The sequence below is a fragment of the Pteronotus mesoamericanus genome, unplaced genomic scaffold (genome assembly GCF_021234165.1).
Source record: "Pteronotus mesoamericanus isolate MK-2021 breed Mesoamerican mustached bat unplaced genomic scaffold, CSHL_Meso_final scaffold_507, whole genome shotgun sequence".
In the NCBI taxonomy this organism is placed as follows: Eukaryota; Metazoa; Chordata; class Mammalia; order Chiroptera; family Mormoopidae; genus Pteronotus; species Pteronotus mesoamericanus.
In genome coordinates this window covers 7,007,397-7,079,485 of record NW_026555319.1, presented here as the reverse complement: position 1 = coordinate 7,079,485, position 72,089 = coordinate 7,007,397, and positions in this window count along the sequence as shown.

The window sequence follows — 72,089 nt, the reverse complement described above, 5'->3', positions numbered from 1 at the left end:
ATGGACAGATAGACAGACAGACGGAGACTGACAATAAAAGTTCAATCACTATTGAGAGATCAACCTCAATAACCAAATCCAGAGAAGTCGCTCAGTTGTTCTCTCTTAATAAGCGCACATCATCTTTTTTTTTTTAATTACTGTGAGTCAGCTACAGTGCTTTAAGGTGTTTAGTTCACAGACCTACAGTGAGGTTACCACTTTTCCCCTCTTGTCCAGATGAGCAAACTGAGGCTCTAAGGTACGAGGGGAGTCCCTGTATGGGGTCCACCAGCCTCGGTCACACAGATAACAGATTCGAAACCAGGCCCATGAGAACAACAAAAGCATCTTGTAGTGAGAGAAAGCAGCAAAGAAAGGACCTGAGGAAGCTGGGGGGCGGGGGGAGTGGGTTGCTTGATCTACACGCATGTCTTCCTGGTTCATCAAAGCAAACGGAAGCCTGGGATGGAACCAGCTCCAATCGGCCCAGGTAATTAGGATGGAATGAAGGTGGGGAGGATGGAACAATGGGGCTCATTCTCCATGGGGGGTGGGGAGAGCATGGTGGTTGCCATGGAGACCGATCAAAGTGATGGGACCGCAGATCAAAGGCCTCCCCATAATTTTCTCCTCCGGTGGAGTTGAAGGGTCAAATGTTGTAGTTCCTGGGGACTCAGAGAACATAGCTGGTTGTCCCAGAGAGAGAAGAGGCAGTGTCTGCGCATCTGCTTCTACAGCTGGGACATGAGGAGAAGCTCCACGGGGAGCATTTGTGTCCTTTAATGATTATTTTTAATTACCTTTAATTTTCTTTACATCAAGCTTGTTATCAAAAACTCAAATAATAGATACCAACCAGATAGGCATTAAAAGGGAAATTCTCTTCCTCTGCATTGGGCCCCTTGTGCCCTACTCTTTCTGAAAAGACCCACAAGGAACTGGAAGACGTGGTCCTTGGGAGACCTGGGTGTCTTAGGGGGAGGAGGGAGTCGCCACTGTAGAGCCTTTTATACTTTCTGATTTATGTTTTAATTGAAAAAATATAAGTAAACTTTAAGAAAAACCATAGACATCTAACTTTTAAAACTAAAATAATATGCATAAAATTTAACCATCTCTTAACTATGTGCTCACATCCCTTGCAGACCTTTATCTCAATATGTATAGAAACATACATGATCGTAACGAAAATAATAGTCTGACAATGATGAAATCATTGGAGGATATTGTAAAGGTGTATTTCATCCTTTTTAAAAGGTTTTATGGAATTCCTTAAGAGCATGGGTTTTTTTTAATCTGACGGACAGGATCTATTTAATCTAGTACTTTTCTTTAAAGGAGAGGATTGAACTGTTGCTGTTCCAATTTTACGCATCCACCTGTATCATCCCAAACAGGACGCGGGTAGCTCCCTGGAGAGTTCAACATGAGGCCAACTCAAAGCTTGACCATTTGGACAACTGAGCCATGCACACCTGTTGGGCAGATGCAGGAGCTTTCTCATCAAACTCCCTGGGCCCGCGCCGAGGCTTCACCCTTTACCATCATGGGGTCTCAGGCTCAATTTCAATGCCCTTTCCTCTTATAAGAGCTTCCCTAGTGTCTCCCTCATAAAGTATCCTTTCAGAGGGGAATGTACAAACCCATGTACCCGAGCCTGCTGCCTGGCATCTAAGTGCCAGAAAATGATCACTATCTTGGCATTACTACTATCATCAAATGACAACGTCCTCTAGAATGACTATTCACTAAGCCCCCTCTCTTGCCCCCACTCCCTTAGCACGTGCTGAGAGCCTCGTCTGTGTCCAGCTGGGGTCCGCCCTGGGCAAAGGGGGAGGCGCACAGCGGAGGGAAAATTCGAGCTGGCTCCAGATTTCACTTTACACCTCTGATCTGGGGCTGGCCTAAAGCAGCGCGGGCCCTTCCAAAAAGAGAAGGAAAAAAAAAACAAAAAAACCTTACCTAGAGTTCAAAGTCACTAATATGCCTCCAGAACATTAGGACATGGTGTTTATTTCCAGGGATCTGGGAGATGTGCCCAAACAGGGATGTTTCAGGAGAAAGTGTAAGGTGGGGCCAGGGAGAACGTCCAGAGGCATTTTGTTCACACCCACTTCTAAACCAGTGGACCACCATGTGGGTCTCCAGGCTTCAGTGAATTTAAAACAATAACAGTAGTAATAGCGGTCATGGTTTTAGCTACTATTTAGGAAAGGCTTGCTACGTGCCAGGCTCTATGCTAAGAGCTTTCCATGCAGCATCTCATTTCATCTTCCCAATAGCCCAAGAGACATGAAGTGTTAAGATCCACGGGTACAGATGAGCCATCTGAGGCTCAGAGAGGTTAAGAGGCCTGCCCAAGGTCACACAGCTGATAAACAGCCCAACCAGGAGTCTGACTGTAAAGCTCATGCTCCGAAGATCTCTGCCACCCACAAGTCAAAGTACAGAGATTCTTCAAACTCGGGGAGAATTTGGACTTCCCTTGGAGGGACCCAAATCTGTGGCTTCCTTCTCCGAGTCTGCATAAAGGCCACAACAAAGAACATCTGCAGAAGATGCTAACGCCAACAGAGAAAGCCGAGCGAGCGGTGGATCCCTGCACACAGGCTACAGAGAGGGGCTGCGGAAACCTGAGTCGCTGAGCACACGCCCCGGAAGACAATAGATGACATTGTGGGCCGGAGGCAGCTGAACCTGAGAACCCTGGGGAACCAGCCACAGCTCTCTAATCGGGCCTGAAAGCGGCATTCTTTCCGTTCCCCCAGGTTGCTGCGAATTCCTCCGGCTTATTAAGCAGGTACGACTCGTCTTTTTGATATAAAAACAATGGGCTGTGTGCCGGGCCAGGCTGAGACCTAACAGAAAATAAAAAGTCAGCAGCACAAAGCCTATCACCTCCAACACACATCTGGAAAGCATTTTCTATTGATATAAAAATGGATGTGTGGATAATGCATATGTGTATTTATGAATCTGGTGTATTAATCACCAAGGCCACAGTGAGAAAGGGCCTTTTTACCCCAAATCCAGCCCCCACGATGAGCTCTTGGAATACTCTGGGGATGACTTATCCAAAATGAGGCCAAACGTCGGGTGACGGGATACTCAGACGCACACCCTCATCTCCGCCAGTCCTGTCTTCACACTCGCCGGGGCCAAATACTGACTAGTTCTCTCTGGTGTCATCTTGGAATCTAGTGTCATCTGAAAATATATGCTGGTGGGGTCTGCTGATTCCCGCCCCTTCTCATGAAAGCTCAGACTTTGACCAAAAGCCAGGTTTCTTGGAAAACTGCATTTTGCGAGAGAGCCGGTGGGTTCGTGTGGCTTCGTTAAGACAGGAACAAACACGAGGAGAGAAGGGCAGGAAAGGGGGTTGGGCCATGAAGTTGCACGGAAAACAAACTCAAGCCTCGTGCTTCTTGTCCTACAGCTTCCGCTGACCTAGAATCAAGGACAATGGTAGCTCATCGAGGTTCACAGGGTCTGGCCTCCCAGCCCATCGTTCTGTTTAGATAATATTGTCTCCCATTTGATAGACAGCTGGAACGTCACCTGAAAACTAGTGAGCTGCCTGGGGTGGTCTTCAGATACTGGGTGATGTTGGAGAAATGCAGTTACGTGGGTGCAGGCCATCCTTGGGACCTGCCTTACGTTTTTAAATTCAGTGTTTGTCCTACGCAATTGTCCAGGAGTGGGGCCTGGGGTCAGAAGCAAGAGGGTTAGTGTGACCATTGTGAAGATGACTGAAATTTACTTTAGGAAGGTGGCAGAGGCCTTAAAGAGATAGGGAGTCATTCTTCAGAATAATAAAAACAGTGGATGTCGAAAGGCTCTGTAACCTACCACACATGTTAAGATGACAGGGACAAAGCAAACCTGCACCCACAAGGACAGATACAGATCCTCTGATCAAGCTGTTTCTCCTATGAGCAGCTCTATTTGGTTTGCTCTAGGGTAAAAGAGCAGCTCAGAGCTTGGTTATTGTATCAGTCAGGATGGGCCAGGTTACGCTGCAATAACAAACAACCTGAAAATCTCTGAGGATCCAATCAACAAGGTTCATTTCTTTCTTTACCTGTGTTTCTTTTGGAATCAACTGGAAACTCTGCCTGTTTTCTATATTCAGGGACCCAGGCTAAAACAGGAAATAAGAAGTCACTACCAAAAACATTGTGTGTCACTATCGCACAGGGGACTAGCGACTGCCATCAAACATGCCAACTCTTAAAGTTTCTACCCAGAAATAATACAATGGCCAACACAAGTCACGTGGATGCTTTAAGCAACTAGAAAAGCATCCCATCATGTCACTAAGGAGGGAGGATGAGAAGTCGTTGGAGGATGACACTAATTAAAAACGCACACATACACACTCACACACATCACACACAATGATTCAGGATTTTCTAAAGAACTCAATGCCGAGTGAGGCCTAAAGAGTTCCTAGGACATGTCATGGAAATATGGGCAGGACGTTTAGCAGGGCCTTGGGGGGATACTGGGGAATCAGTGTCCAGTTTGGGGTTATAAAGTAAAGCTGCTACAAACACATGTGTACAAATCTTTGTTTGAACATACACTTTCATCTCTCTTGGGCAAATACCTAGGATTCAAATGGCTGGATCCTAAGGCCAGGGTATATTTAACTTGTTAAGAAACTGCCAACCTGTTTTTCAACGTGGTGGGACCTTCCACAGCCCCCCAGCAGCGGACGAGAGTTTCGGTTCCTCCCCACCGTCACCAGCACCGGGTGTGGTGAGGGTTTTCCACTCATCCCAACTGAAAGGGCGAAGACACAGCTGGAGGGGTGAGGGCGGGAGGGAGAGGCCACTAGAACTGCCGTGCCCAAGGTCCAGAGTCACAGGGAGCTGCATCCGGCAAAGTTAGGGAGACCCGACTTGGGGATCAGGACAACACTAGCTGCTATAACAAATAAACTAAAAAAAAAAAAAGAAGAAGTGAGTGGCTTAACACAATGGAAATGCATGTTTTGGTGCTCACAGAAAGGGCCAGGGTGGATATTCCTCCACACAGCGAGTCAGAGACCAACGCCTGCTTCATTCTGTGAGTCTGTCAGCCCTCAGGCAGCCCAGCAGCCAGTCACTACCCATGAGAAACAAGCACGAAAACATCCCCCAGCCTTTGAAAGTCTCTCGCTCAGGAATGGCATGCATCTTCCCCCAGTGGATGGGGGAGACCCAGCTGTGAGCCCTACCGGGTTGCAGGGGGGCTGGGGGAGGGGGCCAGGAACCACTGTCCCTGCCTCCGAGTGGCAATCACCTCCAAGTGGGACTCCTCACTGAGGAAACAGGGAGCGGCCACAGACTTACGTTGGACATCAGGCCGTCCCTGCCACACCCGGCCTTACCTAACGACTGAGAGCACCGACCGATGCTGACACCAATCCCGAGCGGCGAAGGGGTAACCCCTCCGCTTGCCTTCCTCATCCCCTAGAAGCGGAGCTTGCCCCGGTTCATCTGGATACTACACGTTGCTGGCAGAGCTTCCCCATGACTACGGTCTGCGGGCTGCCCGGCCCCTTCCTGTTGGCTCCCCCACGGCCTTTCAGTTCCCCCAAACAACTCCAGGGGCTTAACCACAACAATTTTACTACGCTTGACAGAACCAGCTCTCGGGGCCAAAACATTGTGTTAGCAGTTTCTGTTCACAGGAAAGTGGATGGGTTTACGTCGAGGCTCTGCAAGGCTGGGAACGGATTCGTGTTTTGGTAAGAGGACCCGAGGGTGGGAGGCAGAGATTTCCAGATCCCCCAAACATGTCAAATTGACTAATAACCAAAATACGGCCCTGTGCTGGGTTGAACACTCAACATGCCCTTTGTTATTTCTGACAATAAGGCTGCAACGTTAAACCAGTGTTACAGATAAAGAAAACTGACAAACTCAGTAAACTGACTTTTCCACACGTCCCTTGACCATCCCACCTTTTGTCTCTAGTCTATGACTCTTCTGAGTAACCAGGCAGCATGGGTACACTCTCGGCCTGCTCTGAGGACGTGGCCACGCTCTGTTTGCCAATGACCTTGTCAGGACCTTTGGGAAGCAGGATGTCCTGCTTCTTCCATCTCTTTGGTCTACATTTCACCTGGAAGGTAGAGGGTGAAACTGAGTATCCACAGCGGCCCAAGCAGCTGAAATGGGTACGACATAGATGGGGAAAGGAATGAATTGAAACTCTCTTAGGTGATGACACAAAGGTTTTCAGGGCATGAGGCATCCTCTTCCAGATCCTGAAAGAGCCACCAGAGCATCCTAGATGGTGGAACATTGGGACACACGTGGCTGCCACTGGCCTGACCCAACAGACGCCCAGACGAGGAGCATCTGGAAGACGAGCCACCTGAAATCCACCGAGTGATGCTGCCCCTGTGACTGTCCCTCCCTGAGGATGGGCCACAGACTCTTCAGGAGCCCCAAGGCAAGTCAAAGAAAAATACGTGCTGCCGCATTTGATGGCTCTCATAGCTTATTAGATGGTAAGAGCCAAGGATTTCAAGAACTGTATCTGTTCTGTTGTCCTCACCATCCTACATGTTGCCTTTAATAGATGAGGTGCTTACAAAGTGTTGACTGAGTGGGGAAAAAAATGTTCCTTGCGTGAGTAGAGCCCAGCAGCCAGCTACACAGAACTGGCATCTCCTAGGTGGAGTAATGCTGGTTTTGAGAACCTACCATGTTTCATGTTTCAGACACTATATCTTATGTTTTACATGCATTTATTTTTCATTTAATACCCTGATAACACTGTAAAATAGCTACTCTTATTGAACCTGCCTTACAACTGAAGAAACTGATGATCTAGCAGAAGTGACAGGCTCAAGTTCACACAGCTTGTCAATGGTAGGATTTACCAGGATTTGAACTCAAAGCTGTCTATAGCCCAATTGTGAGAGTTAAGTAGGACAATACATTTAAAGCACCTAGAGCATTCTCTAATATAGGTTATTTTTAATTTTTTAATTAAATTAAATTTATTGGGGTGACATTGGTTAACAGGATCAAACACGCTATTGATATGTGTTTTTATTGTTAATATTTATTCAAGAGATGGGAACCCAAGACCCAACTTGATACAAGGCAAGTTAGTGGCAATACATAAAACTCAGGTCTCTCAACTTTCAGTCCAAAGCATACAGAAAGATATTGGCCTGTAAGAATTTTAGTTCCCTGGAGCACCCAGAAATATTATTAATATAAAGTAGTTGAGCTCTTTGATGGCGTTTTTCCAAGAAAATAGAAGGTTGATACTATGGGAAATCAGAGACATAAATGTTACTAGAGAAGAGATAAAGGAAAAGTCTGGAGCCTAGGAGTTAGGATTAGCCAATAGCAAAAGCCAATGCTTCGCCTATTTCCTGTTTTGCTTTGGCCCACACTGGGAGAGAGCTCCTTGCCTCTGACTTTGTAAACCTGACACTGAAGCCTCAACTTAGACCCGAAACACTACAAGTAAGATGAGTCCAAGTATGCTCTCATTTCTTTGCAACCTCCCAAGTGCCCAGCTCCCAAAGTCCTCAGAAAATGTGAGAAAGCCATCCTCGAGGACTGTCTATATCATTTCTGTCTGATTCTGCCCCTCTGCCCGCCAACAGGGGATTGGAGGCCTCCTGGCCAGAAGCTCAGAGGGCTCCAGTCACTAGGCACGGCTCGCTCTGTGGTCCTCGGGGGAGGGCGGGACTCCCCAGCTCACTCATTTCCCTGTTGCCAGAGCAGAGATGCTAAAATCCACTTCCCAGAGAGCTGGGGGAGTTCATTCCTTGAGCTTTTACACGGTGCCTTGAAGATGAAATGGGTGAAGTGTTTACTTCTTCCCTGTCTTGCTCTCAGGTTTTCCTAAGCAGGACAAGACATCACTGAGTGCCAAGTCCACAGCTTCCATGGAAAGCTCAGGACACTTCCTACAGGCACGGGGAGCATATTAACTTACATGAGTTTCAGCCTGTGCAGCACAAGGATGCAGTGAATTTGCAGAAACCCTCCCTGGTTGGCTGAATTCCCCTCCAATAGCAGGGCGGAATCTTGCACAGAGCCGCTCCTAAATGCCTTCACTCATTTATTGCACAAATATTTGCCCAGCACCTGTGTGCCAGGGGTTCCTTTGGGCAGTGGGAATACAACAATAAGCAAAACATAAAAAATCCCTTCATTCTAGACGTATTCCACTAGGAGGTTGTGGGGTGAAAGTACACAATAAATAAGAAAGACAAGTAACACATATCGGATGTGAGATGATGAAAAGCGCTAAGGAGGGAGATAAGAGAGTGGCAGGGGGGACTTGCCACTTGATGAAAAGTAGACAGCGAAGGTGACATTTGAGTAAAATCATGGAGGGAGGGAGGGAGACAGAGGGATGCGTCGGGGTAGAGGGCTCCAGGGAGAGGGAACATCATGCACAAAGCGGCTGAGCCGGGAGCTTGTCTAGAGTGGAGCATGGGCTGGAGTAGAGGAAGCTAAGAGGAGAGTGGAGGGAGGTGAAAATAGGTCAGTAATGGGAAAGCGGAGTGGCATGGGTCATAGAAGGCCAGGGAGGGCATTAATACTTGGCTTTTATCTGAATGTAATATAAATCCATTGAAGGTAGACAGATGTTTGGAGGGATGGAGGGATGGATGGATGGATGGATGGACGGACAGACGGACAGATGGACGGATGTTTGGATGGATGGATGGAGGGATGGATGGATGGATGGATGGATGGATGGAAGGATGTGTTTGCCGGGGCAGTCAAGGTCCTTGGTTGCAAATAAACAATCCTAACTGAGGCAAAAAGTAAATGTTTGGGATACTGGGTAACTCATAGAACCTACAAGAAAGATGGGAGCAGAGAAGTGACATGATCCCCTTACACCGTGGCTGGGGGGCTTCCATGTGGCCCTCCAGATCCACTTTCCACCCTTCTCCATCCTGCTCCACACCCAGGAGGCCGACCTGGATGGGCCAACTCAATGTTTTTTCTTGCTCTGGCAAGAGATCAGAGGGAAGGAAGAGTGTGTTGACAAGGTATTTATCCTCCTGTCCCTTCTCTGCCAGGTCACCACAGGTTGACAGTGTCCCTCTATCCAAGGCCACAGCTGCTGTCAGGAGACCTCTCTTCATACTCTCTAGGTTCCAAAAACTGCTCCCTCCCCTAGTCCTTTAGACCTGAGGGCGGTGACATGTACAGATTGAGGGTACTGTACAATTTCTTTTCCTAAACACAGGCCACACTTTTGCAGATTGTTCTTTGTGAAATCCCCCTCAAATGCCCACATTTGAACATGGCATCCATTTGTTGCTGTTTCTTCCCCCTGTTGATTGATTCACCTTTGCATATGTGTGGTGCCTGGTTCAGTGTCTGCTGTGTTAAAGGAATAGAGGGGCAAACCATGGATGGATGGATAGATGGATGGATGGACAGACAAAGGCATGTATGGGGAAGTGGATGGATGCATAGGTTTGACAGAGGAATCGGATTAACTCAAATGGAAAGAGCAAATAAATATTCATGATGCTGGATCATTCATAAAACCTATGAGAATGAAGGCATCGACAGGACTGGGCATCAGAAGGAGCTCTGTTTGGAGGCTGCTCTGGGTGTGGCTTACGGCAGCGCCTGGGGCAAGTCCCTGAGCTCCTCCGATGCCACAGTCCCTCCCCAAGGCGGAACATATCCAGGTGCATAACATGGCCGCTAATCCACAGGCTGGGGTGGAGCTGGGGCCAGAGATCATGGTTATTAAGCTCTGCCTGATGCCAGGATGAAAAGGAGTCTATAAAAGGAGTTGAGCTATTAGGGTGGAGGTGGGTCAGGTCCTGGTTTTAGGCAGAGGCTAGAGAAGGCCTGGGGATCCCTCTACATGAAAGTGTCGCTGCAAAGGCAAGCTGTGATTAATCAGCACTGTCATTAGTCTTCCCATTACCGGCTTGCTGGCCTTCACCAGGAGGAGGCCTCATAAAAGCACCCGCCACTGTAACCTGAAGAAAATCCCAGGCCCATAACCCCAAACGGCCTAATCTGCCCACCATTCAAATTCCTCTGCACTAGCAGGAGTTGTATACCCACTGTGTGCCGAGCCCTCCCCCGTGGGTTATTCAGTGTACTCCATAGTAACAACCCTGAAGCTTCAGTACCACCATCGCACGCTTGACCTGTAAGTCAAGACACTGGGATCCAGGGCGATAAAGCGATGGCCGAGGTGTGACGGAGCCCGGATTCCAATGTTGCGTCAGGAGCACTTCCCACCTTGTTCCACGCCTTCTGGGCCTTCCCGAACCTGACGCGCCGTCTCTGGGCCAGTGAAGGTTCTTGGGAGGTGGGTGAGGTCAAGACAGAAAAGAACTCTGGCCCTTGCATGTTCTTTCTCGCCCCCTGTTCTCTCTAACAGAGTCCCCTCCTTTGTTTCCCCAACAAGGTCTGGTTTCTACCCGCCTTGGAGACATCGCACACGTTTCTCAAGGACGGAGCGTGGCGGGATTTTACCAGCCCTCAGAGGGACAGAACTTTAGCGTGTGCAAGGGATGAAAAAGAAGGTGAGTCTTTGTATAGATTCAAGAACTATTGGGATTTTCTCCCAGTTTTGATTGTCCTCGACTACAAACCCATCGATCCCTTGTCCCAGGGCTGCCAAGTTTATTGGAAACATTCTACATGAAGAGGCATGCCATGTGGGGTTTATGTCAGACCACCCACATCCTGAGAACCATAACTCAGTCTTCACACCTGTGGAATGGGAACGGCTCACTTCCTTTAGATCAAGAAACGGCATGAGAAAATGCATCTTTCTCCTTTAATTTTCCCCAGGTAATTGCATCTAGCCATGGCTTTAGCAATTCATTCATTCATTCATTCAATACTTTTCGAGCACCTACAGTGCGCCCAGTTCTGCTCTGGGCTCTGGAGACAAAGTCAAGAACAAGACGTATCTACAGACGATGTATTATGGAATTGTACATCAGAAACTTATATAATTTTATTAACAATGTCACCCCAATAAATTCAATTTTTAAAAAAAAGTAACACATCTCTGTCTCTCTGTGCACAGAGGGGCCCGAGCTTCCTGCAGATTCTCCAAGAGCTCTGTGAACCAAAAAGCTGCAGTCTATGATATATTACAAAGTGGAAAAATACTTCTCTGCCTTGGAGCATGTTTGAAGAGTAGTGGTACTTTTTTCTCACTAGATTTAATCCAGCTAATGATTTCTGTGCTCCCACGCCCTCACTGCTGTGTTTACACATGGCCCCATGAATTCCTTCGGACCCACGGGTTTTGTGGGTCCCTGAGCTTCCATCCTCCTCCTGCTTCTATTTCTCCACCTTTCAAACGGGATCATGATCACCCCCAAAGACGGCATCAGATTCACAAGATGAAGAGACCAGCATGCTCCAGGCTCCCTGACAAAGGGTGGGGCCAGGAGCTGTGGGGGCTGACATGTGGCTGCTGCCTGCAACAGTGTGGTTTTCTTTTTTGCTCACAGGAGCCCAAGAAGTCTAAAGGGACACTCTGGTCCCCTGAGGTGAGGCATCGGAAAGGGGTGAGGTCCCAGGGTTACAGACTGAGGGAAGGGAGGGCGATGCACACGCATTTACTTCCGGGTCACTGGCTCTAACGCAGCCTGGCAGATCTCAACTGAAAGTTACTGCCATCTGCTCTGTGACCTCAATCCGCTTGCTGCTGTGCACATTGTAACTGGCAGGCCCAGCACGTAGGCTGGCACTGACCGAAGCTGGAAATGGGTCACTCCCAAGAGCCCCAAGGGCTGGTGGGGCCCTGGACTGGGGCTTGGGATAAGCAGGGAGAAATCCGGAACTTTCCATTTAAAATATTAGCTATAAGAGTAGCATGGGTGAGAGCCTGGTCCACTAGGAAGTTTCACAGCCTCCCTACCATCATTTGGCTCTGGGTCCCGGCAAGACACACTACGTAACACCCCCACTCACAGGAACTGGAGGTCAGATAAATCAGAGCTGAGCATAGCTGGGTATAGGGTCTGTTTCACATAATGATAAAATAAAAGCTGTTTATTAAAAACCTACTGTGTGCCAATCAAGGAGCTGGGCTCCTCCCCTGTGTCACCTCATGCAAACCTCAGCCCAAATCCAGGAAGTGTGCTCTCGTTTCCAATTTACCGAGGAGGAAACCGAGGCTCAGAGAGGCATAGAAATTACCCAAAGTCACACAGCAATAGGTGGCGGGTCAGGATCGGAACTCAAGGAGCTGTTGTTCGACGGGTACAGGGTTACAGTTTGAGGGAATGAGAAAGTTCTGGAGATGGATGGTAGCACAACGGTGTGAACGCATTTAACGCCACCGAACTGCACCCTTCCAAACAGCTAAAATGGTGAATTTTGTTATGCAGATTTTACTAGAATATAATTAATTCATTAAAGATATTGTCCAATAAGGTGGGTAGAAGTAGCAAATGTACATTCCCTGGGGACCCAACAGATTCACTCTTAGTTGTGATGATAATGAACAAGAGGGAACATCCATAGGGACAAAGTTAAATGGGGAGTATCCATTCAATGGACCACTACACGGCAGAGAAAACGCAACATCTTGCTAATATGGAAAAGTCTCAGAAATACTGTTAAGCAAAAAAATAAGATAACGATTGTTGCAGACTTATACATACAGTTATTTTCTGTGTACGCGCGTGTGTGTGCGTGAGTAGTCAGTTCTGCTTGTTTGGAAAACAAATTTGTTGCAATGCGATTGCTGTATTTGGGAACAATCTGTGCAGAACCAAATTCTGTACTTGCTCAGGCAGGATTTCTTCCACAGGAAACACCGGATCAATGCCAAGAATTGCGCCCAGCCAAACTGAGCTCCCAGGAACACCCAAAACAAAGACCCCACAAACACCTACCAGCTGCCTCAGCCTGTCGTGGGTGCTAGGGCACCACCTGCACCTCAAAGACACGCCCTGAGCTCACGCAGCCTCTCTCTGCCACTTCACAAGAAGTCGCAGGCTGCAACCCTTCAGACCCCAGGAGAACGTCAGGATTTTTCCAAAGCCGAGTTCCCTATTTTTTATGGCATCTATGTATGTCTTAACCATTTCACATATGTAAAATGGCGCTGTCGTTTTTATGAGGTTCCTATTTTTTTTATGTCACTGACCAAGTTTTTTAGTATTGCCTTTGGCCCTATTTTCTCATAAGCCCTATTTTTACTGCGTGATTGTGCACAACACAGTGATTTTAAAAGTGTAACTGTCACGTTATAGCAGAGTTGACTGTGCACACATAATTTTTTCTGAGTATATGTATATAAATACAAACATGCATATATGCATGTATGTATACATACGGATAGAGAGATAAAGTCTAAATTGATGGCAATTCATTTATCATTGGTGTGGGGTTGGAGGAAGGGGCAAAAGCGGCTTTTGTCTTATCTGTAGAGATTTAATTTTTTACAAGGAGTGTTATTAAATTTGAAAAGACATACAAATATCAAATCATTATGCTGTTCATCTGAAACTGATATGATATTGTATGTCAACTATGCCTCAATCTAAAGAAATCGGTGTTCTTAATTTTAGGAATTGCGTAGCTAAATTTTTCATTTTAAAAAAAAGGATCCACCATTTCGACACTCGGGTTCATAGCAATACTCTTCACAATAGACAAGGGTGAAAGTGACGTAAACGTGCATTGATGGGTAAATGGATAAACGAAATATGGCCTAGGCACACAATGGAATATTATTCAGCCTTTTAAAAGAAGGACATCCTGTCACGTACGTACTACAACCTGAACGAGTCTTGAGGACATAATGCTAAGTGAAATAAGCCAGTCACAAAAGGACAACACTGTATGGTTCTGTGGCTATGAGGCACCTAGGAGTCAAGGTCTTGGAGACAGGAAGTAGAATGGTGATTGACAGGGACTGTGGAAGGCGGGAACAAGCAGTTACTGTTGTTTAATGAGTCCAGAGTTTCAGTTTTGCAAAATGAAGAGGGGCCTGGAGATCTGCAGCACAACAAGGCTGATACACCTAACGCCAGAAAGTAATTAAGAGGGTAATTTTTATGTTACATGATTTTTTAATCACATTAAAAATAATTTTTTAAGGATCTACAAACTGTCATCCCACGGGAAAAGCTACTTTAACAAAGTAACACACACCCCCTGTGAAAGAACATTAATACTGGCTGGTTAACTCTGGTTAGTTAGTCTGCCCATGGGGTTGGTTGGTTGATTGATTGGTTAAGGCGCGATGCCCCACCCAGAGGCCTAACATGAGACCCGAGTCAGGAGGATGCCATAAATAACACGCTAACGACACGGCTGTTCTGTCCGCAGGGCCAGGCATCCAGCAAAGGGCCCCGTGGCTTTGTCCCTGTGAAACCAGAGCCTGCCTGGTTCGCAGAGGTGAAAGGTGCCCACAAGTCTAGGGCCCGAGCGGGCATGCAGAAGCAGAAGCGGGGGGCCCAAGGGCTGCAGGTCAGCCAGCGCCTCCAGACCCCGTCCCATTCGCCACCCCCAGATGCCCCCGGCGGCCCTGCCAGCTGCTCCCGGAGAGGCCGAGGGATGAAATAGCAAGCCTGCGTGCGTGCGTGCTGCAGAGCGGGAGGACAATTTTGGCAGGCCTGCGTGGGAAGCCGGGCGAGCACCTGCCTCTGGGGTGTGTGGGAGCAGCCCCTCTTTCCCGGGGCCCCGAGTGATCCTCAGACGTGCCCTGGGCCCCAGCCACCGCCTTCTGCAGCAATCAGAGTAATGGCCCGCATCTGCCATGCTGATGAGCAGGAGACAGCGGCCCCAAGCATTTGCGAGCCGCCAGGGGAAGGAAAGGCCAGGGCAGCCAGCTTGTCCCTGCCAAGGGGACGGGGAAGCGCCATCTCCTCGCTCAGAAATCCCTTCCCACCTCTGGGTCTGCATGGCTCTCAGGCAAACTTCAAGATTCAGCTAGTGCCTCCTCCTCCAGGAATACCTCCTGCCCACTTCTGCATCCTGTGCCCCCACAGCCAATAGAAGAAGCCCATCCAATTTCATGCCCCCTCCCCATGCCCAGCCCACTGCCTGGCACAGAGGAGCTGCTTAAAGCAAGGTAAACAAGATAGGAAGGGAGATGAGGACTTCCCACTGAGGAGTCACTGAGCTAAGAGATAAGAGTTGGAGGATCTTAAAGCCAGGAGAGATCTTAGAGGGACTCAAGGGGTCCTCAGTTTCTATGCTGCTTACCCGTCTTGAGAATCTGATAGAAAAAAGAAAAGGCCAGAACTTTCTCCTATAATGCATATGCTCAAACACATGCGCAAAATTGGCGGGGGCTGTCCTCAAAAATGTTAACTACAGTCACCATACGATGGAGCGATTCTTCTGCTCGAAGCTATCCACCCAAGAGAAAAGGAAAACTAGGTCCACATAAAACCTTGTGTGTGAATGCATTCTTCACACTAGCCAACAGGTGGGAACAGCCCAAACGTCCATCCACATTTGGATAAAGGGATAAACAAAACATAGTCCACCCATACAAGGAATATTATTCAGCCGGAATATTATTCAGCCATAATATTACATTTAAAAGGGAATGAAGTACTGACACGCAATGTGACGTGGATGAACCCTGAAAACATGAGGCTGAGTGAAAGAAGCCAGACACGCAAGGACACGTATTACATGATTCCATGGATATAAAGTGCCTGAAATAGGCAAACCCATAGAGACGGAAGGCAGATGCACAGATGCCAGGGACTGAGGGGAGAGAATGGGGACTGACTGCTTATCGGGCACGGGGGCTCCTTGTTGGGGTGGAGACCATGGTTTGGAATGTGACAGAGACACTAGTTGCACGAGACTGTGAGTGTATTAAATGCCACTGAGTCGTTTGCTTTAAAATGGTTAATTTTATATTGCGTGTTATGAGAATCTTCCTTAGATTACACAAACTGCCAGGGAACTCAAGTTCATCCCTAGGCCCCCCTCCTCCTAGGCTCCTACATAAGGAGCCCAAAGAAACATCTTTTTTTTTTTTCTTTCACAGTCAGGGAAGGTCCAGGGAGGAAACAGAAATAGCTTCCACTCTTGGCTCTCGACCTAGAACCAGGGGCACCTAACTCCCTCTTTAGTGCCTTTTTCATGTCTCTCCAAGGTGTCCTCGGGCCTTTGCCTGCCTCAGTTTCTCCAGGTATAAAATAGGAGACTTGGGCCCGATATGATACCTCTATCATAGAATTTATGCTAGTGTCTGGATGAGCATTCATTTTTGTTCCAATAGTTGCGATTTTAATATGTACTATAGAAAAAGAAACAATTAGCAAGCCAAAGCGTAAGTGATAGAGACTCAAGGATGTGTGTATAAATGTTTTCTGTTTTTGTAAATTTTTCATTCCCGCTGTTTTCCTCTCTAAAAATATGTTACATTTGCCCCGCCAAAGCCAGGAGGCTTGAATTTGCCCGTTGCTTGTTGGCGAGGAAGCTGGTGTGTGCTAGCCTTGAAATAGATGCTTTTATTTTTCCCAAAGGCAAATATTAAGAGAAGAATCCTACCGGTGGTGTAACCACAGGAAAAAGAAGGGGAAGAAAGAACGTGACTAACTGGAGTCCAAGACAGGCTGCAGTGCCCTGGCCGGGTGGCTCCCTTGGTCAGAGCATCGACCCACACACCAGAAGGCTGTGGGTTTGATCCCCGATCAGGGCACATACTTGGGTTGTGGGTTTAGTCTCCAGTCAGGACGCGTGCGGGAGGCAACCATTTGACGTTTCTCTCACATCCATGTTTCTCTCTTTCTCTCTCTCCCTCCCTTCCTCTCTCTACAATCAATAAACAGATCCTTGGATGAGACTAAAAAAGAAAAAAAAGACAGACTGCATGGCAGCTGTGACATTCGGCCACCCCATGACAAGCTCAGGGCTTCCCCTGCTCCTAGCTCGGCTATTTAGGGTCCCAGCCTCAAACGCCCCAGTCGGATTGGCAACGAGACAGGTGAGGCTTTGAGAGCTCCTCTGTCTCCGGGAAACAAGCAAAATTTTATCTCCAAACAGCCCCGCACTCCACACTACGGTTGCTTAGCAGCCTTGGGCTCTACCGCGGGCATGTCCCCTCCCCTGGACCTCCCCTGTCCTGGATCCTCGTTGCCTCCCAGGATACCTAGACCCTAAAGCCACCTTTCAGTGCCAAGCCCTGAGCTGGTTTCCCAGTCGGGAGGGGACTTTACGGGAAGATCGTAGAGGTGCCTTTTCTGTAGGAAGCGTCTGCACTTAAAACCATGGCCAAAAAAAGTCTTTAATTAAAGCCCAGGGGCATACCTCTCTGATGGTGGAATTTGAGGCCATGTGACAGGTGGCGGGGGAGACATTTATGAGCGGTGGGGGACTTTGCCAACATCTTCTAAGCACACCCCCGAGGCAGCTGCCGGCTTGTCCCACATTCAGACAAGCACATGGTTCTTCTCCTGGGCAAATTCATCTCGTGGGTGGACAAGTTCCGCCTGGCTGAGCTGGCCGACAGCTCTCGGCTCCCCAAGAAGCTACCTTGCCACACACCCTCTGTCCCCCGAAGTCACCCCACACTTGATAAAGCGGAAAGAACACAGACGCTGCGGCCAGGCAGACCAGAGTTTGAGTCCTCGCTCCCTCCCAGCCTGCGGTGCGGCCGCAGTGCCCCTTCACCTCTCTGAGCCTTGGGCCCCCCTCTCCACCCTGGGGCAAGTCACTCGGCCCTGCCGGTTCCAGTGGGAAGCAGCGGTCACCTAGGCCCGTCGTTGGTGGCTCACAGTGGGTGATCAATAAGCGAGTAACTATTAATTTAAAGAAAACGTGAATTCTCTTTCAGACAGAGCCCAGTGATTGAACCATTGGGAACGAAAAACAGACAAAGCCCAATAAAATATAGCGCATGCGCCCACGTGTGTGTGGGTGTGTTTTTTTGGAGGGGGGAGGTGATGAGAAACGGAAAAGTGGGTGTATTGCGAAAGAGAAAAAATACTTTTTATTCTTTTGATTACTGAATCAGGCAATAGTCTTACTTATTCCAAAAATTAAATAAGTCCTTCCTGGTGTGGCTTGGTTGGTTGGGTGCCTGCAAAGCAAAAGGTCAGCGGTTCACTTCTCAGGCAGGGCACATGCCTAGGCTGCGGTTCGGGACCAGGTCAGGCGCGTACAAGACGCACCCGATCAATGTTTCTCTCCCCCTCTTTCTCCCTCCCTTCCCCTCTCTCTAAAAAAAAAAAAAAAATTAAGAAACATCTTTTTAAAAATTAAATGAAAAACTGCACACCAAGTGGGACAGTAGCCTCAGTCCCATGTCACTTCCGTGTCCTCGTCCCCACCCCCGACCCAGACCACAAACCTGGGCACTTCTTTGTGCCTCCTTTGAATCATTTGGTTTGTCGAGAGAGAAACGGAGGGCAACTTGCAAACAGGCTGTTAGATTTCACCAAGCAACTGGTGTCCCCATCGCTAATGAAGTTAATCCAGTGGCTTTGTCTTTTCTGTCCTCGCCTGTTTTCCTCCTGCGGAACCGGCAGGGCCACCGGAGAGAAACGGGCATGGTAACCCTCCAAGCAGGCCCCCTCTTCAGCTGACACAATGCATTAATGCCACAGATAAAAGTAACCCCCCGGCCCCCCTCCCCCTCCCCTCGCCACCACGAAACACAAGTAATAAAAAACCTATCTTGTTTTCATCTGACCGTACAGTACATGTGCCAGGGCAAATAGATCTCCTTTCTGTGGCTTCACCCCCCCTCCCCTTTTCCACCATCTCCGCCTCCCCTTCCCATGTTCAGGCTGTTTTGATATGTCATAACATTGTGTCTGTTTATCTGAAATATTTCCACTCAAAACACTTGTTTCTCCAACCCAGCTGACATGTTGATACAGCTCCTGACAGTTGAGTGACTCGGATTGAAATAAAATATAAAGTAAACACATTTGCATAGAGTTTATACACAGCCCGGGTTTGAGGGAGCAGAGGAAATAAGGAGATTAGAATCGGAATTTCTTATCTTCCGTCGCCCAGCCTGCTTTTGGGGTCCCTCCCCTCTCCTTTTCCAGCTCCCTGCTCCCGGAATGCCACAGGAGTTCAAGGCTTGGCCGGCCACCGGGGCTGGAAAAACTTCCTTTGCAGTTTCTGCCCCCTCGCTCTTCCCCAGCTGGTGCATTTGAAGGCCGCAGTAGTTCTCTTCCTAAATTTCTTCTCTGATGTATTTTTGAGCTGGGAGAGCTCTGGCCGGAGTGTATCCAAACAGACGATCTGTGGGTCTGGGCAGAGCCCTTCCCTACGTTGAGACTCTTGTTTCTGCCAGACAAGCGCATTGCCGTCAACGTGATCTCTAGGGGTGCTTCCCACTTTGATCTTGCACGGATACCGGCTCAGATATTCACGTGACCTGTCACACCGTGAACTTTTGTTTCCTAGCCCCGCCCCCCATGTCCTTCAGAAATGCAACTCCATCTAACCCTACACTCCCCCTGTTTTCGTAAAGGAATCAAAGTGGCACCCAGAAAACCCAGGGAGGGCTAATGCCTCCCTCGCATGCCTCAGTGTGCAAGGAGCCTCACGCAGCCTCGGGGCCCTACTCAGCACAGCCCTCCAAGGAGTTGCCGCAAATTGATCAGAGTTGGCTCTCAAGATGCCACGGTTCCAACCGCTCATCTAACCCAGTGGTTCTAAAAGTCCAGTCCCTGGGGCAGCCGCATCAGCATCACCTGGAAACTGGTTAGAAATGCACACTCTTAGACCCGCTCCATCAGAAACCTGGGGTTGTGGCCTGCAGAGCCCGCTGGCCCTGGAACAGAGTGGGAACATTTACACCATGGATATTGGCGACAAAGCAGAGCTTCTGCCCCTCCCGCCATGCGCGCCCCAGAGAGCCTGGTGTCAAAACTTTCCCAGCCCACCCATGGCTGGGAAAGCATCCATTGTGTGGATGCTTTCCAAGCGACCCTGAAGCATGCAAACATTTGAGAAGCGCCACCCTAAGTACAAAATCCCTGATTCACAGAATTATCTGCGGAGCTTTTTAAAACAAACTAGTGTTAGGTCCCCTGTCTCAGGCGCTCAGGACTTCTAGGGCAGGACCTGAACATTGATTATTTTTTAAAGGTCCTTGGAGATTGCCCGTGGGGATCTTGTTTCAATGCAGACTCTGATTTAGGGGAAGGGGAATGGCCAATGCTGCTGGTCTGAGGACCACGCTTCGAGTCACCAGGCTGTCAACCCCCTTCACGCTGTCCCTTCTCCAAACGCAGTCCTGCCCTCGCGTGCCCATCTGTCGACCTTTATCGTTCACCTGGAGAAAACAACACACGGGCCCTGCCTCACCTGCCTAACACAGGGGTGCCGCGCACAATGGGTATTTACATAGCCTGTAGAGAAAGTGAGTATCAAAGCTCAGCATTTGCCTACCGAAGCCCAAAGGCTGTTGAAAGGGCTCAAAGACAGACTCAGGGAAATGCGTTTGCATTTGCTTCCACTGCCCTGGGGCGAGCAGGGCCACAGTTAAAACTGGCCCGCAGGGCACCGAGCTTGGCCTGGGGCAGGTGGCCGCCCTGTGAATGCAGAGCCTGTTCAGCTGACCCGGTCCCTTCCTGCTGGGGCCGGATGACGGGGAATTGGTGCCACAGTCTTGCCCATTCCCTAGGGACCAGCTTGCAAGCAAGTGGACAGCTAAGAACTGGTCTTCCAAACACACCGCTGACCAGACACCTCTCCCCTGGGGCCAATGTGTGAGGGCCGCCCCAGGCCCTGTGAACGACACTGTGAGAAAGCAGAGAGGTCTCCAGAGGCGGCCTTCACGTGTTTGATCATGGTATAAAGAAAGCATCGAGTGGGCAGTGTGCTGTCTCACATCCTGGCCTTTTCCCTGTGCTGTTCCCTGCACCCAAGATGCATTTCCCATCCAGATGTAAACTGAGCTCCTAAACTGGGCCACAGACTGTACTAAGGATGTTGCATGAATTACCGGTGCATAGCAATGCCACCAGCTATTATTGTCAGCCTTTTTAACAGAATAGAAAGCAGAGACTTGGGGAGGGAAAGGGGCTTGCCCAAGACCACGTCACAAGTGGCAGAGTCAGGAATTAAACCCAGGTCAAGCAGACTCACCAGCCAGTGCTCTTATGCCAGCCTTGGACGGTTCCGTCCAAGCGCTTCCCCCTCTAGTTCTTCCGCGGTTACTCTTTCTCAAATGCACCAGCCCTGCTGTGTACGCCCACAGCAGGCTGCACGGAGCCTCTAGCATCGCGCTTGCCGCGCTTTCTGACTGTGCAGCTCAGGGCCTTTGCACCTGCCGTTCCTTCCGCCTGGAACAGAACGCTCTTCCCCAGTCTGAGGTCTCCCCCCCATTCAAGCCTGTATTAGTTTCCCACTGTGGCTCTACCAGACTCGGTGCCTTATGACAACACAGATTTATTATCTGACAGCTCTGGAGGTGCGCAGTCTAAACTGGTTGGCCAGACTGCGTTTCTTCGAGAGGCTGGAGGGGCGGATTTATTCCCTGGCCTTTTCCAGCCCTGAGAGGTGGCCCCATCCCTTGGCTCACAGACGTCATTCCGACCCCCACTGCCATCACCACGCCTCCTTCTCTGATTCCGACCCCCCTGCCCCCTTCTTATGAAGGAGCTTGTGAGTACATGATCCACCCAGAAGGACAGTGCCCCCATCATAATGGTCTTAACTTAATCACATCTGCAAAGTCCCTTTTGCTATGGGACATGACACATTCACAGGTTGGGGGGGGGCGGGGTTAGGGTGTGGCGGTTTTTGCAAAGCCATTGTTCTGCCTACCGGAAGCTTCCTAGGTCTAGCCCAAACCAGCACCCCCCTCCACTCTCTGCGACCCATCACTCCTTGTATGGCCCAGAACACTTGCCACCATGGGATCATCCTGTCCTCCGTTGTCTATCTGTTTACTGTCCATCTCCCTCACAAAAAAAGAATCCATGAGACCGGGACCTTGTCTCTTGTTCACTGCTGATTCATCCAGGCTTCAAACAAGGCAGGCACACAGTAGGTGCTCAACAAAGGCTTGAAAGTGAACCATGGTTGATGCCATCAAAGACTGTGGACCTGCCTTCTTCACTGGCCTGTGGAGGCCACAAGGGTAGTTTCCCGATCGACAGCTCTGTCTGGATGGGGAGTCAATGCACGAATGTTAAGTGGCAGAAACTACCTCTTCAGGCCCCGCCGTTCTGCCCCGCCAGCCCCAGGACAGACAGAGTGCAGAGCTCCGTGTGCCCCGCCCCCACATCGGCACACAAATCCACATGCTAAACCCACACAGCTGAGGAGTGTCCCGACACCCCGGGGGCTCCTGCAGGGGAAACTATAAACATGCAGAGGAAAATGGGGTGTTGGTGACGTCACTGCCGCCCTGCATGAGCCCAGCCGGACCAGGCTGCTCTGTCCCAGCCCCGAGTTCTTTCCCAGCCTTGTCAAACAGCCCAGTGATTTATCCGTGTGCCTCCTATGGGTCTGTGGCCAAGCACGTGAAGGGAAATGACACTCTTCCAGGGGTGGTGACGTGAGATTCTCTTCTGCCCTCAAATTCCTCCCAACCGGATTCCACCCACTCCCCACCCCTTAGAGGGTACTTAAAAATACTACAGAAGAAAGCGATGATGAGAGGAAGAGTTAAATCTATTTTGTTTTTCTGCTCAAAATCTTTCTTCTGTGGGTCCAGTTTTCCTGGCATTGTCTCTTACTAGCTGTTTTGCCTCCGGCAAGTTGCTTAACCTCTCTGTGCCTCCATTTCCTTAACTGGGGTATGAGGATAATAATAGTCTCCCACCTTGCAGAGCTGTTGTGAGGATGGAGTGACTCCATACATGCAAAGCACCCAGCCCAGAGCCTGACACAGGGTAAGCACTCAAAACCTGTGGAATTTAGTGTGTTGGTTCCTTATAAAGCTAAACGTAAAAGTATCATATGACCCAGCAATTCCACTGTTAGGTAAATACCCAAAAGTAATAAAGACATATGTCCATACACTGTACATGAATGTTCAGAGCAGCATCATTTATAATAGCCAAAAGGTGGTAACAGCCCAAATGTCCACCAATGGATGAGTGGATACATAAAACGTAGCACACCCATACCATAAAATATTCTTCAGCCATAAAGAATAAAAAACTGATACATGCTACAACACGGATGACCAGGGAAAATATTCTGCTAAGTGAAAGAAGCCAGTCACAAAAAGTCACCTATTACATGATCCCATTTTTATGAAATGTTTGAAATAGGTAGATCTGTAGAGACAGGAAGCAGGTGCGTGGTTGCCTAGGGCTGGGATGGGGCGAATGAGGAGTCATTGCTTAAAGGGCAAGGAAGTCCTTCTGGGACAATAAGAAAGCTGGGAACTAGGTAGAGGTGGCGGTCGCACAACGTGGTGATGCGCGACCTGCTGCCGCACCGTTCTTTCCTGACTGCCGCTTCGTTCAAAGTGTTCCTTTGAGCCAAGGTTCCTCAACCTCAGCCCTGTTGACATTGCAGGCCAGATAATTTTTTGTCGTAGGGGCCATCCCTGTTCATTGTAGGATGTTTCGCAGCATTCTTGACTTCTTCCTACTAGATGTCAACAGGACCCCTAGTTGTGACAACCCATAATGTCTCCAGATATTGCCAGATGCGGTTTGGAGGGGCAACATCTCTGCAGGACAAGAACCGTTAGCTTCATTGAAAATGATCTCACTGTTTGCCTACTGTGGCACATGCAGCCACGCACCCCAAATACTCCCTTTGGTGCCCTACCTTTGTTAGCCCCTTGCAGTACGTTGAGGCCATGTGACAAGTTCTAGCCAATGAACTGCAGGTAGAAGCTATGTGCTTCAGTTCCATGTTGAGGCAGTGAAAAGCCCACGTAAGACTCCCTAGTCTCTCCCCTCTCCTGCCAATGACCAAGGTGGCCAAGTGTTCCACATGGCACATCGACACAATGGAAACACTTCCCACAGGCTGAGTCCCTGAGTCACTGTGTGGAGCAGAGTCCTCACCAGCCTGTGATGGATGTGCAGGGCTAGCAAGAATGTAACTTTGTTGTGTCAAGCTGTTAGAGGGCTGTTTGTGACCACGTCATAACCTAGCCTATCCTGATTAATATGCATGCCTTAGAAAAACTCCTCTTCATCCTTCAAAACCTAACCTAAAACTTCTCTTCTCAGTGTTTTTTTAATCTTCCAGAAAAATCACTCTCTCTTCCTTTTTATTCTATATCTTAGAGATACTTCTATTGCTACTCTTATCACAAGTATGTGCATCTTTTAAGATTCCCAACCTATCCACACCCTCATCACCGACTGCCGTGGAAGAGGCGTGCTTATGTTGGTTCATCAATTAGTTAGTTGTTAGTGCCATATAACCTCCCTTCATCAGCCAATAGCTCATCAGAATGGAAATAGACCTTTGACCTTAGCTGGATCAATCAAGTCTTTCTCCCTGAATCCAGAAACACAGAGATACTGGTCAAGCTGTATGGAATGCTAGAAGTGAAAGCAGTCGTGTATTGTTGGGGCTGGAGTTGTCATTGGCATCTGTTGGGTATAGAAAACTATACTTCAAAAAATGAAACAGGTGTACGGAGAAAAACAAAGATCAGATGTTATATGGTCCTAGGGGGACAAAGAAAGTGACATCTAATTCTGATCTTCCAGTTCTCCATTCTGATTCCTTCCGATGATGACCTCATTTTGCTATGAACTCCTAAGTTTGTAGGGGGTTTGGCTTCCGACAAACAAGAAATCTTGATTAAGACATTAATGACTATTTCTGGAGTAGGTTGCAGAGCTTTTATTTATGTCTACCTAAGAATCCTTTTTATCCCCATTTCTCCAGCCTCTTGGCCATATATATTGGGTGAATTCCCTACGCCTGGTCTATCAAAGAAATCCACACTATAATAGTGATTGGACAAAGACGGTCATATGACCAAAATGGAGCCAATCAGAGCCCTTCCCTGGGATTCATATACTGATGCTGGAAAGAAGATTCTTTGCCTTCCCACATGGGTCAAGGAGTTATTTGAAGATGCTGGAGGTCAGAGATAATAATCGAGAGGCAAATGGAGAACAGAGAAGAAGGGAAGAGAGAGAAAGAAAATGGGACAATGAATACTGAACTCAATCCTGGGCCCTGATTCCTACCTTTCTTCTTTCCATTATGTAAGGTACCCTGCTCTTCTTTTGAGGTGTATAGACAATTGAATCCCTTTTGGGGACTTAAGCTGGTAGGATCTGTTTTTCTATCAATTTCTTGTACATCTTTATCTCCCCAAGAGACTTTCAGTGTCTTGAAGACAAGGACCAAGTCTCACTCATCACTACAAATCCCAAGGGCCTAGCACATAGGAGTCGCAAATTAATATATGTTATTGAATGAAGTCTTTAGAATCATGGTGACACTCAACATTCCATGTATCAGGTCACCTCATAGTTGTCATGAAAGCATTCTTTGACATCATAATGAAAGCTGCAACGTTCAGCGTTTTAGAGAGGGTGGCCTTGAATCAAACAGATAGGTGTTTGACTCCCAGCTTCTTGGCCTTAGGTAAGCTATGCAGCCTCTCAGAGCCTCAGTTTCCCCATCTGTAAAATGGAGATATTAACAATACCTACCCCTTAGGACTGTTGTGAAGATAAAATTATATGATAAATGCAAAGTCCTTCAGACAGTGTCTTACACATTGTGCTCAATGTATATTAGATTTTATTATTATTATTATTATTACTACCTGATTATTTTTTAATCATTTAAAAATATTCTGGTTCTTTCCATTCTCAAGACCTTAACCTGAGCTTCAGGGAGACCTTGGGCCACCAAAGAGCAGGCACATCTAGAAATACTGCAGGAGGAGAGGATCTCAAAGGTTCTTGCCCAGTTGTCCAAGGGCGTTCAAGATCTGAAAGACTTTCAAGGTGGCTAGTGACTCTCAAAACATGCATGCACTTGTATCCACCCCAGCTATTCCACTGCTGGGTATATGTCCAAAAGAACTGAAGTCAGGAACCAACCAGGTATCTGTACACAAATGTTCATAGCAACATTACTCACAATAGCCAAAAGGTGGAAACAATCCAAATGTCCGTGGACAGATGAACGGATAAACAAAATGTAGTATTTACAGCAGAATATATACAACGGTGCACACATCCAAAGGAAGGCAATTCTGATACCTCCTAAGACGGGGATGAACCTTGAGGACATTATGGCAGGAGGAATTCGCCAGTCACAGGACAAATACTTTCAAATCCATAGAGGCAAAGTAGGAGTTTGGTGATTGCCAGGGGCTGGTGGGAGGGGACGTGGGGAGTTAGTGTTTAATGAGGACAGAGTGTCATTGGGATGATGAAAAAGTTCTGGAATGGATGGTGGCTGGCAACGGTTGCACAACCATGTGAATGTACTTAATACCCCTGAACTGTGCACTTAAAAATAATTAAAATGGTAAGTTTTACGTTATGTATATTTTACTACAATTTTTTCAAGTGAAAAAGAAAAACACCCACCCATACATCTGTGGTCCTCTGATCTTCTAAGACCAAATGCTGACTTGTCGGTCCCACGCCCGCGGATCACCCAGCGCGCGGAGTGGAGGGAAAGAGCCAAACACAGCTGCCTCCCTGGTTGGCCCAACAGAACCCTGTCTTCCAAGAGCACGCTGGGTTCAGCCAAGCCCCAAACACGTTTCGCCTACAGCACTTCATTCTGGCTGTAATGAAATTACGTGTGTGTGCTCACAGGGAAAGGGAGCGGGGATGGTTTTAATTTATTTACGCTCAGCAACTCAGAACGCAGGAGGGCAGGGGCCGTTTGATAGAGGAGGCATTCTGCAAGGCCCCTGCACAGCCTCGGTCCTCCCTGGGTAACAAGAAACCAAGGTTAGCTCAGACTAAATTGTCTTGAAAGTCTGCATGGAGAAGGGGCTCCAAACACGGGCCTTGCCAAGGGAACGCATTCCCCCAGCCAAGTGGGCATGAAATAACGCTCCCTCTGGTTCCCGGCGCCCAGCGCTGCCTACCAAATCCAGAAACTCAGACTTATCCTGCAAACCCTCAGCGGCACTGTGGCGAGGAGTAATTTAGGAAGAGAGAAAGAACTCGATCACGAACCTACTAGGCACGCCCTGGCCGGTGTGGTTCGGTTGGGTGGAACATCCTCCTGTACATCAAAAGGTTGCAAGTTCGATCCCCAGTCGGGGTGCATGGGGGGAGGGGGGAGGCAACTGAAGTTTCTCTCCCTCTCTTTCTCCCTCTCTTCCCATGTCTCTAAAAAATAAATAAATAAAATCTTTTTAAAAATAGAAAATAAAATCAATGAAAATATTTTTAAAAATTAAAAAAAAAGAACCTACTAGGTGCGCTCTTTCTCTCTCTCTCCCCCGCGCAGCAGAGCACGCCCGCACCTCCCACGCCTCCTTCTCCCAGGTGTGTCCTCTCTGCTTTTCTTTTCCTTGAGCTCCAAGGGCCCTTCTTTTGCTTCTACAACTTGTTCTTGAGCCATGTAGCCCAGCTGGCTCACTTCGTCCGTGACTCACCTCTACCTCTGTAATTAAATACATTTTTACTTTTATTTTGTTTGGGGGTGGGGGCCTTATAGGGTGCCCAGGGCTTTATAGATGGTCTTTCCATCCAACATCATTTTTGTGATGGGGAAACCAGGCTCAGAGAAGTAAATTGACTGGATTGAGCTATTAAGTGGAGCAGCTGCATTTGAACTCAAGTCTGATGCCAGCATCTTTATTCTTTTAGTTTAACTACCTGTTGCAGTTACATAGCTGTGTAACAAATCACCTTGAAACTTACGATACAAATCAAAGACAATTTTATTATGCTCACAGACTCTAGAAAGTTGGGAACTTAGAAAAGATACGGTGGATATTATGAGTTGAATGGTGCTCCCCTCCCTGCAAAAAATATATGTTTGAGGTCCTGACCCCCAGCATCGCAGAACGTGACCTGATTTGGAAATAGGGTCTTCACCGAGATAAGCAGGTTCTTAGAGATACCTCATCAATATGACCGGTGTCTTTATAAAAAGAAGTTTGAACACAGAGACGTGCCCAGAGAAAAGACGAGTGAAGACCCACAGGAACAAGGCCATGTGAAAAAGAAAGACTGGCGTGAAGCGTTTACAACACAAGGAATGCCAAAGATTCCTGACAAACCACCAGAAGCTGGACGACGTCAGGGAGGATTCTTCCCCTACAGGTCTCAGAAGACGCATGGCCCAGCCAGCACCTTGATCTCGGACTTCTGGCCTCCAGACCTGGGAGACAACAAAGCTCTGTTGTTTTCAGCCACCTTGGCTCCGGGGGGCCCTAGGAATCTTAACTCACGCACTACAACAGAGGTCAAAGGCAAAGCGAGGATTAGGGTACCTGGTCTTCCTATCCCCTCCAACTAACCCCCGCCCCCCTTTAATCTGCTTTACATGTGGGTTTCAGCACATGATTTTATTTGAACAGGAATTTCCATAGTTGCAAAAGCACTTCGATTTTACGAGACAGGGGATGAAAACAGAGGTCCAGAGAGAAGCAGGACTTGCCCAAGGGCACCCAGTGACTCAGCAGCTGTCCTAAGACAAGAACGCAAGGTTTCTGGCTGCCATTCCTGTTTTCTGTCCTCTCGCCACTCCTTGGGGTGAAGGCCCCGTGGCACGAGGATGGGAACACGTGCTGCCGCACATGTTCTTCCTGGTGGGCTCCATTTTGCATGGCTCCACTTCAAAGCTTCTTGTCCCCAGTCTGGCCCCCCGTTTTTGTCACAGCTCCTAGAGTAAAAGATGGTGCCCGCATTGCATCAAGCGCCCGGGCTCCAAGGCCAACAGGCACGAGGTGTGGGCCGCCCCTCCCAACAGTGACCTTCTGGAATGCCCTTTCCGCAGAGGCGACTGCGGGTGGAAGCTGGCAGAGGAGGCCTGGGGCATAGGGTTAGGCCCTGATAACCCGAGATCAAAGCAGCCTGTCAGCAGTCTCAGCTGAGAGGCAGCCAAGACAAGCTACGCGGCAGCTTTATCTCCCCGCTGGCCCATGAGCGGGGGGCGGGGAGTGCTCCCCGGTTCCCAGAAACTATTTCTGGACAGGCAGGAGCGCGCCGCAGTGCCTCCTCTCATTCCAGGCCAGCGCAGGGGCTGTCCCCTGCCCTCTCTTGAGCCACCTGTGGTTTTCTCTGGCTCACGTGTTCGTGTTTTCCTGCTCTTTCATCCATGATTTTCCATTTTCATCTCGACGTGTGCACCCACACAATAACGAGTGAGCTTCTGTTCCCTGAAACATCGCCACGGGGCCCTCCGCGGCTCTGTTCCGCATGCCCGGCGGACAGAGCAGGGCGGCCGCCCTCCTAACCTTCCTGCCAGCACACACGGCTGCTTCGGCTCTGCCGGGCTTTTCCATCCCCACCCTCCCCGGCCTCTACGTTTCCCCCACCTTCCCTTGTACACATAGACGTTTGCACACACGTACACATGCACACACACTCACACCTGCCCTGGTTGCCACCTCCAAACTCCCTTAGACAAGAATCCAGAGACAGCTGCCAATTAAAACAATAAAAACTCCTCGCTTTCCTTTCAGTTGTTATGAATTCCAGGGCCACTTCCACCAGCTGATGCCCGGACATCTTTTTTTTCCCTACGAGGCGCTGACCTCCTTCCTCTGCGGCTGAAGGAAAAGCCGGCCACTGCTCTGGCTTCAGCCGGTGGCTTCTGTCAGCTGGGCAGCCCGCAGCTGGCCGATGCGAACACGTCAACTGTAGTCCAGTTATCTCCACACTCTTACAAGGGATTCCAGAACCTTCCACACCCCAGAAGTTTGAATTTCCCTCTCTGCTCTTGAACTCACAGGTGATCTCTTCAGGGAGAGAGAGGGACCGGGACAGCGATACACCTGCTCTTTCTGCCTCTGTCACCAATAGGTCTCAGAATGGCAGAAGAGGAGCAGGACTGGCAGGGATGAGACGCAGCAGGAGGGAGGAGACGCTTCGGGGAGCCACGCCGCTGCCCAGAGGCAAAGGGAAGGAGGAGAGCATTTGCAGAGCCCCGGCCGTGTGCTGCGCGCTCACTCCCTGCTGTGCTGGGAAATGCCACGGAGAGGCTGGGGTCCGCTCTCTGCACAGAGCCAGGCACGCAGTGAGCACCCGCTGCTGCGGTGCGCTCCTCCCTTTTACCCACCGTCGGAACAGCCTCCCCCAGAGAGCCCCGTGCGGTGAATGAGGAAAAGGAAGCTCCGAGGGGTTTGGTGACAACCACCTAATCCGACTGCGAGTGCCACAGCCAGTCGCTCGCTCCCCACTCTTCCTGCCAGTCAAACAAATAAAATTTTTGACTTACAAAACTGCACGTTTTAGAGGTCAAAAAATGGGCAGTTATATTGGCAATATCATATTAAATGTGTCCAGATCCCAGTTTCAATTTGTGGGGAAGAGGTTTTCCCTCACACCAGCGAGCAATTCTCGGGACACAAGCTGGGTGTCCTTCGATGTAACTCAAGTCTTCCGCCATCTACCCAAAGCTACCCATCTAGCACCGGACTCCACGGGTGAGGGGCTCAATCCCACGAGACTGTGCCCCCATGTTTCAGATGCCAGCTGCAAGCCCAAGTTATTACCTGTGCTTCCGACCGAGTGGCTACAAATTGGGGGTTCCAAGGACCCCCTCCAACTCAACATGCCAATTTCAAGTCCAGATTGTTACATGTACAGCTAATAGACTGACTATAAATCAAAGGTTCCCATGACCCTCCCCCGCCCCTTGGTTTCAATAATTTGCTAGAACAGCTCCCAGAATTCAGTCAATCCATTTATTACCAGCTTATTATAAAAGGATGTAACTCAGGAACAGCCAGATGGAAGACATGCACAGGGCCAAGTATGGGGGAAGGGACACAGAGCTTCCAGACCCCCTCCAGACGGGCCACTGTCCCCAAATCTCCACGTGTCCACCAACCCAGAAGTTCTCCAAACCAGCTCCTTTCACGTTTTCACGGAGACTTCATGACACAGACACAGCTGATGAAATCATTGGCCGTTAGTGATTCATCTTAATCTCCAGCCCTTCTCCCCTCCCTGGAGGTCTCGAAAGTAGAACTCCAAGTTCCAACCCTTGAATCACATGGTTGGCTCCCTTGGCAACCAGCCCCCATCCTCAGGTGCTTCCAAAAGTCACCTCCTTCACATAACACAAGACACCTTCCTGGCTCTCATCACTTAGGAAATGCCAAGGGTTTCAGGAGCTCATGCCAAGACCAGGGATGAAGCCCAAATATATACTTCTTATCATAAATCACAATGTCGCAGTCCCCATGGGCCCACCTTGTGTCCCGGGGCCCTCATTCTCACTGGTGGTATGCAACGCTGCGCTCCAAGGCCTTACTCAGAACTCAGGGAAAGAAAGAACTTGTATAACTCAAAAGTCCAGAAGTGGATTCAAGCCTCTGTTAAAGCTGGATCGATGTCCTCAAACTATACTGTGGAGACTCTCCCTCCCCACCTCCTATTTAATTGACGGTTTCCTGTCAGCCTCTCCCCTCCTGATGGCAAAGGAGACCCTCAGAAGCTCCAAGCAAACAGTCCAGTAATCTAGCAACCCCACCAAAAAGGATTCAAATTTCTTAACCATCCTATCAACAGTCTCTAGGCCTCCCTAAACCAAACGCGCTGGCCAAGAGAGTCAGGATGCTTGGATTGGTCAGGCCTTGGTCACGTGCCCACCCCAGGGCACAGCATCTTTATCCTGTGGACACGAAGCAGAGGAGGGAGTTTCCCAAGGGGAAATTAGGATGAGTTACACATAAGGGGGAGAAGGGTTGCACAGGGAAAATTCTAGATGGTTTAGTCCCCTAGCAGCCTAGTTAAGTGCTCTGGTTACAGAATAGTCATGGGGATGTAAATAGTCACTCTTACCTGTGCCTGAAGCCTGTTTCCACCACTTTGGAGACCTTGGGCAAATGGTGATCTCACTATCAGCTTTCTCATCTGCAAAGTGGATGGAAAACTAGTATCAGCCTGCAGCTACATGAAGAATAGAAAGAATACAAACATACTAGGCCATCTGTTGCATTGTGGGGCATAAGTGCAGTAGATATAGTAACTTTCAAAAAAATCTCAATTCTCAACACCCACAAATATCCTCGTTCCTGGCTTCCAGGGGGAGTCTTTTGTCTTTCTCCTATTGCTTTTTCCTTGATGTTGTTTCCCCTTTTTTCTTGCATAGATTAAATACACACACACCCATAGAGTTGAGCCCCGAAAAAATGAGTCACATAGGATGGAGGAGGAAGAGGCAGAGTTGAGGAATTCATTTCTATTTAACTGTAAGCAACCAGAGACTAGTGTAGTGGAAAATATGCAAAAGGCTTGAAGAAAGAAACGGGATATTAAAATCATAATTTTCCCAATCATATCGAGACATCTCTTTCAACCCTAATGACAGGATACATAGCACATCTGTCAAAAGCTGTGCTGTCTCCAAGCAAAAAACCAAATAAATTGAGTATCTGCTCAGTGACAGCATAGGCTGAGGTTGCTGTCGGCTTTGTTCCAGTTTTTTTTTTTCCCTTTTCTTTTTCTCTCCAAGGCATTTTGTTTTTGTTACTGTCTTTGTGGCATTTGCTGCTATTTCTCCCCTTTTGTTCTTCTTTCCATGAGAGTTGGCCAGGACCTTCGTCTGCATGTACCAGAAAAGCCCACTGTAAAGCTTCCAACATCCTCACGCAGGTCCCAGCATGCCCCGCACAGTCTACCGATCAGGCTCTGAGGGTCCAGCCTGGATGAGGACTGTCCCAGCAGAGTCCACTTGTCACTTCACTTCCACGCTGTGAGGCCAATGCTGAGGAAGGCTGAGGCTCGGTGGGAGGTGGTTGAGCTGAGAACCAGCCAGGGATGGACAGAGGGCTGATGAAATCTACGGCCAAGGGGTGAGAGGACAGCGCGGTTCCAGGGATGTACCTAGGCGCTTCCTTGAGACTCAAGAACATTACTCGGAAGCCAATCTACGCTGGCTTTTAGTTGTGACCTGGTTCTTGGAATTTCCACCCCTATCAGTGGAGCCCCACGGATGGAAGGTTCGCATCTCGGTGGTGGTCGGGTGGGGGGGTCTTGGCTGGGTTTTTTGATGAAACTCCTCTTTGCTGGTGCCCAGTGTACCTTACCCACATACCTTGAGGTGTAACCCCCCTTCCTGCCCTCCAGGGCAGCCCCAGCCCCACCGAGAGCAAAGCCCGGAGACGCAATGGGCACACTGAAACCTCACATCCTTGAATGGATCAGGCATTCAGAGCGGAAAATCTGAAAGCAAGTCAGAGCAACTTGGCTCACCTAGGCTCAAGGAAAAGAGAGGAATTCGTTCAAATATTTTCCAAGTCAGTGGCTGGAGATAAGCTTGGAGAGGGAGACGTGGGCCAGATCTGAAAGGCTTCGGGCGTTACCCTGTGCACACGTGGGAGCCATGGAGCAAGATAGTGAGATTCACATTTCAGAGGATCGCTCGGGCTGTGGCTTGAAGAATGGGTGGAGGGGGCGAGAGTGGAAGCAGCTGACCGGTTGGAAGGCTGCTGTGGAAATCTGTGTAAGACAGGGAGGCGATCTGAGACAAGACATGGGGTGGAGAACGTAGGCAAGTCCACAGCTCCAAGAACTCTTCAAAAAACAGGACTAGGAAGGCAGGCAGTTTCATGCAAGGGAGATAAGGACCGAGCACCCAGCCAGGGTCACCCTCGGGGGAGCCTAAAATGTTCCCCCTGCCTCGAGGTTACATGAAGGCCTGTTGAACGCTTTTTTTAAAAATTGTGTCCATGGACCTATTGTGTCTCTATGTGCCACCGTGCTTGATCTGCAGGCTCTGAAATCAGACTGCCTGGGCGTGCTTATGTTATTTAGGGCCTTCATTAGAAGCAGGTGGAGACTGGATGCCTTTAATGGTTCTCTTTGATGATCTACTTAGTAGGTGAGAAGAATTAAGGGGAGGACAAACAAGTGTTGGCGAGGATGTAGTACAAAGGGAACGTTTGCGCGCTGTTGGTGGGGATGCACATTGGCGTGGCCACCAGGGAAAATAGTATGGAGTTGCCTCGAAAATTAAAAATGCAACTGCCTTAGGACCCAGTGATTCCACTTCTGAGTGTATAGCCAGAGAACCCCAAAACACTAATTTGAAAGAATATACGCACCCCTGTGTTCATTGCAGCATTATTTGCAATAGCCACGCTATGGAAGCAGCCCAAGGGCCCTTCAAGAGGTGAGTGGATAAAAAAGCTGTGGTACATATATGCAATTGAATATTACTCGGCCGTAAAAAAGAAGGAAATCTTACCATTTGTGACAACATGAGTGGACCTCGGAGATATCATGCTAAGTAAAATAAGTCAGAGAAAGACAAATACCATATGACTTACCTTGTACGTGGAATCTAAAGAACAATACAAATGAACAAACAAAACAGAAACAGATTCATCGGCACAGAGAACCGACGGACGGCTGCCAGAGGGGAAGGAGGCTGGAAGACCGGATGACAGAGGTAAAGGGATTGAGAAGTGCAGATCGGCAGTTACAGAATAGTCGTCGGGATGTAAAGTGCGGCGTCGGGAACAGGGCCACCGGTACTGCAATAACTAGGTAAGCGCCAGGCAGGTCCTGGTGAAGGGGGAGCTCTTTTCAAGGATATGAGTTTCTGACCACTATGCTGGAAAGCTGATACTAATGCAAAATAACATTGAATGTAAACAGTAATTGAAAAAAATTCAAAAATAAAAAATATTTAAAAAGTTAATAATAAGGGGAGCAGATTTTGAGAGCTCCAGAGCATTTAGGAAGCCAATGTTCTGATCCAAATAAGAAAGGGGAGATTTAAATGCAGCCTGAGCCAGCGGGGCCACGAAAGCAGACTGATGAGCTGGACAGACGCCGGTCTATGCAGAGCAGAGCAAAAGTACTTTCAGGATCCCAAACCTTACACTTAATATTGAAGAACCACTAAATGGTCCTCTGCCCTCTAGTGAAAGGCACGCTTATTTGTCAGTGCGTCCTCAAATGCCAGCCAATGGATGGGACAAGTTGCTAAGGCCTTTCTCCCAGTAAATCTTAGGAGGCAGATGGTCCTACGCCAGAGCAGGGCAGAAACGAAAGGAGTCCTTGGAGTGGATGAGCTCATCATCCTGGAGACAAGCAAGAGCTCACCACTCAGTCCACGTCACAAATCGAAGCATTCTTCATGGACAGAGACCATCCTCCATGATCAGTCCTCCCCGTTTCTCTGGGTCTTTCAACGCTAAAACACAGCAAGTCCCAGGCAAACCGGAAGAGTTGGCCACACCAACTGGGAGTCCCACTTTGATTCATGTTGCCATTTTGAGTAGTGTTCTTTTGCATGTTCTAGTGATTTCAGAAAACAAATTGACCGGGCGGGGGGGGGGGTCAACTTTGTTGGAAAAGAAAGATAATCAGTTTGCTCAATCATGTCCATTCCATGCATCTTTTGCAATGGGGAGGAAACTGGTCTAGCCACAGTGGGGAGTGCAGGCTCTGAAGTGAGATAACACGGGTTCAAATCCTCGCCCTCCTCTATAAAATGGGGATGTTCCTAATTCATGCCTCCTGGGTGAGAAGAATGGATGGAAGTGCTGAACACAGTGTGAGGCTTGCAGGAAGTATTCAAAACCATGAGCTTTTGTTTCTAGAACTTTCCATCTAAGCCCAGCTCAACCCAAGTCCTCTTGATCTGAAGATACTTAGAGCTTTTAATCCATTGTCATTTCCTATTTCCTGTAGCTCTTTGAGGAGATGGGTAACCCCTCCCTCTACTGAGTCCCTTAGCTGATAGAGCCCACTTATAAGGTTCCTCTTTGCAAATCTGTGACTAAGAAGATTTGGAAAACCTTTGACCAAAGTAAGGTGATTGAATATAAAAGAAAAGCAATCAAGCCCTTCCTAAGAAGGAGTGAGTGGTTTATCTCTAAGGGAAGGGAGTTTTCTAAGATGTTTGTTGACTGAGATAATGTATATAAAAAATCATGTGAGCCAAACAATGCTACCACCATAATCTCTTGTCTGACTGTTTTAGTAGCCTCCCTGCAGCTCTACTGCCTCTGCTCTTTTAGCCAAGAGTCTATTCTTCAACCCTCAGCCAGAGGGATCTTTTTACAATGTAAGGTTGTCCATAACGAGAAGCTGCCCTAGGATCCAGCAATAGGAGAAAAGGGTAAATTGTGGTACATCCATACAATGAAATACTACCCCTCAAAAAAAAAAAAAAAAAAAGAGAGCATCAATGACTCTCAAATGCATTGTGCTGTGTGAATTAAGCCTTACCCATACTGTATGATTCCATTTATATAAAGTTCTGGAATAGGCAAAACGAATCTATGGTGAGAAAAATCTGAATATGGGTTGCCTAGGGCAGGGGCGGGTATGATGAGGATGATGATGATGAGGTTGGTGGTGATATCCTCTGTCTTGATAGGGTTTGGGTTGGGCAGGTTTGTCAAAAAAAAAAAAAGTGTCAAAATTCAAAGAATTAAGATGGGTGAATTTCACTGTGTGTAAACTTTTACTTTAAAAAAAAAAATCCTTAAACAAATATTGAGCCCAATAAGTGATATGCATGGAGAAGTGTTTGGGGTAAGGTAACTGATATCTGCAACTTTAAATGCAAGAAAATAATATGAGTTGATAAATGGATAGATAATAAATAAATGAGTAGATGTGTGATAAGGCAGCTAGAACAAAATGTTAAGTAGAAAATCCACTCAGTGGGAGTAGCAGTGTCCCATATACTTTTCAACTTTTGCATACGCTCAAAATGTTTTCATAATAAAATTGGGGGAGGGGTGGAAGGGAGATACGTTACCCCTTTTTAAAATATCTTCTTTTATTCAGATGCAAAGGCAAAGCTCCTGCAAGGTCTGCAGGACCTGGGCCCCACTCCACTTCCAGCTCCCTACCCACATCTCCCACGGCCATTGAATGGTATCCTTTTCAACAGTGATGAGAGGCTCTCAACCACTTATTTCCACAGCGGCCTCCTTACTCTTCGTCAAACATACCAACCATGTTCTGACCTCCGGGCCTCTGTACTTGCTGTTCCCTCGGCCTAGGACACTGTTCCCCCAAATCCCACAAGCCTGAACCTCTCCAGGCCTCTGCCCCAAGGTCACCTCCTGACCGCTCTCTGTAAAACAGCACTGCCTTCCTCCCGTCACTCTATCCCCTTGCCTGTTTCAGATGTCATGGCTTTCAACACACGAATATTGGACCGCTGCTGTCACATCTTCATGTGCTCATTGTCTGTCTCCCCTCCCAGCAGAGTTCGCTTTGCCAGCACCTAGAATGGCACCTGGAAGACACAGCGCTCAACCAACACTTATTTAATAAACACCTGAATGAATGCAGGGGACACCAGTACTAAGAGCTAATCGTAACTGAGCGCGGGCGTGCTAAACCATTTAGTTCCATTGTTTCATTTAGCCCTCACAACAGGCCTACTGCTCTTTTTTTTAATGATGTTATTTATTCCTTTTTTAGAGAGGGGAAGGGAGGGAGAAAGAGAGGGAGAGAATCATCCATTGGTTGCCAACTGGGGACCTGGCCTACAACACAGGCACGTGCCCTGACTGGGAATCGAACTGGCAGACTTTCGTTTTGCAGGACAACACCCAACCTACAGAGCCATACCAGTCAGGGCCTCACTGCCATTTTACAATTGAAAAAGATTAAGTGATTTATCCAAAGAAGCGTGTCAGGACTGAGAGAATCGAACTCAGTCCAACCCTCGTTCTTTTGGCTCCAAAACCCATCATCTTTCCACCGCATCCCAAGACAGGGAGGGTCTAGGAGAAGGAGACAAATGGCGGGAAACCTTGTCGGAGTGTCACAGGGCTGCCTTAACTGCAGACATAAAACGCCACACGCCAGCATACCTGCGGCATCAGGCTCTCAACAGTCAAGCTTCCAGAGACACCTGGGGTCCTTGTCCCCAGTCTACGAGGGTCAAATGGGGTGACCAGCACTCCTGAATTCCCGACTGATCAGCTCCTCTACCTCATGGTCTGTCTTATTGAACTGCCTTTCAGTTGTAAAGATGACCTTGAACCCCCCACCATCGAGCACCTCTCTTATGCATTTCCCCTTATACACAGGCCCTATCAACTGACCTTAGCAATATTCTTCTAAGTGCTCAAAAATATCACTTTTCTCCATAGTAACTATTCGTAGATGATCTGTCAGTGATTGGGTATTCAGGAATGAGGGGTCCTTTAACTGAAGCCACTTATGGGTACTGAGCACCTACTATGTGCCAGACCTTGTACCAGGCACCAGAGTTCAAGGAGGTGGGAAGTGTGCTATGTTCCCTGCCTCAGCCGCTTACTGTGACCTGGATCAGCTTACTTGAACACTCTGAACCTTAGCTGGCCCATCTGAAAAGTGGAGATAATTACACAACATGCATACAAGGTCCTAACACAGTCGCCAAGACACACCAATCCAGGAAAAGACGACAGATCCATGCCCATGTTTCCGTCCCCTGCCGCCTCGCACTTAGGGGACGCTGAGACATACTTGGGTAACTCTGACTTCTAGGCAGACTGGGTAAGTGCTCTGAGTTGAGGAGCGGACCGCAGACTACTTAATTCTGTGCCTAAGGATATTCACAAAGGAGGTAATTCTGTCCCCCATTACAGATAAGATAACAGAAGTCCAGAAAGAACAAGTAACTTGGCTAACATAGCACAGTTCTTAAGTTTTAGAAGCCTCCTAGATCTTGTATTCGTCTCATGGTAGAGAAAGATGAATTTCAAAAAGGCAATCTAGGAAGGCTGCTTGGAGGAGATGGTTATTTCAAGAGTCTACCATCGCAGTATGAACATTTGTTTTCTCTAATATTAAACTTGACATTCCACTGAGAGCCTGCATCTTGGATTTTGTTTTGCCACTTTCTTCCTGGTTTTGGCTTTAGCCAAAGTGGACGGCAAAGATTCCCATCCTCTGAACCCGAGCAAAGCATTCAGATGTACGAGCACCTCCACCCCAAACCACTAATCCCTGGCGCCCGTCATCCCCGCACCTAAAAAGGTTTGAGAACCGCTGAGAATTCCCCCCACCCACTGGTTATGTCAGGCTCACGTTTTGTCATTTGCTGACAGGTTGCTTTTTCTTTTTCCTTTTTTTTTTTTTTTTAAGGGGGAAATCCAGCAACTATTAAGACGTTGTCCTCAGGACAGGTAACTCACCACGCTAATGTGTATGTTCTGGTTGTTTACAATTACCTGTTTGTTTGGAAAGGATTTCTCCTCTCCCTCCCCGGCTCCTAGCTGTGTATATGGTGAAAAGGATAGGGCTGGGCGTGTAAGAGTTTTTTTCCCCCTCGGCTGTGTTTATCCACCCAAGAAAATATTTTAAGTGCTTTGTTTCCATTATGCTATTCTGAGCCCATTACTTGGTGGGGTGATTAAAGATTGCTTTTGGCAAGAGAAGAGAAGACAAGTGTTTGTTACTTCCATGACTGTTAGCCTTTCCCAGGCAGTCTTCAAAGGGAAAAACATAAACACATGGCATACAAAATACATATTGGCTTGGTAATGGGAGCCCTGGAGAATGTCTGGCCCTTCACCTTTGCCTGGGATCTGAGTAACTGGGACAGAAGGCTTAAAAGGAGCTCTTTCGAGAGCATCTTTGAGGCTACCGACTTCTTGGGGTTCTACTTTCTTTCTCGCCTGTGTGTTCCTGGATCCTCGTTTTGATTGCCTGGGGTCTTCTTGAGAACTTCCCTTCCCTTCCGCTGGGAGTTGGCCCCGGCCATGGACGTGACGGATGGGCCCTCAGCTTTCTTGGGGCTTAAAGTCGTCTAGTGTTGTCCGAGAAGTCCGTTCCCCTCACGACAAGTTGTAGGGCTTGTGAAGGGTAGGGAGTAGGACTCTGAACTTCTCCCGGTGGCTGGGCAGGACTCCCCTGGATGTGTAAATCTGACAGATAAGCAGGCGCTGCGGAGGGAAAGGTTTCTAAACAGAAGACAGGGAAGACAGGAGAGAGCAGGGTTGGTTCAAAGGAGGACAAGAAGCTGGGTGGCTGAAACCCAGGAACGGGCCAGAGTAGCTGCGAGATACAAGCAGGAGGTCAGAGAGGTCGGGGGAACACCCCCCCACACACCATGTAGCCACAAAATAGGTGCTAAATACAGGTCAGGGAACAGGGGAATGGAAGGAGGAAGCGGCACTGCAGACCACGAGGAGCCTATCCCTGCTTTCTTATCTAAACAGTTGGGTGGCCTTGAGCAAGATATTTCGTGGCTGTGAGACTCCATTTCCTTATCTGTCAAATGGGAATCATTAGCCCTGGACCTGGTTGGAACTCAACGCGTAGTAGCTGCCTCCTTCCTTCCCAATTATCTGCCATGAGTTGGCCTTTCTTTGTTTTGCTTAGCATCTTGGGAGACTTGCAGGAAGCCAGAAAACCCCTTCACCATCTCTGACCACGCGCTCAAGCTACTGCTGGCCAAGGTGCTTGTAATCCTCATCCTCGGTGCAGGGAGGCTCTTTGAAGTCAGCCTCAGATCCCTCCCCAGGATCCTGGGGACATTATCACCTCTCGGGCCTATTGTGACAAGCAGCTGAGATAAAAAGGGCGGGCGAGGTCTTCAGACACTGAGGATTGTTGCTCCCGCCCTAGGCTGGGGGTCTGCCTGGGTCTAGATAGGATTACAAGTTGCTCAAAAGCATTTTCCCTGAACTCCCTCCAGTAAGTCAAGGGCCTCTCAGGTTCAAAATGGCACCTGCAAGTCCGGGCATGTCTAGAGCGCTTAAAACGTCTAGGAATCTCTCTCTTCTGAAGCCAAGTGGGCAGCTTCGGAAACTCCAAATGCTCCGGCAGAGTCAAAGCGCTGGCAGGGGCCGTCCGCGTGCTTCCTCCGCTCTGGGACCTCGAACGCCTTGCTTGGGGCTCCTGTTTGCCCCTCTTCGCGCCATCGTCCCCACAATCCGGTGACAGGGGGATCAGCCTCCTCGTTCATGCAGATCCGATCGCCTGAGCATTTCGGGGACTTGCCCCAAGTCTCCGTCATAAAAGAGACAAAGAGATCTGATTCTGAACACACCCAGTTCTTCCCTCTTTGAGGGTGTCTTGGTAGTGACTAACTTTCCTCCATTTACCCCCAAATTTTATAACCTGGGACCCAGAGAAAATTCCAGAATGCTCAGGTCAGATGAGGGCCTCCAGGTGGGGTGTCTTCAGGTTTCTGGGGACTTCCAGGCTACCCACAGTTAACTGCCATTGTCCCTTGTTCTAGTCCTCTTCCAGCTGGATCCTTCCACCAGACTCACTATGGTTCCAGAAGGGGGGACCACAATCATCATAATCATAATGAGCCCCGTTCATGAAGCACTTACGAAGTGCAGACACTGGGCTGAGTGACATGTACTTCATGTCATGAACTGCAAGACCCTACAAAACCGCTGCCAACGTCATCATCCCCATTCCACAGATGAGGAAACTAAGGCTCGGAGAAGGAAAAGGCTTTCCCCACGGACACGAGCCCGTTAGCACGAGGGCCAGATCTGAAATTCGGTCTGGCTGACCCAGGCTCTCCATGACCCACACAGCGCCTGCTTCCCTGCCTCCACACTTTGACAGAGGTCTCTGCTCCGGAAGACTGCACCCAAATCCAGTACAATCCTTCCCTGCCAAGCCCTGGGGCCCAACCCAGGATGGCACATGCCCTTCCACCTCTACCTCAGGCCTCAGTTTCCCCACCTGTGTGCAACAGGGAACCAGACTGGAGGAGCTTCAAGGTCTAGTTCAAACCCTGACAACTACCGCTCAACCCAGAAGCAGCCGCCCCTTGTCCCCATCCCTCAGTCCTGCATCCTCCTCGGACATTTCTCGCTTCTTAGGAAAAACTGACAAGGACTTCAACAAATCCACTCTTCCTCTTGTAGATTTCCAAAGGGGAAGGGGGAATGTCTGACATGCCACAGGTACCCCTTTTGGCCCCACGGCGGTCCGGCTGCCCCTCGGGCTACTTCCATTCTGGAAGGCCACCTTGCTCTTTTCCTGCCTGGAAGTCCGGCTCCTGCGACTGGGGTCAGAGTTCATGCCCCTGAAGCTGTGCGGTCAGAATCATGTCCTCCAGGACTTTAGCCCCTTCGTGACTGGGAGATCTGTGCACAGGTTGGAGAGAGCTGGGTTCACACCCCAGTACGGCCATCAACGAGCTGCACTTCCCTTGTCCCTGTGGGGGACACTTAGGGATCCAGCATTTATGGAAGTCCTACTGTGTGTTGGAACTATGCTCCATGGCGGTGTTGAACAGAGACAGAGAAAGCTGTCTTGGAGCTCGCTTTCTAGTTGGAAGAGTGAGAGAGGAAAGGTTGATGGTGAGCAAATACGCAGGAGATTTTCTTTAACTAAAACGAGGTCAAAGGCTGGGAGGGGGTGGGGAACCTCATTTTAATAGGGTGGTCGGCGAAGGAAAGGGCATCGGAGGAGAGATTTGCTCAGGGAGACCACCCTGTGCAGGGCTCGAGAAAGAGCATCCAGGCCCAAGGGCTGTGCTTCAAGGTCAGAATAAAGGTCAGTGTGCCTGAAAGGGAGAGGAATGTGGGATGAGGTAGGCGAAGGCCAGAAGCCAGATCACTGAGGACTTTCTAAGTCACAGTACAGAGTTTGCATTTTATTTCAGAACCATGGGAAACCACTGGAGGAGTGCAAGAAATTTTTCTCACTTTTTCACAAAAGCAAACCGTTTTAAGAAACTGTCAAGCTCTTCCAAAGGGGCTGTACCATTGTGCATTCCCACCGGCAGCATATCGATACTCCAGCTGTTCACATTTAATCAGCACTTGGAATGGTCAGTCTTTTTATTGTAGCCGTTGTAAGGTACACAGTGGTAGCTCATTATGGTGTTAATTTTTATTTTCCTGATGACAAACAGCGTTGAGCACTCTTTTAATGTGCCCGTAGACTATCCCCGTATCCTCTTCTGTGAAGTGTCTGTTAAGATCTTTTGCTCATTTTTAAATTGGCTCATTTGTCTTACCGTTGAGTTATAGGACTTCTTTTAATATTCTGGATACATGTCCTTTGTCAGATAAATGATTTACAGATATTTCCTCCCAGACTGTGGCTTGCCTTTTCATTTTCTTAACAGGGTCTTTCAAAGAGCAGAACTTTTAAATCTTGATAAAGTCCAATTTATCATTTATTTGTATTTTATGCTTTAAGCTTTTTGTGTCCTAATGAAGAAATCTTTGGCTAGTCTGAGCTCACGAAGATTTCTTGCTATATTTTCCTAGAGTAGTTATATAGTTTTAACTCTTGGGTTTAGTTTTATCTAATGTATATGTATTTTTAAAGATTTTATTTATTTATTTTTAGACAGAGAGGAAAGGAGGGAGAAAGAGAAGAAGAGAAACATCAATGTGTGGCTGCCTGTTGCGCACACCGCCCCCCCCCCCCACTGGGGACCTGGCCTGCAACCCATGCATGTGACCTGACTGGGAATCGAACCGGTGACCCTTTGGTTCATAGGCCAGCACTCAATCCACTGAGCCACACCAGCCAAGGCTCTTATATTTTTCACATTAGGTTAAAAAATTAAACATACATCTCAGCAATTCCACTCTCAGATCATATATCCACACAAGACACTGGAGTGTTCCTTTCAGCATTATTCACAATAGGCAAAACTTGGATAAAACCTAAGTGTCCATCCATTGGTGAATGGATATACTGTAGTACTTCCATATAATAGAATGCTACTCATTGATAAAAAGAAACAAACCACTAGTCCATGTGGCAACATAGATGGACCTCAGAATCACAGTGCAGAGCGAAAGAAGCCAGACATTAAAGAGTTCACACTAGATGATTCCATGAATAAGAAACTCTAGAAATGATCGAGTTCACCTACAGTTACAGAAAGCAGGTCACTCGGGGCTGGAATGTATGGGCGGAGGTGGGCGGGTGACTGAGAAGAAGCAGGAGGAAACTTGGGACGTAAATAGCATGTCCTATGTCTTGACCGTGTTTGTTATTATACAGATGCAAACATTTATCAAAACTCATTGAACTGCACACTTGAAATGGGTGCCTTTTATTTTATACCACAATAAAATAGATTTAAAAAAAAAAAAAAAGATACTGGTGAAGTATGAGTTCGGGCTGGGGACAGGAAGGAGGGTGAGGCCACTGAGTCATCTTGCGGGGAAGTGAAGATTCCTTGGTCCAGCGTGGAGGAAGCAGGTTACGCTTATGATGTTACTGCTGTTGTTTCTTTCCTGCCTTGTGCTCCAACGGGCTGGGGCAGGATCCCATAAATGGCCCACCTCCACCGCCCCTCGGAGGATGGCCAGCTGGACATTGCTGACAGCCGACACACGTACTCAGGAAACGATGTCACCAGACAAGGTAATTCTGAAACCCACTGTGCTGCCACCCCCAGGCTCCCAGGCCCTCTCTCCTCTTGTCCAGCCTCCGCTCTCCTTTCCAAACCTTCTTCTAACCCTCAGGTTTGGTGACCCCACAGGATGCTATCTGAGAGCGAGAGACACCTCTTAGTTTCCTAGAGGTGCTGTAACAAGGTGCCACAAACTGGGTATCAAAACAGAAAGTTACACACGATTCAACTCAGTAAATGGACCTCCTTTTCCTCGGACAACAAATAATTCAGTTCAAAAGGAAGCTCCCCAGAGCCAGCTGGTTGGAGAAGAGGGGAGGGAATACTCGATTGTGAATCATAGGGATGTTGGGTTCAAATCTCAGATCTGCCACTAGCTTGCTGTGAGATGCTTGACAATGCATTATCTCTCCCTGGGGCTTGATTTCACTGTTTTTTAAAATGGGTCTGTTACTTCCCGGCTGGATCACCAAGGCTCGTGAGAAGTCACGGAAATGGAGCTCCTCCGCGTACCAGGAGCCATGCTAAGTATTGTACAAAATCACTTCTTTCAAACCTCACAAAGACTGTCATGGCAAGTGACTTCATGCAAATGAGGAAACTGGGGCACAGGGAGTTAAGCAACTGGAGTCCCCAGTAGCCAATCAACCCCTTTCGCGTCACTCACCTCCAGGGACGGGCACAACTGCCAGAGCAGAGGAGTGAAAGCCTTTCCAGGACGCCCGCGCTGAAGCACAACGCGCCACCTTCTCCTTTTTCAAAATTAAGTCAACCTTCTATTTTGGAATAACTTTAGATTGACAGAAAAGTTGCTAAAATAGTATTAGAATCATGACCTACCTTTCATCCAGTTTCCCCTAATGTTATCATTTTGCATTCCCACGGATATTACTGAAAACTAAAAAACCAACATTGGTTCATAACGATGACCTAGACTCCAGACTTTGTTTCTCCCTCCATTTCTGTGTGTGTGTGTCTTCCTCTCCCTTCCTCTCTTCCTCTCTAAAACCAATAAATAAAAATTTTAAAGAGAGAGAGAGAGAGAAATATCAATTTGTTGTTCCACTTATTTATTCATTTGTTGGCTGCTTTTCTTGGATGTGCCCTGACCAGGAATCGAACCTGCAAACCTTGGTGTCTCAGGACAATGCTCTGGGCTGCCCAGCCAGGGCAAAATTTTAAAAATTTTAAACTTCAGATCTTATTCCAACTTCACGCATTTTTCTGTTCCAGGATCCACGCTGCATGGAGCACTTTCCCTTCAGGATAAATGCCTTCCTGAAATTTCCCCCCTTCTCCAGGCAGCTAACTCCCCCTCATTCAGAAACAACTGTGTGCTTCTTGTTTTATTCTGCTCTGATTCATTTTACAGATTATGGTTTTGGGGGGGAGCTTCACCTGGTTAGTTCTAATATTGTAAACGACCCTCCTCCACATTCATTTTTCCTCTTTCTGTTTTAAAGTCTAGTTCACATCATCAAAATGGCCACTGGCACTTCCTGGAAAACTTGGCAGAGCATTTTACTGTATTTCTAAAAAAAAGTCCCGTTGTTTTTTTTTTCCAGCCCCCTCCCACCCCAAACTTTGTTTGTTCTTTTATGACTAAGGATATTTATCTCCTGCCTGCTTTAGAAGTTTATGAGCCTCTTTTCCTTTGAAACCCAGGCCAAGGTCAGTAGCCTTTCAGCTGTGATGTCACAGTATGTTGCCTTGGTTACTGCTATGACATCATCAAAGCTGGGGGCCCAGGGGGTGGCGGGGAGAGGGGCTTTGAAACAAACCCTTTCATCTGCAGTTAGTGAGGAAACCGCTGCTTCTTCAGGGAAGAGTTTTGAGACATCGTAAGAAGCTAAAGGGAAGAATTAGTAAGATTTACCACCGTCCCCCCAAAACAGTGCCACAGACCCCGAGAAGACAGGCCACAGTCAAAGGCTGCAGGGGAAAAGCATTCCTGGAAACCAGAAACCTGGGTTTGTGACAAGGCGGTCGGTGGGCCTCAAGAAACACACGCGCGTCCACGCACACGTACACACATAAGAGTCGACCCTATCAACCAAATTGCCTCTGGATGGAATGTATTTCACGAGGTGTCTCTTGGTCTTTAATCGAATCGAATCTAATCTGTCTCTCCTTCGGCATAAAAGCAAAAGTAAAGAAAGGAATTACAAGCCAGGAACGCCTGGTTTAAAAGGCTTTTTTAATAAAAGGAGAAAAGAAAGAGAACAAAAGCAGAGTGAACACTCAGCAGACAGTTTTCATGCCATTAAAACAGCATCTTGAAACATGTTCATCTTTTTTTTTTTTTTTCCTTAGGGTCAGGGGAAGGGGAAAAAAAAATGTGTTTTTATTGTGAACATGTGTCAAAAGGACTCCACCACATAAACTCCGTGCCCACAATAAGTATATTTGTGTAGTAATTAATGTGAGATCAGAGACGCGGGTTTTGCCAAAAGGCCGTTGTCAGCATGGGATATGTTATGTGGCTCAAGCATCCAGCTTTCCAAATGAAGTGTGCATGGTGCTCGTTGTAATTAAGCCTTCTGTCATCTGACGACAAAGTGAGCAGCGGTGACTCCCAGACAGGATTATACCTAAAACACAGTTTCCAAATGTTTCTTCTTGGCAAATCTTTTAAGGAAACTCCAGGCTGCAGGAATGTCAAGACATCTGTAATTAGATCTGGAAGGAAAGGGAGGGGGTGGGGGGGTGGTTGGCTGGGGCCAGTTTTTATTTTGTCTCTCCTGGAGAACCCATGTAATTGTCTGTCCTGGCTGCCGCGGGTCTGATCCATCGCATGTCCTCGGGTCATGGGTCCTGGCGCCCGCTCTCTGCTAGGGTCTACAGGGGCACTTTGGCCATGACAAGCGCCCCTCAGAAGGATTATTGGAGCAGCGGTGAGGGCCGCGTCCAGAGGGTCTGGGGCCAGGCCCAGGCATAGGACTGAGTCAGATTTCATGTCTGAGGATTTCTGCCCCGTGGTGGGCCTGTAGGTCTGACGAAGAAAGCAGAACGAAGAGCAGTTGGTCAGCCCGGGTGCCGTGTTTCGGAAGACACTGGCGTTGCAAGGAAAGCCTAAGCGAGAAGAGGGAGCTAAGGGTATCCATCCCTCTGCGAGGATTCATTTAAGCCCTTCAGAGGCCCCCCGGGGAGGTGCGTGCTTTGCGGGCGCGGATCCCCACCGTGGCCGGTGCTGGAAGCAGTTCCGAGCCGCCTCCGGTTGCCCACGTTAGCCTGGGCCTGCCTGTGTACGAACATGCTTCTGCCCGCCTGTGGGTCTTTGGCACGAGTCTGCAAGCGCATCACGGGGTGATGCCTCGCCGAGCACGCGACTGGGTGCTGTCTCCGAGCGCGCCGCTCTGTGTTCAGAGGCTCCCACGCACTCGCAGCGCGCGCGGGGGCACTTAGAACCTCCTGTGCACAAAAGGACCGCGAAATGCTGCGAAGTACACTGTATTCATTACATGGGATGTTCTCTGTCTCAACCAACAGGCCATCTGAAGACTTCTCAGCTCTTTATCACCCAAATGCAATCTTAGGGTGTTCGGCATGCAAAACAGATCATAAATCTCAAGACGGGTTAGAGCCTGGAGACTTTTGCAGAAGGAAATAGGGAAGGAGGGGGAGGGTGAAGAGGGCCATTTTGATACGGAACTTCTGCTCTATAATGAAGCCCTGCTCCAGGACTCGGACGCAGAGGCAACTGTGGTGGATCAGACCTAGTGTTTGGGGCTTTTGCCTCTCCACCACCCTCCCCTGCTCCGTGCTAACAGTCAAGAACAGATGTGCCCACTGTATAAATGCCAACCAGCTGGGGAGGCTGCAGCCGTGGCCGTGCATCTTGGCCCAAATGCTGATGTCCACGGAGGACTCTGGGAGGAAGACTAGGGGTCTTCCTAACACATCTCATGGCCAGTTTGCCTCTAGAACCTTCTCTGGATTTCCCCAGAAGAGAGGTGTTCAAGAAAATATAGGCTGCCTATAGCTTTGGCTTTGGGCATCTGGGCAGCTGTGTTTCTACTGAGCAGGATCTGAATCACCCAGAAAATAACAGCCCAGGATCCCCTGGGCAGAGATGGGGCTGGCGCGGGTGGTTAGGATTCAAGAAAGAGGGGCAAGACTGAGCCTTTCTTTTAAGTGGGTGAAAAGAGGCAAGCTATGATTGTCGCACACGGCGATTATTTTCCCCCTCCAAAAGATTAAAAGGTCATTTGTTTTCAGAAGTCTCAGCCTGGCCCGTAAGTCCATGTCACACGTCAGTCTGCAATGTGCCAACCTCCGTGGGGCTGCCTGGGGGACACAAAGGCAGGAAATTCAATTCAGCACAGGCCCTGTGACATCTCCATCCGGGGCGTGCGTGCGTGTGTGCGGAGGCCCATGCGTTCTTCTCAATCAGATCGTTGCTTGATAGAATTATTGTTCCTGCAGCTTTCGGCACAGCTGGAGGGATTCTAGAAGAATCATTTAAATAAAGCTGCTCATAAACCGTCCACTACGTGGTTTGGGAAGCAGATGGAACCTGTGCCATTTGGGTTGGTTTTTTTTTTTTTTTTAAGACAGTCTTCTCTGATTCTCCAAATGTGTTCATTTCGTATGCGTCCCCTCTCCACACGCACACCACTTGTGATTCAGATGTAAAAGACACAGAGAGAAGTACAGACGTCATGTAAGTGTCCTCAGCATCTAGATGAAAAACAGGCATTCCCAGAGTGTCCCCTTCCCGTCACCGTCTGCCCCCACTCCCAAAAGGGCAACCGCTATACCGTTTCACTCTGCTCGTTTTTAATGTCTTATATAAATGAAACCACACAGCATCCTACTTAAGTATCTGGCTTCTTTCACTCAAAATTAAGTGTGTGAGATTCACCCATGTTGTTCTGTGTAGTTATAGATCAATGGTTTTCAACAGGGGGTGATTTTATGCTCCCCAGGGGACTTCAGGCAATGTCTGGAGACATTTTTAGTTCACAGCTGGGGTGCAGCCAGTGGGTCCGGGCCAGGGACGTGGCTCCACACCCTGCACTGCACAGGACAGCTCTCCCAACAGAGAACCTTCTGGCCCAGGACGTCAACGGTGCTGAAGTTGAAGACTCTAGTCTAGATCAATCGCCCTCATGGTTTTTCTTTGATTTTTCTGAAATACCATTTTTAAAGCTTCCTGGATTCTCACACACTGGGGAGCTGGCCTCAACTACACTCCGAGTTCAAAGCTTTGACTCAGAGGCAAGTTTACTGACCTCTAGTCTTATTGCCGAGGTGGGGGCGGGGAGGGTGGTCTACGAAGACGGAAGGGGGCAAAGATGGGTCATCCCTTAACGATTTCTTAATCTTGTCTGGTGACGAAGTCAATCAGGTGTTAGCAAGCTGCCCATGACTCTGTGGTAAGCAGGGGAAGGAAATGACAGAGAAGTTCTTATGAACAAGGCCACGCCAATGTACACAGACATAAACAGACAGCCACGCAAGTCCAAACAGAGATTGCCCCCCATGGCTCTGAACACATACACACGCAGACACACGCACATACATGCACACTCACCAGCCAACACACGTCCATAGCAGCAGTCCTATCAGGCCTGCGCTTGGACAGAGGAGAAAATGACGGCTGATGTTGTCCTTAAAGGAAGCTCCCTCCAGTGCCACTACTTAGAGAAATAGTTAAGATGACTACATTCAAGGAAACCCGGCCAGGGCAGGGGCATCGTCTGTCCTGTTCGCCACCACGGATATCCCTTTGGCCTCAGCCCAGCTCCTCGATCTCAGACTATCCCTATTTAAAACTGGATCGTTCTTTGTGGCAGGCCTGTGTTTTGCAGGATGTTGGCTTCTCTATAAACTGCATGGACCCCACGCTGTGACAACCCAAAATGTCTCTAGATCGCCCTGGCTGGATGGCTCAGTTGGAATGTTGTTCCATACACAAAAACGTTGCAGGTTCAATACCCGGTCAGGGCACATACCTAGGTTGCGGGTTCGATCCCCGGTCGGAGTATGTATGGGAAGCAACCGATCGATGTTTCTCTTTCCCTCTCTCTCTCTTTCTTTCTCTGTCTCCCCCTTCTTCTCTCTCGCAAATCCATAAACATATCCTCGGGTGAGGATTTTTTTAAAATATCATCTCTAGAGCTTGTCCACTGTCCCTTGGGAGCATTGCCCCCAGATGAGAACCCTTGATGTAGCCCAGTGCTGGGCTCCTACAAGCAGCCCCCAAAGGTTTGTTGACTGACCAAGTGAGCCACTCTCATTCTTGCCTGAGAATAAATGGACACTCATAGGGACTCAGCTGCCTTCTGCTCTTCAGCATCCACATATGCCACGAGTGAAAAACACACAGAGGTGGCCCTGGGCTCCCTCCGAGGCCAGGATCTCAGGCCTGCACGGGACAGCAAGGGGCTCTGCCGGCGGGGGGGGGGGGGGGGGGGGGGGCCACAGCTCTCCTCGTCACAGCCCTGGAAGAAGGGGCCCCCAGGGGGACGCCTACACCACATGTGCTCTGCCGTTTGATTGAGGGACATTAATGCACTTTTCCGGACCCTGATTGAGTTTTAATTGTGTTTGGAACATTGTGCTCCTCACACACCAGCTGACTTTGCTGTCGCATTCAGAATTGTTTTCAACATTCCCTTCTCTTTTCTCTGGCACGTCTGCAGAGCTCCAGTTAGTGCGGGTGGGGAGGGGCGATCTGGACCAGAAAGGGCACTTACAGAATTTCCCACACAGCCAAACTGGGGCTTCCTTTATGCGCTAAACCTCTCAGGGACCCGTGGACAGGCTGGGGGGCGGGACTTTGGGCCGACGTAAGCATGCGCGTAGGTGTGTCCACTGTTGGCACGTAGAAGACAGTCCTTAAAGGCTACACATTCATTCAGCAAACACTCTGTGAATGTCAGTGCATACTGGGCACTGGCATTACTGGGATAACAGCTCTGTTTCTTGTCTTCAAGGAGCCCGAGAAAGAAAGAGGAACAACAGCTCACGTGACATTTCTTAAGTGCCGAGCACTGCTTTTCCCACCTTGTAAATATTCACTCATTGAATCCTCAAAATACCCCTGAGGTGGGTCCTATCACTACGCCCAACTTCCAAGTAAGGGAATTAAAGCTTAATTAGGAAAAGGAATTTGGCCAAGAGGACGCAATTCTTAGGTGGCAGAGCCAGGACGGACACCCCAGCAGTGACTCGTGGTGGTTCCCATCCAGGGGCCACAGGGGATATTGGGCAATGTCCGGAGACGTTATCGCTCTTTGTAACCTGGGGATGGGGGTGGTGCTACTGGCATCTAGAGAGTGGAGGCCAAACACCTTATAATGCACAGGGCGGCCGCCACAGCAGAGAATCCTCAGCCCCAACGGTCCATAGTGTGGCAGCCCGGCCTGGAGCCCTGAGGTGCTAACTGCGGGCTCCAGCCTCGGGGCGTGTGCTGGGGCCCTGGGAACACTCTCAGCCAGCAGGTGGGACTCCGGCAAGCCCCTGTGAATGAAGTCAGGGCGTGTTCTGCCAGTAAGAGCACAACCGTTCCAACAGCTGAGGGTACAACCGCACAAGTGAAGCCCAAATCTTCACTTTGTCCTTGTAATCGTGGTGCCCTTGGGTGAGCTGCTTAGCGCCAGTTTTGCATCTGTGACATGAGGATATTCACATCCCGCAGGGGTGTTGTGATGATGAACCGCCCCATGTAAAGAGGTCCACTCGGTGCCTCATACATCCCTCGCACCCGATTCATGTAAGCTCTCATTAGGCAGGGAAGAGAAGGATGTAGCCCAGCCAGGGGGATGGATCTAACTGCCACATCAAGGCAGGGTGACACTGTACGGAAAGGTCCTTGGTAAACTATAAAGTGCCAGAGGGCACCAATCTTTGTTGCTTTCAAAACCTGGGGTGACTGACTGCTGAGTCCACGGGGGTTTAGCAGGACGAGGAGTCCTGCTAAAAGGTTAAGGGCTGGACTGGTTTCAGAGATGACCCGGCTCTGAAAGGAATCACCAAACTCTGCCGATACTATTTACCCAGTTAACTTCATAGTGACCGCGTGAGGGCTCAGTCCAACAGCTCCCAGCCTCCCAGCAAAGGATCAGTTCCTCCCTCGGTAAGTTGCTTAGGTTTCACTTACGCAGCATTTCTTCTCATTCATACCATAAATATGAGATTTTAATTGCAGATTCAGGCCTCTATTCCATAACCCTCGGTTCAAATCCTGGCATGATACTTTGTATGTTTTCTTGGACTGATCATCAAAAGTTTCTGACTGTAAAATAGGGTTTAATTATATCTACCTCTGGCAATTTTTTTTTTCCAGCCAAGAAAGTAAGGGTTTATTAGTTGAGGGAATGGCCCCAAGCCTGAGTCTCAGGTAATCTAGTGCTCAAAGACCTGGCTCCCCATGGCTTCCAGGGGATAGCTCATATAGGGGGACACTCCCGCAATTTTAAACCCTGCTCCCAAAGTTTTTGACACTCCTCTCATTCAAATATGGGTCTCCGTCCCTTCCTCTTGAGTCTAAGTGGGCTGTGAATGTTTCAGCCAGTGAACCGTGGCAGAAATAATGCTGTGCACATCAAGATGGGCCATAAAAGGTCATATGGCTTCTGCCTTGTCTCCCAGAACTTGGACCTTGGAATCCTGAGCCTCGGTGTAAGAAGACCAGCCTGAGGTGGCCATGTTGTGAGGAAGTTCAGGCCCCACACAGACACTGTTTGGCAATGGAAATCTTCAAGTCATCCCAGCTTCAACCCTTCAGATAAAGTACAAGAGCTTTCACACAGTCCTTGTCCCTAGCCATCAAGTCACCGCCAGTCACTGAGTCTCCCAACTAAGCCCTGAGACCTCAGGGAGCAGAGAGGTAAACTATTCCCACAGAATGCTGACCTAATTCCTGACCCACAAAATCTGTGAGTTGTTTTAATGTGGGGATGATGTGTTATGTGGAAGTCGTAACCAGAACACACTCTCAGATGATAGTTGTAAGGATTAAGTTAGCTAATATATTTCAATGCCTGCCCCCAGGGCCAGGGTACAGAATAAGCTATCAAAGAACATTAATTATTCCCTTTACCTTTTTATATTTTTCTTTACAGCCAGTTCTTTTTTTCCCCAGTTTTATCTGACAAGCACAGGGAGAATAGATTTCTCTAGCTAATTCCACTCTATCAAGATGGAGTCATCATGGTCAAATCATGAAGTGATCCTAATGGATTTAGATTTGGCTCTGAGCTTCCAGTTCACAGCAAACCTGATGATAGACTCTCTACACAGCTTTAGGTCTTACCTACCATATGGTCTTTGGGGATATAGGGCAAAGAAAACCGTGCCCCCACCAAAAAAAAAAAAAATGGAGTGTGGTTTAACTCAGCGGCATCCCACGACGTGTAGTCACAAAGCATCTCAAGGATGCAGGATCTGGATGCTACAGAGTGTCTCCTCTTGGGAAAAGTGACCCAAGTGAAGACACTTAAATAAACGCCATGAGACCTTAAATAACCGCCCTCTGGAAGACCTGACTCGAGCTTCTTTGCCAGTCCTGCATCTATCAGATCTGAGCAATGACTGGGGCCCAGCAAGTGCCCCGCCTCCTCCCTTCATCTGGGTGTAATGGGCAGGACTCCTGCCAGGCTCCCTGCTGGAGGCTGGAGAGTCAGGGAAGGAATTCTTGGCCCCCGCACTGCAGAGCCCAACACCGAGTCCATTTTCACGTAAAGAAGTCCTTCCAGGAAACCAGCACTTTGCAAACTAGAAAACATCTTGCCAAGAGTCGAATGAAAAGCCAAGTCCAGCTTGGGAGGATCCAAATGTGTCTCCCAAACCAAGAAGCCAGATCCATAGGAGAAGAGTCAGGAACAGGGATTGAAGAGGGTCAAAGGCAGGTGAGATACATGAAGTCGGTGCAATTGCAGTCAGGGTGGGGGAGCGGCGACACCACCTCAGCCCAGGCCTACCTGTTGGTGAAAATGTTTCAGATGCTATGGTTAAGCCATTGGTCAGCCCATCCAATGCTCGTTCCCAACATCCTTCTCCCTTCCTGCTTCTTACACTAGGGTCTTAAATAGAAAATATTCGCTTTCCTGAAGTCTTGGCAGCTAGATCAGGCCACGTGGCTCAGTTTGGGCCAATAAAGTATAAACAGAGATGTGTTGGGGGGATTGGGGAGAGAGTTTCAATTTCGAGTCAGGCTCCTGAGGCAAGCCTCCCAATGCCACGCCTTGTTCCTCCCTGTCTCCATGCGGACGTGATGCCCGGAGCGGAGGCCACCCTCTTCGAGCACGCAGAAGACAAGCACGAGAAGAAAATGTCAAAATGCCAAGAATGGTGGAATGATAAAACAAGAAAGCCAGAATGCTGATGACGTCATAGGGCAGCTGGATCACTGTCAGCGGCAGCCGACCTCTGAACTCCTTCATCATGTGAGAAAAATAAACCCTTCTTTGTTTGAACTACCGTGAGTCCAGCTTTCTGCTACTAGAGGTCTTCTCAGCAGATTCGTATCTCTGTCTGGCTACGCAGAGAGGTTGGCAGGAGTGGATCCCCTTTGCATGACCGGCTGGGGGTGGGACAGAAAAACCCCACCTGATATAGAATCAGCAACTAAGTCACGAGAAGAGATCTTTGTGAACAACTGGAAACAATCTAGCTGTCCAAACGGCAGGGGGTGAATTAGTTAGACCATGGTGCATCTTTACCACGGGACACACTTCCACCCCAACAGGATAAGGACACAGAGACAAATTTGTTGACATAGAGAAGCCCATCCTATGTTAAGATTTGTTCAAGCAGGTCATCAAACTATAAGGAAAAAGACCTCTAGAAAGAGTTCATGAGAAAGTAAACAGTAGCTGCAATTTGCCTTTTCGTTGTTATTGTTCTTATTATTTTCTGTATTGTTTATGTATCTTACAATGTTTGCTAATGAAAACAGCCATGAACAAACAGCCTGTGTGATGTAATGATGTAATCTTGTTTTTGCTTAACATGCATATACCATCCACAGAAGCCTGGAAAGATATATCGTAGAGTATGAATAGTTAGCCCCATGTGGTAGGATTACAGGTGATTTTCATTTTCTTCTTTTTCCTTATCTGCCTTTTCTAGTTCTCTTGATAATGAATATATATTACTTGTTTAATTTTTCAAGTTTTGTTTCTGAAGAGCTACTCATCTCATTATGTTTGCCAAAGCCTCAAAACCTCCACTGGGAAATTATTTTAATCCAATCAAGATCTTCTTGTCCTGGCAACAAACTCCGGGACTGCCGTTCTGTGATTTCAAGTATCCAGGAGGATGTAAAATTAGGAGATGTTTGAGTCCCCAATTTCTGGTCGTTGTCAACTTTACGAAGCTGGCAGCCTGAAGAACTCCCTACGCTGCTTAATCCAACCGGTTGGTATTGCCTTTAAACCCCAAAGCAAAAGGCAGGGCGATAAGAGGGAAATCCACCTTCTGATACTAGTGATAAGGAATTCTCCTTCCCTTCTCCTGGAAGATAAATCACGCCGACCCACCCTCCATGGAACACCTCTTGGAAGAAGAGCCATAAAAATATGGCAGGCCAAAGCTTGCGCAGAAGGGCGATGGCAGGACATAATGACAGTAAAATATACGACCAGTTTAGCAGAGGTGGCTGTCAGTCTGGGGGCCCTCCAGAGTTCACGCATGCCCATAAAAGAACTCAACAACCCGATGACGCCCCTGGGAGAAAGCAATCCCCCTCCAAATCCAGTCAGTGAGCGGGAATTCCCCCGCGGGAGAAGGAATTGGTTTATCTGCATCTGAGAAGCCAAGGATGGAAGGGGGAACTCCAGGGGAGTGGACAGAGGGGCCTTCTCTAATGATTTAAGGTCTGGATCTTCCCCCCCAAAGAAGTTTCTCTGGTGCCCTCGGGGTCCTGGAAAAGTCAGCCCACAGAGGGACAACCATGGAAAACAAAACTCCCCAGGGACGGGGGTAGGAAAGAACGTAGAGGGTCCAGTTGCTGCTGTCTCGCAGAACTGACACACAGGCCCGTGACCTCTGGTTCACATCAACGCCACTGATCAAAAGGAAGCAGCTTGCTACACCCTGCCCAGGCCTCCCATCCAGGGAGGATTCAAAGCTACTGGCTTCGTGGCTGGTGTGGCTTCCATTAACCCAGAGGCTGGTGCTGTTCACTTCTCAAAAACTTGAGCTTCCAACATCATGAATCACAAGAAACCAATAGCTCAGGCCAGCCTAGTGACCTTTCAAGCAAGATACTATTACTCCAAATGACCACAGTTGTGGAACCATGAAGACAAACAGTGTTAGTTTGAGTATCCTTCAATTCTGACCGCAGACAACAGTCTCCGAAGACTTGGAGGTGGGGTTCCCCTCACCCTTTCCCCTCCGACCTGCAACCCCTACTTCGCTGGACCAGGCACACTTCTTTCATTCCTTCCTAGATAAAGAGCAAGGACAGAGCCCCATTGGCGAGTGGAGGACCGCAAGTGCTAAAGAGAACACCTTCCGGAACGAGACCCCTGTGTGCCTGGGGATTTTACAGCATCAAAGCCAATGACGTGCTTACCTGGATTTCCTGCCCGCTGCTGCAGGCACAAATGACCATCAGTACCCCTGCCCCCAGCATCCCGCAGGGTTCTGAAATAGAACAGACAACCTGACAGAGCGTGTGTCCGTGTGCTCACATGTCCACATGCCACCTTTGCATGTTAATATTCAGCTTCTGTGTTGCCCGAAGTTTTGCATGGAAATAGACGCAGGGTATTTTGAGATCTAGAGGGACTCCTCGCTTTGAGAAATCAGATTGTCTGCAGGCCATGCCTGGGTTCAGCAAGAGGCCAGTCCACCCAGAAACATAAACCAATTCCAGCCAGGGCTAGGTGAACACTCACCAGACAGACGCACTGGCCCCACGTCGGCTCAGCTCGGGTGCACACACTGAAGCGTGCGCCACGCACACACGCACGCGCACATGGACACACTCATTTTGTGCTTAGCTGTCATAAAACTTAAGACACTTATATGGGGGTGAAAGGTCAGAAAGGGGGAAACATTATTTTCTGTTATTAATTACACCTTATCCATCCTACATGTGCTGCACTCGTCTTAGATAAAGTTACAGTTCTATTTTAGTAGGAAGCCTCCAGGATTGTGGGAAGGGGAATTTTGGATGGAGACAAAGGAACTCGCAGAGTCGGGGAGAGGATAGGTGGGGAGCTCATTTGTTTTCCTGCTCAGAAGCCAAGTCAGTCTCCTTCCAAGCCATTTCCAGGACTGAATCTGCACATTCCTGGGATAGTTTGCTCTGCAAATGCTAAATGGGTCTGATCCCCAAATCAGCTCAGCCCTGAGTGGGCTGTGGGTTTCCTGAAGCGGGTGAAGGGGAGTGAGGGGTGAACATGCCAGCCAGGGTGCTGGGAGGTTCAAAGACAGAGGCGAGGCTTCTGAAGGGGGATTTTAAAAAGTTCAAGACCCCATCCACCCTGGAACTGCCGTCCTGCAATAGGCAGCTACTGGGGGGGATTCTTTTTCTCTCTTGAAGCTCCCACGAGGCAGATGAGGAGCCTTGGGGCCAGAGGGCAGGGATCCTTGATCCCGCTCACCCTTGGTCAACAAGAAAACTGGAGAACCCAACCATGGGAAAGAAGGAACCAAGAGGCCCCAGCGCATGGAGGTTCCAAAACGACAGAAAGAAGGGCATCTCGCTCAGAGAGGGAGCCAGAGAAGACCCAGGGCAACAAAACCTGGATGTGAAGGCTGGGACGACGCTCCCCCTGGAGCCTCGGTTTCCCCAGTGTGGAAACTCAGGGGAAAGAACATCCATAACACTGATCGCCCCTAACAGCAGGGATTAAAAGTGCTGTGACAACCGTCAGGAGAACGCGCCCTTCCTGCGGCTCTGGAAGATAACATAATGGGAAGCACATCAGAGCCATAAATCACGGCGCAGATATAATTTATTGTTATTAATATGATCTGCCCTGTCCTTCCCCAGCCCCCTGGGCTGCCAGGAGAGTCTGTGCTCTGTCATCATGCACTTGAAGACAGGCTGTTTTGTCCCTTCTCTCTTCTTGTTTCTAATCACAGCGCTCTAATTCTCCAGCTGAGGTTGAATTCAATTCTCAGCCATAGCTGGATGCCATATATTAGCCCCTGTCCAGGACAGCAATCTGGCTTCTGTCTTCTAGGCACCCTAGATCCGCCATATGCCCCGGGGCTCACGAGAGACCAGACGCCGGGCCTGCAGGGCCGGCTCACGGCGATGCAGCGGGAGGTGCCTCCACTATGCCCAGTTTACATGGGAGAGGCCACGTTTCAGGCAAGGCAGCTTGATCGTATCCCGGGGTGTCTGCCTCCAAACCGTCATGGTCCTCTGCCTCCTGGGCACAGAGCGTCGCAGCTCTGGGTCTTCAGACAATTCAGTGAGACAGCCCCCCGTCTGTTACTAGAATGTTCATTTCACACCCCACAGATACTCGAGATCTGGGGGCCCTTGGAGGGGGTGCACCCACAGTCTTGAGGTCAATGATGCATCCGCCAAGCCTCGTTCTGATTCCCACCAGCGTGGAGGAGGAGGGCAAGAGAGAAAGGGAGGAGGCAGCCTGCGGTTGGAGTGTCTCTATCTGCCCATCAGGATGTTTCCTGGGGGTTCCGCCAGGAATCCAGGCCTGTGGGCCCCACTGGGAGTCCTGCCAATGAATCCAGAGCCCCGGTTCCCTTTGATCCTCTCTACAGTCCATCCTGCCCGCGATGGGAGCCTGATGTCTCATTTGTGATATCTCAGCAGCGTCCCCAAGGGCGCCAGGCTTGCAAGGGACTTTGAAGGCCTGATGACGCTGATAAGGAATTAAGCGTTCTGGGGGATCGATATGTGACATTTCAAGTGTCCTATCTGACCACTCATTTGTTCTATATTTCTGGCGCTGTCGTCTTTCCTGCTGTGTGACCGTGTCCCTGTGTTCCCGTTTCTCTCTGCAGGTGCTGCCTAGTATTTCTGACCTTCTCCTGGCTCCTCGCCTTTGTAATTCTGAGCGTGAGTCATTTTCTCTGCCTCCTGGTCTCTTTCTCCCTGTCCGTCCTATTCTCTCCTGCTTCTCTCCCTCCCTCTCCCCTGCGGCTGCCCCTTTCATTCTGTCTCAGATTTCTACCTTCTTCTTCATCTCTTTATTTTTTTGTCTCTGTCTCTCTCCCTGACTCCCTCTGCCTTCTTCTCCTCTCCCTGTGATCTCTCTGTCCCCTTCTCTGTCTCCCCAGCACCAGGAAAACCCAGTCCTTGCTCAGGACACCTGAGCAGAGTCAGAGTTGGTGGCAACAGCAGCCCTGGAAGGTGGCTCCGGTTGGTGAGATCCATCCGGACCCAGACACCCCGCCCCCGGGGCACACAGGCTTTGGGTGAATCCATCTCAAGCCTCTGTCGTCTTCTCTCCATCACTAAGGATAAGCCTGGGGTCACAGAAGACCAAGGTCATTTCAAGGAGCTGAAGGTGTTGGAAGAGAAAAGGCTGTGAATGGGGATTCCTGGGAGGTTTGCTCCGTGGGGTGAACAGCCACCACCCTCCCTGAGAACCTTCCAGACACGCTAATCAATTTCCAATTCGCTCTTCCAACACAGCTGGGGCCACCAAGCCCACACGTGCAGACTGGCTCTACGTCGTCATGCTTTTCCACCACTTACCGCAGCCAAAAATGTCCCTTTGGCCAAATGCTCCACATCTTCATTTTGAAACTTTACGAGCCAAATGAAGCCACGCACACGGAGGACCAGGGCCTCCTGCCACGGCGCTGCCCAGCCCCCCAGCACACAGACACGCAGATCCAGTGTCGCCAGGGACCCAGCATGCGAGTTCATACTTCCCAAAGGGCCAGTGAGTCCTACTTATCCTATCATTAGAAACCAGAAAATTAGGCTCAGATAAACACAGCGACGTGTCCAAGGTCACACAGCCAGCAGAACGGGAGCCCCGCTGAGCGCCTCTGTTTTTAAATTTGTTTTTCAATTGCAGCTGACCTACAGGAATGAGCAGATAGTCACAGAAGGAAAGAGTAGGAAACCAGCCCGAACTTTGATTTTTTTCCCCTGATCTTCCTCTGACCGATTTGCATCAGAACTGGGTTTTGTTTCCACACCAAGCAAATCCAGTCATTTTGCTTCCAGGGCCCATACCAGTCCAGAAACAGAATTTCTCTTCTCTAGAAAATGGTTGTGTGTTGTTTTGTTTTGTTTTGTTTTGTTTTGTTTTGTTGGCTGGGAAAAGAATACTGTTTTTTTCCTCTATCTATGGGCAAGAGGTATGCCGGATATTCAGGCTTTGGAAGGCAAATTTGGCATCCGGGATGGTTTTCTGCCTTATTAAACTTTTCAGAAACTGTATCTCTCTTAAACATCCTGGGGGGGCTCTCCCCCTACCCCATCCCCCCTCCAAAGGACCCTCTCAAGGGGCCTCCACGTTCCTTCATCCCATCTGTCAGAGGCCGAAGCCAAAACACGTCCCAGGAAAAGCCAGGGAAGGAAGAGGCGAGGCGGGGAAAGAGATGTCTAATCATCCCCAAAACCTTTGAAAAGTATCTCGAGCAAATCGAGTTTGTCTAAAACCCATCCAGCATTTAACGTTTAATAGGAGCTGACCAACTTAATGCACCCCATGCGCTAGGTAAAAGGATCCTTCCCCTTTAAGGGCCTGTTGACGTTAGGTGAAGGAGAAAAACAGTTGTTATGATTCAGAAACTCAGGATGAACCCAATTAATCAATGCTGAGATGATTTGAATCATGTGGCAAATGCTTGGTCACCTCTCTGATATCCTATCCCCATCCCTCGGAAGATGCAGACATGATTGATGTCACCTGTGACCACCGCGTCTCCAGGCAAGACCCCCCCCAAACCCGGCCGACGGAGAAACAAATTAGATCCAAAGGCTGGGGATCAGTTTCAGAGGGGACAGGCCCAAGGCTGGGGAGGGGGTGGTCTCGGGGGTGCCTGGCCTGGCCTGTCTGTCACAGGCGGGCAGGAGATAGAGGCCAGACCATATGGGGGGCTGGGAGAGGAGGCCCCTGCGCTGGGGTGGGGCGGCAACTGCCGAGTCTCAGAGTGCGGGGCTGGGCCCTGAGCACGCCTGCATCTTGGAGAACCTTTTTTTTTTCCTTCTCCCTTAGTGTAAAAATAATTGCTCAGGCTTCCCCTGCTTCTTAGGGTTACACTCAGGCGTGTCTGCCCCCAGGCCTTGGCTGGGAGGAAATGGGTCTGAGAGGGAGAGAGGGTGGCAGCGAGTGTTAATCACAATTATTTTGATTGCTTTGAAAGTCTCTGCTTGTTACACACACACACACACACACACACACACACACACATTTTCACCCAACTCCAAAGAGCTTCTGGAGTTTGCACACTACTCAGTGGGCCAGCTGTCTCCTCCTCCTTTGGTCTTTCCGTTCTTTCCTCTTTTGTATCTTTTACCTCCCCTTCCTCTCCTACCACCTTTGTTTCATTCATTCAACATTTCTAGAGCCCCTGCAGGCGCAGGCGCATCCGGAGGGGGAGAAGGTCCCCGCCTTCGGTATCCAGGAAAGATAAGCAGGGGGACGGCAGGGATGACCCAACTGCTCGCCCTTCTCACCCGCGCCCAGTCTGTGAGAACTGCTAAGCCAGCCTGCCGCCTGCAACTGCAGCACGGCCCTGAGCCCTTGGGGACAACCCGCTGTCCCCTCCAGGCGGCCCTGAGACGCCTCCCCACGAGGTCTTCCTGAACCATCCCACCATCGAGCCCTCCCTCCTTGGAAGTCACTGGTAATACAAGGCGGCCAGGACCTATGTCCGTCATCACAGCACACAGTAGGTGCGCTCGACATCTGATGAGTGATGCAGAAGGGTGCTGCCCACCCTCACCGTTTGACATCCCCCAATGACTCTACGATGTGCTCATTTTAAGAGTAATTATACTGTGCCCTGACTGGTGTGGCTCAGTGGGTTGGGTGTCATCCTGCAAACTGAATAGTCACCGGTTCGATTCCGGGGCAAGGCACATGGCTGGGTTGCGGGCCAGGTGCCCGGCTGGGGGTATGTGAGAGGCAACTGATTGACGTTCCTCTAGCACAGCGATGATGTTTCTCACCCTTTCTCCCTCCCTTCCCCTCTCTCTAAAAATAAATCTTCAAAAATCAAAAAACAATAATAATAAAAAATAAGTACACTGTGCCGCCTTCCAGAGGGGATGTCAGGTTTGCAATAAAGATTCTTAGGCCCCCAAGAGGTGGCTTCAGTAGCTCAGGGGTGCAACCCTGGAATCGTCATTTTAACAATCGTCTCAGGAGACTCAGGTCAGTGCATCCTCCGACCGCTCTGAGACGTTCTGCCGTGGACAATGGGGAGCCACTGACGGTGTGGGAGGAACAGCGTGATTTGATGGGGCTTAAAGGTAACCCGGGCTGCAGTCTAGAAGATGAAGTGGCAGACCCAGGGGCGGGTGGGAGACATGAGGAGGGATGTTCCTGAACTCTCTCGTGAGCTCAGAAGGGGGGTCAGGCATCTCAAAGCCGTTTATTTGGGGTATTTTAGGAGAACTAAAGGGGATTTCAGGGCGGCTTCCTGCCTTCACCACATCATGGAAGGAAGGGCTGGTCACATCAACAAATTTGCAGGTCACCAGGTTGGAATGGATGTGGGAAGAGAGTCAGTAAAAGAAAAAAGAGATAACGCCCCTTTCCTTCTGTTATTTCTTCCCCACCCCATTTCTGAAAGCCCCTCAGTGGCTGCCAGACCCTCAATTCCAGCAGCGCCCCCACTCCAACCTGCAGGGCCTGGAAGCCCCCGACTCCCAGCTCCCCCTCTCCCAAGGCACTCAGAAGAGCATCTGGCTGAGACCCTGGGCCCTGGCCGGAGGCATCTGTTTGCAATGTTTGACTCAGTAGTTTTATTTCTGCTCCACGATGTAATATAAACTATCCTGTTACAGGGCAGGCGGGCTGGGCGCAGGCCCTCCTACCGCCGCCGCAGGGCCAAAGCCGGGCTTCGGTGGGCTGGCGGGATGGGGCACGGCCTGCCGCATCCCAGGCAACGGCTGCTCCCCTGGGGAGTTCTCCCCGGCCTGGGCCTCCACTGTTTGGATCCCTGGGAAGCTCCCGGCCAAGCCCTGGACCCTACGACACCCACGCGCGCACACACATCTTGTCCATTTTTGGAGGGTGATCATTCAGACCAATTCGCAGCCAGGATGGACAGCAATGAACATCTTAACTTCTGCCTGCCTGGGTGTGACTTCTTGCCGTTGGATTTGGGGCGGATGCCTTCACTCCCCAGGGCCTCGGCCTCTTCCTCTGTGCTACAGAGACACAGCTGTCCCTCCTGTGTTACAGGCTGTCCTGAGCCTTCCCTGAGGCAGTGGCTGCGAAGCACAGCCTGTGTGTGGTGTGCGCCCCATGACCCTTAGCTGTTATTACAGTCGCTAGCATGTAAGACCATCGGGGTATCTGGAAGGGCAACTGGGTACTGTCATTACTCTCGACTGGGAGGCAGGAAATGCACACCCCCCCTGGAATCCTGGGGCACACACAAAAGGAAACCCAAGCCCCTTCCCCACCCCTCACAAGACCCCCTTTGGAGTGAAGGATGGAGTCCCATTCTGAGTAGGACGCAGACAGCCCCCTCGCCTGACTCCCCAAAGAAACAGATTTCGGGGTCAGTTTTGAGGCATGATGGAGGGACAGGACCCCAGCCATCTGATCTCCCATATCAATGGGGGTGCTTTTGAGGTGAAAATAGGGCAGAATCTCTATTCTGGGAGGCCCTAAGCTTGCTCCAGGCTCACCTGACTGCACTGGGTGGGGTGGGGGAGCGGGACCTCTCTGCCACGCCACGCTGCCTTCGGGCATCCCCAAAGACGGTGGGGACAGGCCCTGCGCCCTGGCTCCTGGGGGACAGGCCCCCGCCCAGTGCCCTTACAGCCTGGCTCCGCTCACCCTGTCTGCCGTGTGCCGGGGGCGCCTGAGAGAGGCCCCTTCACTTCCTTTATTTTCCTTCTACCTTCAATGTCCAGCCCAGCCTTCAGCACAGGGTATATGCTTCACGAATGTTGAATGTGTGTTTTGACATGTACATGTTATGCTGAGTGAAGTGTGTACATGTGTGCCTGGTGGTCTTTCATGAGGGCGTCTGCATACCTATGTGGCGAGGATGCTTAACCTTGAGGAGGTTGTGTGACCCTGTGCAAACGTGTGTGCACGCACGTGTGGCCCTGCGGCTGGGGGTGAGTCCTCTGAGCTCCCAGGGAGCGTCCGTGGGAGGCCCCGGCCGCTGCAGACGGGCGTGGGTGAAGCTGTAGAACTGAAGGCAGGGGCGCTGGGGCTGGGGGGGGTCAGGAAACACTGCTTCAAAAAGCGACTTTCTCTGCGAAGGCAACTAACCCCATTACAAAATGTGGCCAAAGTCCCCTTAGGCTGGAGCCAGAGGGGCAGATGTCCTCGACCCACGACCCTTTGGGATGGGACAGTCAGGGACCCACAGCACACAGGCCTCAGAGCCCAGCCACGGAAATGAATTTACATCCATTCGGTTTCCTGTCCGCTGTTGGTTGCAAATCACATTGACTGGTTCTCTCTCTCTCTCTCTCTCTCTCTCTCTCTCTCTCTCTCTCTCCCCCCCCCTCCCCACCACCCTGGTCTATTTCTCGCTGCCTCCCCCTCTCTAGTCTCTCCCATCTTTTATCCCCAGGTCTCTCTGCATCTCCCTCCATCTCTTTCCTTTGCGTTTTCTCCCAATCTCTCTCTGAACCCCCAGCTGGACGCACGTCTCTCTCCTCCATACCCCTCCGCCCCGCCCCCCCCACAGCCTGCCCGCAGCAGCTCCACCTCCCTGGCCTGGGGATCGTCACTCAGCGGCCTGGCCTGCTCCGGCCCCTTTGTTCGCTGCTCCCTTCCTTCCACCCCCCAGCCCCTCACCCCCTCCAGGCCGTGCTTTCTCTTCCTTCTTCCCTGGCCCCAGGCAGGGCAGGAAAAATGCGCACTGCCAGGGGTACCCAGGCGGAGGATGAGGGTGGGGGCTGGGCCACCCCCCAAGTGACCCCTGGGGCCATTGAGGTGACGCCCCCCACCACCTCTCTCACCTCCCCCCAGCCCTGCCCCTGGGCGCAACACCCTTCTGGACAGCCCACAGCTGGGAAAGGGCAAGTTCCAGGAGGTTGGTGGCCAGACCCCATCCCTGGTCCAAGTGGCCTTGGCCAAGCGAGAGCCCCCTCTCTGGGCGTGTTAAATAATGGCCAAGACCTCCTCTGACTCTTAACCGCAACAACAGCGGTTTATCCAGGGCCCGCTGCCCCCCACCTCCAGCCTGCCCCCCAATAGAGCTCCTGCATCCACAGGCCCCCCACACACACTGGGCCCTCAGCACCACCTCCATCCGCCCCCTGGGCACAGCACAGCTCCCGCCTTGGCATTTTCATCCTCCCATTTCCTGGAGTAGATAAGGAAACCTTGAGATTTCTGTAGTGAAAAGGTCAGCTCCCCCACTGAGTCACCAGGAAGGGGGATATCTCTGTAAATCAGCCCCAGAGCACTCATCAGCACACGCAGGGTCTGCAGGGACTGAGAGCTGGGACCGATGCCATCATTGCAGGAACGGCCCATGTCCTGGGACTCTGGCTTTGGGTGATAGTAAATAATATAGTATAATAATACTATATTATTTAAGTATAGCCCTTAAATAATAGCAGTAATAAGGGGGAGGAGGGGGAGTTGAGCAGGGATGCGCCACCTTTACACGGGTCTAAACCTCACACGGGTTGCTCTGGTTGGATGATGCAGGTATCAGCACACGCCGCTTCTGATCTTAGAGACTCCCCAGGCCAAGCCCTTCACCCTCCAGCCCCCACTGTGCACGTGCTCAGAGGTACCCCAAAAACGAGGCCTCAGGAAAATCGCAGGGATGGGGTCATACACCACGTCTCACATCCAAGCCCACTGAAGTCATCCCTGGGCTGGGGTCAGAAGTCTTGGGGAGCCCTCCAAAGAAAGGGTCCTCCTTCTTCAGGGACCCAGTGATGGTCCCACCTCCACCCACCCTCTAGAAGTCTGGGATTCTACCAAGCCCTGGGTTTGAGGACGGGTCCTGCTTAGCTCTGAATCTTCTTTTTGGTTGTGACCTTCTGAGCTTCTCAGAACATTAAAATCATCAATGACTTGGCAATTAAATATTCTAACCCCTGTACGACCACAATTTTGCAGCTGGGGAAACTGAGGCCCAGGGAGGTGGACCAACTTGCACAGACTTACACAGTAAGTTCAGGACTACGGGAGCCCATGGCCGGCCTCAGGTTCTCTCAGACCACGCGGCCCCTCGCTTCCTCCCGCCTCCGAGCTGGGGCGAGTGCCCCGGCTCCCCTGGGTCCCACTTCTGTTTCCCCTCCTGACTTGAGGTAGGTCCTGCTCCACCGCAGTGGAGGCCTCCTTTTTAGCATCAGGAGGGTGGCTGGATCCACCGTCCAGACCTCTTCTCATTCTGTGTTGTAGCTTGTGCTGGAGAAAGTCAGACCCACCTCCCTAGGATGTGCCAAATTTACATAAGTGAGCCCCCACTGACAGCCTCCTCCCCCCTGGAGCCTGGACTCCCTGCTTTGCTGGCTCCATGGAGCCAGGCAAATGGCTTAACCTCTCTGTGCCCTTTAAATTGAATTCTTGAAAGTCTCTACCCGTAGGACTATTCGTAAGAAAAGAGCTCTGCATGCTGCATAGCATATATTAAGTGCTCAATTAATGCTGGCTGCTATTATTGTTTTTACTCATTAACAACACCTCATCTGTGTCCCCCTCCACCTTGTTTCTAGACCCGCCCCCTTGATCCTGCCCCAATCTACTCCTCTGCCGCTGCCCTTGGACTAAGAGGACGTGCTGCTGTCAGAGAGGGAGGGTAGATAGCCCTGGGCTTGCAGATTGGTGCCCCAGGCTAGCCGCCCAGAACCAAGGCTGTGCACCATGGTGGTGGCTGCCTTTGAAGTCACCGCCTTATGTAACCCCCCCTTCCTCCCCCCATCTCCCTGTTTGTCCCCAGAGTGACCTCAGGAGGCAAATGCAGCCCAGGGTCCAAAAAGCCTGGAGTTTTTCTCCTGTGGCTCAGGAGAGAGGTTGGAAAGATTCTCCCAGAGACATAAATATTGGTGGTTAGGTAAGCGGGAGCCTGGGTTCAAATCCTGACTCCTACTCTTCCTCACTGTGTGACTTTGGGCTGGTGACAACTACTCAGCCTCGATTTTCCCATCTGTCATGTGGAAAGTAGGTAATTCATAAAGACATGTGAGAAATATTTGTGATAAATAAATAAGTAGAAGGCTCAGAACAGTGCCTGGCACTGTAGGTTCTTAATTAAAGGCAGTTGTTGTAAGTACTTAACGTTCTATTAAGCCATAGGTAATAGCAACCTGTGTTACAAATAGTGTTCCCTTGAAATTGGATTTGAATCCCAACAGAGTGGCTGAGAGAGACTTGACCTCATGGCTCAGCCTCAGTTTCCCTCGTCTGTGAAATGGGGATCACACCTCCTTGCCAGAAAATTGGCTAAAAACGAGTGAGGCAATCAATGCTAAGAACAGTGCAGGAGGCTTAGCAAGATTACTTCCTCTGAGCCCCTATCCATGCGCGACTATCTTCGTTCCCAAGACTTGGAATATCAATCAGGGAATGTTCACACACACACACACACACACACACATCATAAACCTTAAGAAGAGGAGCTGGGGGTGGGGAAGGCACAGTTACTCGAGTATTTTGCCTCCCCTCCTCCAACTCGCCCTCCGAACGGATCTAAAGGCACCGGCTGAAAGGCTCCAACCCACAGGAACTCTCAGGGTAACCGCCTCCGCCTCCCTCGCGGGTGTAGACCGAGATTCGCGGGCACGGGCGGGAGGGAGAATGTTTGCCCAGCCTTCAAACGATTTGGCAGGCAACAAGAGGGAAAAGGCCGCTCCGGGGAGAGTTCAAATTTAAATTACACGGAGGGAAGAACGTGCAGATCAGCTCTGAAGCTCATAAAAAAAAAAAAAAAAAAGTGAGGTGACTGAGAAGAACAAACACGCCTCCATTAGGAAAATGGAAAAGTTCGTAAAACGCGCTCTTCAAAGCCTGGCCGGGGGGCGCAGGGGAGGAGACGGGCAGTGGCCGCAGGGACCGGCCGCTGGTCCCGCGGCTGTTCCGACACAGGGTCTGGAAAGGGGAAATGGGCCCAGCCTCCCTCTCCTCTAACGGGGGAGGCTGGGGCCTCGGGGCGGCCACTCCCAACTGGGTGTCCCTGGCGAGAGCGGCCCTGAGGGGTCGCTGGGCCGGATCACGCACTCACTGGGCCCTTCATTGGAGGTCGGGAAAACATCTGGGCTTTACTCAGAGAACCCCTGGAAAGCCTGTGGGATGCCCCAAAGTGGGATCCAGACAGCTCCCCTCCAAACCTTCCTCCCGCTTCCCACTGTCCAGCATCGCCATCTCCTGCCACCCGGCGCAAGGCGGGGGCGACTCCCCACACCACGCGGGCGCGGAGTGCTCTGCGCCCCTGTGCGCGCACAGCCCTGCGCACGGCTGGGCGCGTGGTGAAGGCTCCTCCGCCCAAGTCCCCTGTAAACTTCATTAGCTTCACAAACACCCATGCGTTATTCGCGGACGCTTTAGAGAAAAGCCTGGACATCCACCTCACGCCTGGCTGGCACTGCCTCCTGTCGCCCTGAGTGGAGTGTCCTCAGAAACCGCGCCAGCTCCGGGTCCCCGCACCCCCCGCCCACGGGTGCCAAGCGTCGTCGACCCACCGGAGAGGAACTTTATTGGCACCACTGACCTGAGCCCTGCCGGAAGTGGGTCCTGACGCGGGGCTCTGCAGCTTCCAGGGCGCTTCTGCAGCTTCCAGCCTCCTTTGAGCCGCAGCGATCCCGCGAAATTGGGGAAATCGAGGCTGGAAAAGGTTAGGGTGCCCCCAGGGCAGGCAGCGTGGAAGAGACCAAATTGGCCTGAACCCAGGGTTTACAGGTGGGCACGATCAGAGACGCCTTTCTGACCTCCCCGAATGGGGTCGAGCTCAGGGGTCCAGCCCGCTGAGAAATTCGGCCTATGACCTCGATGCTCTTTTAAGAACGTTCCCCTGGCAGTCATCCTCAGCCGGTTGGGGCCACACCCTCTCTACCCCTCCCCCCACCCCTGCTGCGCTTCCTTCAATTTCTTGGCCAAAGCCCACGGCCAGCAAGGGAATACAAACCCAAGCCTCCTCGTCCAAAGCCTGCGCGCCTGTAGGAGAGGTTCCCGAATCTTAGCGCGCGCGAGCACCGCACCTTCTGGGAGGGCTCCTTAAAAACCAGGTTGCCCGCCCCACCCCACCGAGCCCCAGAGGGTAATTTGCATTTCTATGGGGTCTCCGGTGTTGCTGAGGCTGCTACTGCCGGTCCCTGAATATAGTGGAAAAGGATCGCTCGCTCTAGAGCCTGCACAGTCTGTCATGCATCCTCCCAGACTACAAGCCCGCCCAAGGCAAGGACGCCAGCCTTCTCTGCCTATCCCTCCCCAGCACCTACCTCGAGGCTTGCATAGAATAAGTGCCTCATAAATATTTGGGCTTAATCGTGATTGTTCAAGATGTCAGTGTTTACAGATGTTTCGTGAGAGCCTGGCCCTTTTCTGAGAACTTTAGAAGCAACAGTCCGTTGTATACTAGCAACAACCTGAGAAATTAAAACAATATCCCCATGTTTCTGGAGCCTCAGGTGGCGATGCCAGGCACTGAGGTCAAGAGGGAGGAGAGGCAGGGAATGTGTTCCACGTGGAAGCCATGGGTGGCCCAAGGCTCAACAACCTGTGTCTTCCTTGCCACTGACCTGGCACAAACCGTCTTAAAGAAACAGCAGGGAATGGCTGGGCTCTCCAGGCAGGTAATGGTAGGACCGGGAAGACCCGCACGATGGAAGGCGCGCCCTTCGCATCCCTACCAGCCCATCAGTGAGCCTGAGGCTGGGAGAAGCCCAGCTCCTCCGACACCCTATTATCTTCACTGGAGTCCCTCCCCAGACCTTTCCAAAGGCTCCAGACCCTCGCACCAGTGCTTCCGGGGGCGCCAATTCCGATTCCGGAGGATCCCGCAATCTAAGGTCAAGAGAGATACCTACCCAGCCGGTGGGGGTGGGGTGAAGGATCTGGGCCTTCCAGGCACAGCCATAGCCTCACCTGGAAGGAAACTCCCCCAGGCAACACAGGGTGGGGGCAGAGGGTACCCCTGGAAAGCCGAGAGCACGCCCATCTTACAGCCTCTAGGTAGTTGTGGGGCCCAAAGCGTCTGTGTTGAAATTGTATTCGTGCCTGAGTTCTGCACACAGCTAGGTGTTCCTGGGCCACATCGTAAAAAGATTTACAAGACTATGTTAAACTGGCAGTAAAAACAATTAACTTTAATGGCACCTCAGGTGGGTGGCTGGGTGGGTCAGAGGGAGGAGGGCTGTGCTTCCTCCTCTCCGGACCAGGAAGCCAGGTGAGAGAGGACACCTGTTATCAGGCCGCCCTTTGGGTTCAAGGTTAAATGGAGAAGAGAACTGGGCATGCGGGCCACAGAAGAGTTCAAGTCCCGCCTGACCCTTCCCCGCTGAGTGGCCCACAGCTCTAAGGCTCAACCTCTCAACCACTCTAAGGCTCAGTGTTCTCATCCTTTATATGGGGAGCTGTTGAACGGGAATGTGTAAAGCAAATTTATTAAAATGGGAATTTGTAAAAAAAAAAAAAAAAGGAAAGTCTCCTCAGCTTTATGAGGATTGCAAAATGATAATTATTTAGAAGGGCCTGGCATGTATATACATTTATTAAGCATCTGTCCATGGGTGAGTGTGCATGTTTAATAAGTATTAGTTTCTAGAAGACTCAGCTCCCCAGGTGTCAAATAAGTGGAAAGGCCTCTCCTGCCACAGAGGCCAGAGCCCCCTTGTTCAGGATCCCGACTCAGCCAGCGCCACTTACATGGAGGTTTCCTGCTAAAATTGACCTGCTTGTCCATCCAGTGACCTCGGAAGTGACCCCATGCTCGGGCAGGCTGCAGCCTCAGGCTTTGAAACAGGCCTGGGTTTCTGGAGAGCTGGCAAGGAAATGAGAGCGGCCGGGGGGTAGGGGCAAGGTCTCTGCCTCCCATGGGCCCCGGTCCAGTCCGGAAAACCCTAATCCTTCAGGTCTCCCTGGCCTGGAGACAATTAACTGTCCATTTCAGAGAGACCTCTGTCCTCCGCCTGTGCCTGTGTGTGGCCCGCTCGGACAACCAGGACTGGGGAGAGAGGCTGGACGCCACCCGCCGGCCTGTAGCACTGCTGTGGGCAATCGGCAGGGAAGTGGAAGGGGCAGACGTCCTCGTCTCTCCACCCTCCTGTCCCAGGGGCCAGCTCTCTGTGCTGCAGCAGAGGCTGACCCTGCCTGAGGCCTCTCCTCACTAGACGCTCTTCAGGCCCCACCCTGAGGGCTCTGGCTCGGCCCTTCTCTGGGCCGGCCGCCCGGGGGGTATCGCCAGACACACGCGGTTTGCGAGGGTGTTTCCAGAAGAGCATCGTGTGAATTAGCAGGCTGGGAAAAGACCGCCCTCGCCCATGTGGGCGGGCACCATGCAATCCATCGAGGACTTGAATAGAACAAACAGGTGGAGGACGGGAGAATTTGCTCTTTGCTCGAGCGGGGCATCTGTCTCCTCCTGCCCTCGGACACCGGTACTTGGGATCCTTGGACCTTTGGATTCTGATGAGGACTTCCATTATCCGCCCCCGGTTCTCAGGTCTTCGGACTTGGACTGAACAACACCATGAGCGACCCAGGTTGGGAAAAGCCTTTTGATCTGAACTTGGGA